This window comes from Rhamphochromis longiceps, linkage group LG4 (assembly GCF_057381845.1).
Source record: "Rhamphochromis longiceps isolate RC_006_pf linkage group LG4, R_longiceps_female_GT1.1, whole genome shotgun sequence".
NCBI classification, from domain to species: domain Eukaryota; kingdom Metazoa; phylum Chordata; class Actinopteri; order Cichliformes; family Cichlidae; genus Rhamphochromis; species Rhamphochromis longiceps.
The window spans coordinates 37,904,836-37,974,433 of NC_140560.1; the positions used below are offsets into that span (position 1 = coordinate 37,904,836).

General features: G+C 45.8%; 4 protein-coding genes across 6 annotated transcripts in view; 1 reads left to right on the top strand and 3 right to left on the bottom strand.

The window, feature by feature from the left end:
- Positions 1-4,536: 4,536 nt before the first annotated feature.
- LOC146672336 (uncharacterized) lies at positions 4,537-13,985 on the bottom strand. The gene is made up of 9 exons (XM_085405321.1): positions 13,833-13,985; positions 13,320-13,448; positions 12,077-12,159; positions 11,494-11,653; positions 11,280-11,351; positions 11,050-11,196; positions 10,494-10,717; positions 6,585-10,396; positions 4,537-5,976 (listed from the first exon to the last, which is right to left on the bottom strand). Exons 1-8 carry the CDS (start codon positions 13,983-13,985, stop codon positions 6,619-6,621), a joined length of 4,746 nt encoding a protein of 1,581 aa, XP_085261447.1. The 3' UTR covers positions 4,537-5,976; positions 6,585-6,618.
- Positions 13,986-24,886: 10,901 nt separating this feature from the next.
- Positions 24,887-39,107, top strand: LOC146672337 (MBT domain-containing protein 1-like). The gene is made up of 18 exons (XM_085404916.1): positions 24,887-25,037; positions 26,018-26,252; positions 26,336-26,469; positions 27,734-27,845; positions 28,338-28,417; positions 28,887-29,004; positions 29,783-29,917; positions 30,055-30,143; positions 30,224-30,322; positions 30,665-30,800; positions 30,911-30,966; positions 31,618-31,722; positions 31,802-31,949; positions 32,461-32,543; positions 33,308-33,545; positions 33,620-33,691; positions 34,119-34,307; positions 34,705-39,107. The coding sequence occupies exons 1-18, from the start codon at positions 25,017-25,019 to the stop codon at positions 34,809-34,811; spliced, it is 2,157 nt and encodes a 718-aa protein (XP_085261042.1). The 5' UTR covers positions 24,887-25,016; the 3' UTR covers positions 34,812-39,107.
- A 2,776-nt stretch (positions 39,108-41,883) lies between these two features.
- LOC146672338 (nucleoside diphosphate kinase B-like) lies at positions 41,884-47,182 on the bottom strand. The gene is made up of 5 exons (XM_085404917.1): positions 47,090-47,182; positions 45,070-45,200; positions 43,910-44,011; positions 42,636-42,748; positions 41,884-42,079 (listed from the first exon to the last, which is right to left on the bottom strand). Exons 2-5 carry the CDS (start codon positions 45,184-45,186, stop codon positions 41,962-41,964), a joined length of 450 nt encoding a protein of 149 aa, XP_085261043.1. The 5' UTR covers positions 45,187-45,200; positions 47,090-47,182; the 3' UTR covers positions 41,884-41,961.
- A 4,083-nt stretch (positions 47,183-51,265) lies between these two features.
- rapgefl1 (Rap guanine nucleotide exchange factor (GEF)-like 1) overlaps positions 51,266-69,598 on the bottom strand; it is a 38,624-nt gene continuing 20,291 nt past the window's right edge. For 2 of the 3 annotated variants that reach the window (XM_085404919.1, XM_085404918.1), the window contains exons 5-16: positions 68,653-68,750; positions 68,007-68,119; positions 66,242-66,409; positions 65,750-65,847; positions 65,387-65,509; positions 65,106-65,284; positions 64,865-64,955; positions 64,376-64,426; positions 64,208-64,295; positions 63,096-63,160; positions 58,909-58,963; positions 51,266-58,360 (exon numbers count right to left, since the gene is read on the bottom strand). In XM_085404919.1, coding sequence (XP_085261045.1) covers positions 58,236-58,360; positions 58,909-58,963; positions 63,096-63,160; positions 64,208-64,295; positions 64,376-64,426; positions 64,865-64,955; positions 65,106-65,284; positions 65,387-65,509; positions 65,750-65,847; positions 66,242-66,409; positions 68,007-68,119; positions 68,653-68,750 — 1,254 coding nt within the window. In that variant the 3' untranslated portion in view covers positions 51,266-58,235. The remainder of the gene's footprint in view (positions 58,361-58,908; positions 58,964-63,095; positions 63,161-64,207; positions 64,296-64,375; positions 64,427-64,864; positions 64,956-65,105; positions 65,285-65,386; positions 65,510-65,749; positions 65,848-66,241; positions 66,410-68,006; positions 68,120-68,652; positions 68,751-69,598) is intronic. The other variant, XR_014911550.1, reaches the window with a different exon arrangement.

The following is a 69,598-nucleotide window of genomic DNA, read 5'->3' on the forward strand; positions in this document are numbered from 1 at the left end:
TAAGAAGTGCAATACACTCAAGCAAAAGTTGAAGTGCGGCCTTATTCTATTCTATTTATAAAATTACTTGCGGGCCAATTAAAAATGGATTTGGATAAGCACAAAGAATACAAGGAATTCAATGACCTTGATAAGTGGTTCTGGGGCAGCTAGAGAGTTGAAGGGTTAGGAATAAAATGATTAAGTAAATCTGTTTTTGTGAGGGGTTTTTTTTGACCAAGTCTTCCAAGTCCTCCCATGCCACACCTCTGCTGATCCAGCTGCACTGGCTCCACATATAATTCAAAGTGCAGTTTAAGATTATGATTTTGACATTTAGGGCTCTGCATGGACAAGCGCCAACATACATCAGTGATCTTTTACATCCTTCCATCCCCAGCAGGTCCCTGAGGTCATGTGATCAGGGCTTGTTTGCTGTCCATAACACGAGGCTGAAAACAAAAGGTGGCAGAGCTTTTGTAACTGTGGCCCCCAGACTGGAAGTCTCTTCCATTGATCTTGAGATCTGTGGACTCAGTGGTCTCTTTTAAAAAACAGCTAAAAACTCATCTTTTGAACTTGCTTTTGGTTGATTTTTGTTTTTATGTTTTAACTCCTGTGAAGCACTTTGTGATTTTATCTTGAAATGTGCTATATAAATAAAACTTTACTTACTTTTTAATTTTATTTTATATACATTTTGCAATTGTGTTCGTTAAGAGTTGGCACTCCGTGTGATAAGGGTCAAAAGTATCAGTTCAGCGCTATGATTGAATTGAATATTAAGACTGACATGTTGACCTGCAGAGGGATTTGCAAACATGCTTACATATCATAACTAGTTAAAGTCAGGGTGATATTTTTGTGGGTCTGCAGAATTTCCTGGGCTTAGATAATAAGTAGGAAAAACCTAAAATATCTTTTACACATGTTGTGGAGTGGCCCAGGATAGAAGGATGGTGGAGATGTGCCATTTAAATAATCTAAAGGGTAATAGGAATCTAAATTGAACAGGACCCCAAACTGTGGACTCTGGGGGACACAGGCTGTCTTAACATGAACTACTAAAAGAAGTCTTTTATTATACTTGAGAGCACAGCAGTGAAAACATGTATTCTGATTTATTGGAAATCTGAAAATTCACCAACAGTGAGACACTGGATTAATGCGCTTGTGTCCTGATATGACATAATGTAAAAAGGAAATATGCAGCCTTTGAAAAAGGTCTCAGTCTCCCTCATAGGAATTCGCCCCTCTCTGGACTTGACAGACTATAGTCGTACCCCAAAGTTTTGAGAATGACACAAATATTTTTTTTTCTGCTTCAGTGTTTCTAGATCTTTTTGTCAGTTGTTTCTGTGATATATTGAAGTATACTGTATTTTCCACATTATAAGGCGCACTTATACACATGTGGGACTAATAAAGGTTATCTTATCTTAAAACCCTTCAATTTTCTCAAAAATCTACAGTGCAACTTATGTATAAATTCTGGTTGTGCTTACTGACCTCGAACCGAATCTGTCAAAAAATGTTTTAGTTCGACTTTGCTAAGTTACAAAGCCGCACCGCTTGATGGATTGTTGGAGCGTTATGACTACCGTAGTCTGGAGCCTCTGGGTCCTAATCTGGGTCCTAAACTCCGTCCGCTTCAGGTCCCAAAGTCAAACGAACACTGCAGCATCACTGAGAGTTAAAAACTGTCTAAATTCTTTCAGCTTTAATAAAATGATCAGCGTTGCTGCTTTACCAGGTGTTAGAAATTAAGTTTAACATCCAGGCATCCATGAAAACAGAATTTGTTACATTTAACGGAGTTAGAAGTTAGCAGGGAGTTAGCTCGCTAGCTTCCACCTAAACATGATATAGCATGTTCTGACTGAGAGGTTTCTGAAAAATTCAAACGTACAGCTCTGCTATCACTTCCAACATAAATGAAGACAGAAAACTAAACAGCAGTGACGTTTGTAGGGTTACTGAAGTTGGGCTAGCTGCTATATAATGATGTGCTGCATGATCGCTAGCGACACAGCTAAGTTAGCATAACATAAACTGAAGCTGGAGGATGAACGCTAACTTTTTTCCACTGGATAAAAGTTAACGTGAAGGTTCCTGATGGTTAGGGACAAATGCAATCGCATGGCAGGATGCTGTGGACTGGGATTGCTGCCCAATCCCAGTCCTCAAGAGCTACTATCCTGCAGCTTTTAGATGCATCCCTACTCCAACACAGATGAATCAAATGGTTTGATTACCTCTTCAGCATGCCATCATGTTTGGCAAAGGCCTGATAACAAGCCATTCATTTGATTTGGGTGTGTGGGAACAAGGATGCATCTAAAAGCTGCAGGACGGTAGCTCTCGAGGACCGGGATTGGGCGGACCAAACTTTAGTCAGGAGAACAACTGAGATAATCCATCCACAATACCAGGTTAGTCATTAATATACTGCAACAACATGGGAACAGAGCCGCTGTGATAGAATACAGCATTAATGAATCAATGTTACAGAAGTGGAGGAAGCAAGAAGAATGAGTAAAGTTTGACTTATCTGACTGTTTTGTTTCGCTTAATGCGCCTTATAATCCGGTGCGCCTTATCGTCCAAAAAATATGGTAATTACAAGCGCTTCATAAGTTTCAAAGGATTTTATTGACAATTACATCACAGTCAGTATTAGTAGTGTTGGCCCTTCATTTTCAAGGCCCCTGCAATTGGCCCTGGCATGCTGTCAATCAACTTCTGGGCCAAATTGACTGATGGTAACCCATTCTTTCATAATCGATGCTTGGAGTTTGTCAGAATTAGTGGGGGGGTTTGTCCACCTGCCTTTTGAGGGTTGACCACAAGTTCTTATTTGGATTAAGGCCTGGGGAGTTTCCTGGTCATAGACCCAAAATTTCAATATTTTCTTCCCTGAGTCACTTCATTATTATGTTGGCCTTATGGCACGGTGCTCCATCATCCTGGAAAAGGCGTTGTTCTTTACCAAACTGTTCTTGGATCATTGGAAGAAGTTGGATGAATTTTTGGTACCATTTTTCATTCACATCTGTGATTTTTGCCAAAATTGTGAGTGAGCCCATTCCCTTGGATGAGAAGCAGCCCCACAGATGAATGGTCTCAGGACTCTTTACTGTTGGCATGAGACAGGACTGATGGTAGCGCTCGCCTTTTTTTCTCCGGACAATGCTTTTTCCAGATGCTTCAAACAACTGGAAAGGGCTTCATCAGAGAAGATGACTTTACCTTTAAAATCAGTCTGTTTGGGGGGGGGGGGGGGTTTAGAGAGAAGTGGCCTCATTGCTGACTTTCTTGACACCAGGCCATCTTCCAAAAGTCTTTGCTGCCATTCCTGTGCAAACCGCAGGAGTGGCGATCCCACAGCTGAATCATCTTTCATCTTCTTCATCAACATTCTCACCTGAGTTAATGAGAAGATTATTGAAATGATGCCAGCAGCTCCTTTTGCAATTCATCTGATCACTCTTCATAACGTTCTCGAGTATATGCAATATGCTATTCTAAAAACTGAAGCAGCAAACTTTGTGAAAACCAATATTTGTGTCTTTCTCAAAACCTTTGGCCACAACTCTATCCTCAACTCTAATCCTTTTCAAGTTGCTGTAGTAAACTGATAACTTTCTTTCTGTTCTTGCTTGTGGGGTCTTGTCTTCAGGCTTCATAGGTATTGTTGTCTCTGAGGAGTGTAGTAAATTTGTGTGATAATCCGTTGTGTTTAGACGGCTGGTAATAGGGTGATGTTTTGATCTTTGCTCAGGGATGTGACAGCCTGTGGTTTTGGGGTGTATTGATACCTATCAGACAGCTAGCAGATCCACCTGTCAGTCTCAGTCATCCCCCAATGATGCAAACTGTGAGCTTGAATATAATTTAAGCAGGAGACCTATAATTCAGTCCCGTCTTGTTTGTAGAACTTCAGCTTTGGGAAAGTATAAAAATAATTATAGTCACAGGTGTGCAGTGAGCTCCATATTTACCTGTGTCAGCAGGTCATCTTCACCGCGTCCAGCTGAAATTTGCTTTAATGAGCAGCTGAACATGAATCTAACAATGTATGAATATACTGAATATGTTTTGTTGATGATCAAAACTGGAGCTGATAAAATGATGCCTGATTTTTACAAACATACTTATCATTTCAATATGATTCACGGAGAAAGACTCCTGATGCACCACTGAGTAAGAAGATGAGGAGAGAGTATGGAGGAAGGTCACATTGTCTCTGCTGCCCTCTGGTGGTTAGACTGAATGTGCAGCAGTCATAGGTGGAGGCCGTGTATTCATTGACCTCAGATTTCAGAGGTTTTCCCTGCGTTCAGGCTGCTGATGAAGGAAAGCCCACTGTGCTCTTCCTGCGTGTTTCACTAAGAACTACAGAACTAAACTACTTTACAAAGCCAGCAGTGAGTCTGTTTGAGTCTGTTTCACAACCTGAGTTAAAACGTTCTCATCAGACACTTTGGGTGCTTCATGACTTTATCGCTTTCATGTTCTTAAAGAGGAAACGGGGCACAGATTAATATTCAGCTTTATTTTCCAGGTCAAAGTGTACAAACTAGATTTCTCTGGTTAACACAGAAGGATGCTGATAAAGATGGAAAGAACCTGAACAAGCTGTTATTGGACTCGACATTTAAAAACAATCCCCAGCGAGGATAAGACTGTAACGTTAATCTGCTCCTGGTGCTTACTGTCGTATGTTGCTCAACATGAACTTTTAGGAGAAGCTGATGAAGCACCTTTGCCTCCTGATGTCACTGCAACACCTGAAGAATCTGCTTTGTTTCACCGCATAAAGAAGACAAACGTTAAAAGGTGGTTTTCTTGTACGATGTCATACAAATCTAAGTTATTATTAACTAAGGAAATGACACCAGCTGATGAGACTCTTAACCATTTAAAGCCCAAACCTGTGGTTTGTCCTCTAAATGTGAAACATATGTCTTCTTTTTAACATGTATTTGTTAACAGTGTTGGGAAGGTTACTGTTAAAATGTATCCCACTACAGATTACAGATTACATGCCCCAAAATGTATTTTGTAACGTATTCTGAATACTTTGGATTACTTAATATATTATCATGCTTTTTACAACTACATGAATGTCCTATTGCTGTGTGATTTATTACTATTACTGAAGGTTACTCTCCACACCAACACTAGGCTGCAAGTACAGGTGACCTGGGCCGTGAGACTGAGACATCAGAGCCTCTTAATGTGTGTTTGTTTGGGTTTCCACCGGCGTGGAATTACCAAAAATAGAGCATAGCCGAACATATGAAACAGGAAAAGACCGCCGTGTAATCCACTTATTTCAACAAAGTAACTGTATTCTGATTACCACCTTTTTCAACTGTAACTGTAACTGAATACAGTTACTCATGTTTTGTATTTTAAATACGTGACTGCGGTACATGTACTCCATGTACTGTTGCGTAACAGCGTCATGTTCTACACGTCGTTCTTCCAGCATCATCATATTTTAACTCTCTGAGATTTGGAAACAAAACACTGATTTCGTCTTTGGACTGTGACACTTTCAGTGTGAATGAAACAGCTTCAGAGCTTAAAAGTGTTTGTCAGCCAAAAGATTTGGCGAGGATGTCTGCTGCCTATGTACCTGTCAGGCTGAAAATATTCAACACATAGAGATAAAAACTGCTGTGTGGTCATGGCTCCATTAAATTCAGTATCTATGGGCACTGGTTCAGCTCAGTGGGATGATCAGACAGCCATATGCTGCACGGTTGAGTGCGGCCGGCCCGGGTTTGAATCCGACCTGCGGCCCTTTGCTGCATGTCCTTCCTGTCAGTCTTTAATGTCCTTATGAGAAAAAAATCACTATTTAATGTAGAAAAAGAATCAGAAAATATCACCCTACTCAGACTTGCATGATGTCATCAACGCCCTCAGGGTCAGAGGTCATGACCGTGACACCTGTGGTCAGCGAGCGCTGGATGAGAGGCAAGGGAGCTGCAAGGCAAGAGAGGCCATTCTTACTGTTGTTAAGCAGAGTGACGCTTCATCACAGCGCGGACGTTTGAAAACATCTGAACGTATAAATAAACAGTCTGTATGTAAACAAAACAAAGGAACAAACAGCTTTGTCTCTTCATACGACACAGGTTAGATGCTCCGTGTTTTCTCCCTGCTGTACCTATCAAATGTTCTTTAGTTTCACAGAAATTAATGCAGACGTCAGAAGCGTCGATCCAGGCATTTAGACTCAAAAGCACAGATTTCCATGAGCTCAGGCTTTGTGTGTTTTAAGCCTGTTGGGAATAACATTTACTCCGAGTTCGAGCACCTGGATTTCTTTTTTCAGCATGTTTGAAAACAGCCTCAGTAATCCGAGAAAGTTAACGTGTGCATGCGTCAGTTCAATTCAGCTTTATTTATAAGCCACCGAATCACAACAGCAGTCACCTGACGCTGCTTAATACTGAAAAGTAAAGACCCCACAACGATGTTCTTATTTCAGATCAGGTCATTGCTCGTGTCGCCTGCATTACTTTCTCTTCATGCTGGACATGAACTCCTCAGATGTGTTTGTATTGTTGTCTTTGCGACTTTGATCTCACCTGCAGCCTTTTGTTGTTGTTCTTGTTGTTGTTGTCATGGTTGCTGTTGTTGTTCTTGTTGTTGTCGTGGTTGTCGGGCTCTCTGAGCTTGTCGTTGTCTCTCCTGACTTCTCTCCCTCCCTGCAGCTGAGATCGTTAGTGCCGCCATCTTGCAGACGCTGATCTTCTCCTTGCTGCTTCCGGCTTGGCTTCCCGTGCTCCTGATTGGCCGATCGCTGCTGATGATGACCCTGCCCCCGGTGTTATTGGTCCTCCCTGAACTGCTGATCCTCCCTCCAGCATGACTGCTGAGTCTATTACTGCTACCAGCGACTTTGGATCCGCTTCCTGCGCCGGTTATCCGGTTCCCAGCAGCCTTTGAACTGCTTAGCCACCCCCCACTGCCCCTGATCCTCCTCCCGGGGCTCGGAGCTCTTTGCCTGTTGGTTGTCCTCTCTCCCCCGCCCCACCCTGCACTCCCCACGCTGTGCCCACTCGCTGAGCTGTAAACAGGTTTCCATCCGCCGCTGCCCGTGCCGGTGAATCTCCCCACGCTGCTGCTGCGCCTCACGACACTGGCCGAGCTCAGCCTGCCACCACTTCCAGCACTGTTGAGTCTACGCCCACTGCTGACGTAGCTGCTGGGAGGACTGACCATCTGGCTGCTGCTGACCCTGTCAGCACTATCAGCTCTGCTCACACGACCAGGACTCCCACAATACACTGTCCACGCCCCACTGCTGAACCTCCCTGCTCCTGGTGTTCCTGGTGGGCTTGTTGCTATGTGTGTGGCTGCTGAGGGACAGTCTTTGCTATCGCTGCTCGTGCATCCAGCATGCCAACCGTAAACCTTCAACTCCCCACAGCTAAATATCCCAGCTCCTGGTGGGGTTGTGGCTGAGTTTGTGGCAGGTGAAAGGCGTTCTTTGCTCTCAGCACTCAGCGAGCTATCGCTGCCAGCCCAGCTGTTCTTACGTCCAAGACTGCCTTCGTAAAATATCCACTCTGCACTCCCTCTCCTCCCAAATCTCCCTGCTTCTGGTGGACTTGTCACAAGATTTCCATTCATGGATGAGTTTTCTCCACCCCTTTCATTGGGTAAGCTAGTCCCAGCGTCTAAGCTGTTCTGGCGTATAAGACTGTCACCATAAACCATCCACCCCCTACTTCCAAATCTCCCGTCTTCTGGAAGATGTTCCTTGCTCCCTGAGTTAGGTAAGCTGACACTCATATGTCCCAAGCAGCCACCATAAGCCATCAAGTCTCCACTGAATCTTCCCTTTACCGCTGCTGTACCCACTTGTGCATCTCCACTGTTGCTAAAACCTCCTGGCTTGCTAAAGGCCATTCCTCTGTTGGAAGGGGTATTTCCAAAGCTTGCTTCTTCGGCATTACCTGTTTGGTTCTTCGCTTGCCAGTCACTGTTTCTCTGCCCCCTCATACCTCTATTCATAGTCACACCTCCTATCTTATCTTCATCTGCAGGACCACTTACATCTTTGCCTCTGGACCTTCTTGCATCTCTTCTGCGATAAAGGCCTCCAAAACCAAGCTGTTCCTCTCTGTCTGCTATGATACTTCGTCCATCTCCAAACACCGAGCCTCCATGACTGCTGCTCACCTGAAGGCTGCTTCTCTGACTGGTTGGTCTAGAACTTATCTTTGTGCCATTCAGCTTAATTCCCCTTCCTTCATAACCTTTAAATGGCCTAAAAAGCACACCCCGGTTTCCCTCTGACGTTATGACTTTCGTATCTCTGTCTTCTGGCAATGACCCATCTCCACTAAACGATACCGACTGTCCGTCCTCTTTTGTTGACAGAATGAATTTCTCTCCTGGGTGAACATGTGCATTTGCCTCAATTAGATTCAGACTTCCTGCCTCTTCTTTTACATCACTATCTGGACTGAGACATACGTCTGAGTCATTTGGGCTGAGGTAATTTTCTGGGTCATTTGGACTCGGAAGTAGATCAGGACTTGCAATGTGGTCTTCCACATCTACTGGGCAAAACACCTGTTCTGTAAGGTTTAGCATGACCTCGGTCTCATCTGGACTCACACATATTTTTGGGCTCAAGCAGCTAGGTGAATTTGTTTCACCAACTGCCAAATGGACTTCTTTTGGACTTTGTAGCTCTTCGTAAGAGGAACAGCTCAAACCGACACCAGAATCTGTTAAACTTGTAGATATATTTGACGCCTCTTCACCTGAAAGATCACCTGTCTCCTTCTTAGACTCGACTGGATCCAGCTTTAACTCGCTGGCATTGTTGACTGTTTTCATTTCATCCACTTCTGCCTTTAAACTATCTGTATGTTGGATATAACACTTTTGGTTTTCCTTGCTTTCTGGAGAAGAAATGCCGACACTGGTCCATGAATCTGCATCCTTCACAAGTTTGTTGTTGGACATATTTGTTAAACTTTTATCTAAACTCAGGACAATCAAAGTATCTTCTGCTTCTTCCTTTCTGTCTACAAGCCCATCATCCACCTCAGTCATATCCTCAGTTGGGTTTAAACATATGTGTGGATCGTTTGGTGTGAGATCCGGTTCTGGCTCAGTGGAACTCTTCACTGAACACTTTTCTGGATTCAAGCATGCATCTGGCTTTGTTGGACTCATTGATTCCTCTTCTCTTGGACTCTGATGCTCTTCAGGGCTGGAGGAACTTAAAGCCACACCAGAATCAGTTAGGCTTATAGACATTTCTGAGTTTGTAGCACTGAAATATATCTCCTGACTTTGCAGATTTATCAGCTCATTTTCTGATTTAAGACGGTTCATCTTCACTTCCTTGCAGTCGTGGAGTTCTTCTACTTTGTCTACTTCTTCCTTTACGTTCTCAGCACTTGTAGTTTTACTGTGAAGCTTGTTATTAATTTCTGAGATACTAGACAAAAAATGTTCATTGTCATGCACTGCAGGTTTGTCTTCTGTGAGTTTCTTCAGTTCAGTTTTGGACAATCCCAAACTCTGATCAAGGATTAGAACATCTTCTGTGTCTACTGTTTCAGACCTTCCATTTGTTCCTTTATCGGTTTCTTTCATAAGGGCTACCTGAACCTTACTTGATCTAAACACTGGAGGAGATCCTGGCTTGTGCACTGTACTGACATTTTCATCCATGTCCCTGACAGCTTCTGGTGGAGTCTCAGCCTCCCTGATGATGATCTTTGTTGGATCTTTTTCCTTTGCTTGGAAGGAGGCTTCAATTGGATCCATCTGAGTAAAGATGAAAGCTTCTCTCACTTTTACCTCAACAGCAACTGGTTTGCAGAGATGAAACGAGGTCTCATACATTACAAAATGTGTTTTTTGAATTACGTCTGGTCCTGCAGAAGGAGTGTTTTTGTTAGTTTCCATGTCTGTCCCTGTGTCAGTAGAGAGTGAACCAGCTTGTTTGGAAGTAAAGGTCTTGACCAAAGCTCGCACGTCTCGGCTAGTTTGAGCCCCAACATCACGATCTTTAGTAAGAACTTCCACAGGGCTCCTCTGTCTGCTGCCTGTCTCTGTAGATATGATGGACTTGCACACTTTTTTATAAAGCACTACTGTTCTCTGGTTTTCAGAGTTTTGGATGGTCTCCATCAGAGGCTTGGTCAGTGTTCTAGGTGAGTTATTTGGATGTTTGTTATGGACAAAATCTGACTGGGCTGCAGTCGCTGTTTTCGGTGAAACTATTGGTGTTTCTTCAAGAGTGTGAACGCGGCCGCCATGAACACTGACGGTTCTGTTCACCGTCTTGTTGCTCCTGAATGTGGGTTTTCTGGTCTCAAGACAGGAAGATCTGACATCTGGCTTGGAGTTAAAGTCGACATGTGAAACTCTAAAAAGATAAAACAAGACAAAGGCAAGAGCAAAAAACTAAATTTTAATAACTGAAAGGGGACGTATTTATCTATTCCTCTATCATCATCTCATACCCCTGACGGTCCGCGCTGTCCAGCAGCTGCTTGTAGTCCTGTATCTCGGCCCCCAGTTGGTTCTTGACGTCCAGCAGTGACTGCTGGTCTGCAGCCTGCTGTGCTGCAGCCTGGAGCACCGAGTCCAGGTCTCTGCACAAACCATCTGCTGACTCCTGTAGGACCACCAGCTGCTGGAGTAATGACTCCTTCTGCTCCCGACCAGAGGACTCCAACACCAAGACCTGGACAGACAGGAAGACTCATTCTAATCCTGTTTTTTATCTTGACTCTGATGGTTTTGGTTTTGTCTTTCAGTCCTGACTTTGAGAAAACTCTGGAGTTGTTTCTAGTCTGACCAGCTTTTGGCTTCAGCTGTTGATTGGCTCTTTGGGGGGAGGAGTTCATAAAACACGTGTTATTGTGAAGATTATCTTGCTAAACTAAAGCATCAACCCAATCTAGAAGACTGGAAAAAACTAAATGACATGTGGCTGAAGGAACCAGAGGAACTCATAGGTGGGCCTACAGGTTCCTGGTCGGAACATCGGAGTGCTGGTGTGTGGTTTGATCTTACCGCAGCCTGAAGTCGCGTCAGTTCTGCTGTCAGACAGCACACTTCTCTCCTCATTGCTTCTAGCTCGGCTCTGTCAGCGTCTGACCCCAATGAAGGGTCAAAGGTCACCTGTGAAATGCTCTGCATGGACAGCTGAACACAAAACACCTGTTAAAATGCTTTTGCATTATTATCCTTATTAATGTTTCCTTTATGTTAAAATACAGGTGTGCAGGTGTGCATGTGCCTACCTGAGTCTTGCACCTGGGTTTGCTCTTGTTCTTGTCCAGGTGTCCAACACTCGTCTGTCTCAGGTGGTCCACCTGTTGGATCAGGTCTGAAGACTCAGTGATGTGCATCTCAGCACATCACTGATATCTGGGCCAGGAGAACCTGCATATCCTACACAGGTAGGCAGGAAAAGGGGTGTAGGTTTTTTTAAGCATCCAGGTGAGATTGTTTTACCTGCTGGTGTTGAGTCTGCAGATCCGCTTTCTCTTGCTTTTGCTCATTCAGAGGATTCTGAAGCTCAGGCAGACTGTGAACTTTCAGGACCTCCCCCACCAGCCCGAGGTCACTAAGCTCCGCCTCCAGCTGAGTACGCTGCTCACGCACCTTTTGGCACCTGCACACACAGCAAAGGATCATGGGACACGTCTTCAATTACCTGTTTAGTTGTTCAGCTATATTTGGCCACAGCCATGTTGTTGCGTGTAGGTGTGATCATCCTTGGACGACAGGGTGGAGCGTTAAGTTATCAGAACTACAGATTAAGCTAGCAGACAGCTAGCAGCTACAGCACGGTGATGAAGCGAAGCTTTGACTGGTTTGAATGATGGAGGAGTCGCGTGATTTTCTAGTTGTCACGTTAAATTACAGAAGTGTGACAGTTACATAAACGTGTTGGGATGAAAACCTGCATTTTAAACTGAGCTCATTCTGCAGACTCTGTGATGGTTTTTATCCCGTACAGGCCTCTGCACTCATACACTGACGTGCATTAGAGACCCATGAGGCAGGTATGACTACATCGCTGGTGTGGCTCTACCTTTCTTTGAGGTTGAAGACGGTGAGTTCTGCTTCGAGTAACTGAAGCTTTGCCTGAGCCTGGGCCGAGAGACATTCACTGATCTGTGAGAGACAGAGAGAAGCTTTATTCTGTGGTGGGAGGTGGTGCAAACGTCTGGGCGGAGAATCACAAATAAATGGTTGATTTCCTTAATGACTTCTCTGGTTTTTACAGGACATGCCAAAGTTCAGGTTTTTAGTCTGTCACATTTTGGACTCGTCCAAACCCGTCTGACCATTAAACACAGGTACAGCATCCTGACACCACCTGAGAAACTCGTTTAACCTTTGATTGTAAGGTTAAAACTGATTAACTGGGGCACGATCTGATATCGTCGTGTTGGTGTTGTTCCCAGATCATCATACTAAATGTTGATGCAGGATCAACATTGCAAGTGACCAATCAGAATGTTGTGACATCATACTTATGCGACTTCGGGAAAAACCGCCGTAAAACCAAAAACTGTACTTAAGCTGCGAGAAACCGCCTCTGTCCACCGATCAACGGACCCTGACCCTTTAATAAACGCTGAGCAGAACTGATATTGTCCTTGCAACATTGGAATTTCATAAATGCATGACTGGCTTGGCGCGCAAAAGAATAACGTCACAACAATGTGATTGGTCACTTGCGATGTTGAACCTGGAACAACATTTTCATGATGATCTGGGAACAACACCAACACGACGATATCAGATCATCCTTTACTGGGAGCCCTCTGGCACTGACTCACTTCTGGAGCCTCTAGTGGACGTTAGAGGAACTGCAGGCTTTGCCAGTGTTTGGCTTCATTTTCCAGCCTGCAGGTTGATGCCTGGATCAGATTGTTTGGCTTTGACTTGGAACAGAACTGGTAAATGTTTTAATCTCTGGGCTCGACTGAGGACTTCATCATTAAATTATCTCAGAACTGCAGAGACTCTAAAGCTGCGACAAGCTGCAACAAGAATAAATTTGACATCAGGTTTGTTTCCAGCTTCGCTGTCTGCACATGTTCTTTCCTTTACTTTATGACTCCTCTGACATATCGCATCTGTTAACAGCAGAACACCTCAGAGTCCTTCAGATTTATCTCTGGTTTTAATCACAGGAAATCCAAGTTGATAAGAAAGGAAGGACAGAGCATGTAAGAAAGAAAAAGTGAAGGACTGAAAGGAATGGACAACAAAGATGCTGAACTGTGACAACGCAAGACCATGCCCATCCTTTATTTACAGTCTACCTGGCCCTGCAGCAGGGAGGCGGTCCTCAGGTGTCCGTCCAGCCACCTCAACTCTCGGGGACACTTTCTGTCCAGCTCCTCCTCAATCTGATGCTCCAGCCTCTGATTGGCTGCCTCGAGATGCTTGACCTGCACAAACAAACAAACAAACATTCTCTGTCATTCTGTTGTACGAGTGAATCACCGTGTTCTCTGCGTACATTCACACAGCTCTGGGAAACATTATCTTTCAGATCTTAGTTTTAAACGTGACATCATGAAACACAATCTTTGGTTCATGATTATTCCATTTAATTTCGATTTATTGTGGTCTTAAAATTTCAAATCAATAATTAATCAGCCGTGAGAGGACCATTTGTCCTCCTGCCACAGAACTTTATAGATCAATCTTTAAGCAGTGCAAACGTCTATAAAGAAATCGGATGTTTTTTTGTCCTCCAAGTCTTTCAGATCCTTTTAACTGTTGCTCATTAATCTCAGTTGGAACAATGAAGCATGCTGCCTCCATCCTACCTGCTGCAGGTATGAAGCCAGCCTCCTGTTCAGCTGCTGCAGGGCGGCTCTCTCTCTGGATAAACAGGAGCTCCCGCCGCTGCCCGGAGCTGCCGTGCTGGGACACACCGACCCGCCGGCTCTGCTGCCACGGAGAACCAGCCAAGAAATCATCTCAATTCAGTTTCATCAGCTTCTTCAAAGCTTCCTTTAACAAACTCTGTCGTGTTCTGGAGTTCTGGGTGTCTGAGGCAGGCGGTCTGTCTCAAGTGTGTCAGGAGCAGATGGAGCTCAGGTTTAATCTGCTCTGAATATTGATATTCAGAAACAGGTCTGAGCAGGATGGCAGCCCTGCCCAGCACGCTGCATCCAGCAGCCGTCGGGTTTACACTTGTTCTGCAGATGGTGTGGCTCACACACTCCTGTAACCTGAGAGCCAAACCTTCATTTACAACCTGGAAAATCAAATCCATCAAAACTCAACAAGATCCTGCAACAGAGAGACTGTTAGAGAGCGTTTACTCAGCCTGGACACATCGCAGCAGCCTGACTCTCCTTACAAACCTTTAAAGGTCAAAAGTCCGTTATCGATCTACAAGCCCGTAGCATGAGAGATAATCTTGTGTTTTCTGGTATTCCAGAAACTGCCGGAGAGGACGCAGAGGCAACGGTGAAAAACTTCATTAAAATCCACCTGAAGCTGCCGGAGGACACCGTAAAGAACATCGACTTCGATAGAGTACATCGCTTGGGGGGCGCGCGGTCGCGGACCGGGAGACCACGGCCTATTGTGGCCAAATTCAGTCAATTCAAACAGAAGGAACAGGTGAAGAGTCGCGGCAGAGAGCTGAAAGGAACGGACTTCAGCGTGAACGACCAGTTCCCCAAAGAGATCCTGGAACGACGCAAGGTCCTGTTCCCAGTTCGACGTAGCTTTATCCAGAAAGGCTCCCGTGCTGTCATCGCTGTGGACCGGCTCTACGTGGACGGACAGCTGTACCGCGACCCCGGCACCACACCGTGGTTATACTGACTGCACTCCAGATAAGAACCCGCTACACTCTTTTCTTATTCATTCACACTTTCTCCTTTAAAATGTGTTTAACCTAGTAATATCAATATGATGTCATAGCAGATATAACACCGTCACCCTCCGTCATTGCTTTAATTGGAATGTTTCCGTTTCGTTTCTTTTTTTTTTGTTGTCGCTCACAGTTCATGTGGTTTCTTTCTTTCTCTTGTCTTTCACTGCTGTGGTCACCTACTTCCCCACTCACCTACAAACAACACCCTCTATTTCTCCATATTTTCACAACACGATCACGCAAACACATCAGCTCAACGGCAGCACATTCACAACAGCCTCACAGCACGCACAGACTTGCAGGACACATAAGCAAGCCACGCTTGTTCATATTAGTGAATATTCACACACATAGTCAGACTTATGGAGCCTCTCACCACACTTCTTTTTCTCTTTCTATTTACAAACAAGGGATGTTTCCATATTCTCTCCACCTGTCTAAACGAAACACCCAGCATACATCATTAAACATACACGCACAATTAAGGGCATGCTGAGGTTTGTCACATGGAATGTAAATGGAGCTGGCACCAGAGGAAAGAGGTTAAAAATATTTAACCAGCTTAAAAAACTACAGGCAGATGTTGTTTTATTACAAGAAACTCACAAACCTGTCACAGGTTTAAATGAACTTAAAACACCTGAGTTTCCTAACGTGTTTGCAGCCGGTTATAATTCTAGACAACGGGGAGTAGCAATTTTAATACATAAAAATGTTAATTTTACAGTACTCGATACAGTTATAGATCCAGAGGGTAGATTTCTAATTATTAAACTATCAATATTGAACAAAAAACTATGTATTGTTAGTATATATGGTCCAAATGTTGATGAACCCTCATTCTTCCACGGTTTTTTTAGTGCACTCTCTGAACACCTTGATTGCACACTCATTCTTGGCGGTGACCTCAACCTTGGACTAAATGAAGAAATGGATAGGCTCAACACAACAGGAACTCAGCGTAATTGGCAGTCCACAAATATAATCAAACAGTATATGAACGACTTTGGTCTTTGCGATGCATGGCGCTCTCTTCACCCCACCAGTAAGGAATATACTTTTTTCTCGCATGTTCATCACTCTTACTCTCGTCTGGATTATTTTTTGGTCAGCAGCTCACTGCTGAACGACATTTCAGACACTGAGATTCATCCTATAGCTGTCAGCGATCATGCTCCTGTATCTTTAAAACTAATGCACAAGAATAATACTACGCCAAGAAAAAACTGGAGATTTAATACATCATTGCTTAAAGATGAAGACTTTATTAAATATTTTAAAAAAGAGTGGACTTCATATTTAGACTTTAATGACACTCCCGGAATATCTGCTTCTGTTCTATGGGAAGCAGGGAAAGCTGTGATGAGAGGTAAAATAATTTCTTTCTCATCACACAAAAAGAAAGAAGAAAACAAAAATATTCAAGAATTAGAAAAAAACATCAAATCACTAGAAGAAGCCTACGAGTCCCACCAAGATCAGGAAACATTGAACAAAATATGCAAAACAAAACTAGAATTAAATGAAACTATTAATAAAAAAACACAATTCCTTATACAAAGACTTCGCTTGCAGAATTTTGAACACAGTAACAAATCAGGTCGATTTCTAGCTAACCAGCTAAAAATAAATAAAGAAAAAACAACTATATGTGCTGCTAAAGATTTATCGGGGAACACAATATATGATCCTGGAAGAATAAACAACATTTTTAGGGATTTCTATGAAACTTTATACTCACCACAAATAAACCCATCTAAAAATGAAATTGATCTGTTTCTTGACAACGTAACTCTTCCAAAATTACTAGACAGTCAAGCAATGGAACTGGATTCACCACTGACGCCAAGTGAACTCCAGGAAGCCCTGATAAGTATGCCCAATAATAAGGCTCCAGGTCCAGACGGCTTCCCTGCAGAATTCTACAAAGAATTCTGGACAATTTTGGCACCAGTATTCCACAGCATGTTGCAGGAAATCGAGGAAAAGGGCAGACTACCACCAAATATGGATTCTGCCAACATTAGTCTCCTGCTAAAACCAGGCAAAGACCCTTTATTTCCCTCAAGCTATCGTCCAATTTCTCTTTTAAATGTAGACCTTAAAATAATCTGCAAAGCTCTCTCAAAGAGATTAGAGAAAATGACCCCCCTCTTAATTCATCCTGACCAAACTGGTTTCATAAAAGGTCGGCACTCCTCAACAAACACTCATAGATTACTTAATTTAATAGACTACTCATACGATAAAAACATCGAAGCCATAATATTATCTCTAGATGCAGAAAAAGCATTTGACAGAGTTAATTGGAAATTTTTATTTGCAACTTTACACAAATTTGGTTTTGGAAACTCTTTCATAAACTGGATAAGAATATTATACAATTCCCCAACGGCTCGTATCAGAACAAATGACCAGACATCCTCCAGCTTCTGTCTCCTGAGGGGCACCAGACAGGGATGCCCACTCTCCCCTTCACTTTTTGCAATTTTTATCGAACCTCTAGCAGCAGCAATTAGACAGGCTACAACAATTAAGGGCATAAAATGTAAGAACATAGAACATAAAATCAGTCTCTATGCGGATGATGTGTTGCTTTTTCTGCAAAACACACAAACCAACCTCTCTGAGGTAATTACTTTAATAAACTGGTTTTCAAGAGTTTCAGATTATTCAATTAACTGGCCAAAATCTACAGTTCTCCCCATTAACTGCTCCTTCCATAATTCTTCCTCTGCCCCACTGCAATCCGGAAATATTAAATATTTAGGTATTAATATCTCTCCTAAGCTTTCAGACTTAACTAAACTAAACCACATCCCACTTCTAAAGAAAGTAGAAGGCGATCTGACTAGATGGAAATCTTTACCCATATCACTCATGGGAAGGGTCGCCACTATAAAAATGATGATCTTGCCAAAAATAAATTACTTATTTTTGATGATCCCTAACAAACCATCACAAGATTGGTTCAGATCTCTGGATTCATATATTTCCAAATTCCTTTGGAAAGATAAACCCCCGCGTATTAGCTTAAAAACGCTACAAAGAACCAAGGATAGAGGAGGATTAGATCTGCCTAATTTTCACCAATACTTCTTAGCCAACAGGCTTCAGTTCATCTCAGAATGGTTAAAACATACCTTAGATGAGCCCTGGCTAGATGTTGAACAGGCACTATGCAAGGATCTAGAGATTTCAGACCTACCATTTATTAGCTCAAACATCAAAAGACATGAATGCTTTAAAAGTATCAACATCAGCTTCTCTCTAACAGCATGGTGGGAGTTTCTAAAAATAACGGAGTCTTCATTAATCCCATGCAAACGTACACCTATCTGGAATAACCCTGACATATTACAAAACAATAATATGATTAATTTCCCAGAATGGAGTTGTAAAGGAATTAAATACTTAGAACATATATTAGAGGGAACAGAATTTATTCCATTTGACAGACTAGTTGAACAATATGGGATCAACAAGACAAGGTTTTTAGAATATCAACAAATTAAATCCATAGTAAAAAAGAAATTTAACCTCAGTCAAGTTGAATTACAAACACCACTAAGTGCGGCACATTTTCTTACTCTTAAATCCCCCAAATTATTATCTAAAATATACAGAACACTTTCTAAATTAGATGAATCAATATCCCTTCCTACTGCAAAGTGGGAAGCAGATTTATCAGTCAGCTTAGACCAAAACTTCTGGTCTCAGATTTGCTTAAAAACTTTTAAATTAATTAAAAATCCCAGTCTGCAATTAATACAATACAAAATACTTCATAGAGTGCACTATACAGGTCATCGGATGTTCAAGATGGGCTTTACATCTTCCAACAACTGCTCACACTGTCAAGGCAATACACCAGACAATTACATCCACGCTCTTTGGTTCTGTCCACCAGTGCAAAAGTTTTGGCGCGAGATATGTGAAGACTTATCAAAGTGTCTGAAATGTAACATTCCAACCTCCCCCTTAGTGTGTTTGTTGGGCAGCTTAGATAATGTCACTTCAGAAAAGAATATAGCCCATATGATCTTCACTGCCCTATGCATAGCCAAGAAAACAGTCCTCATGAACTGGAAAAATAAAAATAATCTTAATTCTAACCAATATAGAAATTATCTATTAGATTACATTAGTCTTGACACAGCCTCTGCCACCACATTAGATCAATTGCTCTGGGCCCCTTTTATCAGCTCCATCACCTAGTGGGGGTGGGGGGTCATAGTTTGGTCCCGCCTTCACTGTTGTGATTGGTGAGGGGGTAGGGACAGGCTTAGGGCGTCGGGGGGTTCCCCGGAGGCATCTTCCTTGGGGGGCTCAACCCGGGGTAGCGGTCACGTCCGGTTGGGGGCTCTGTTGGCTCTCAGGTGACTGTTTCCTCGCGGCTGCGTGCAGCGGGGCTAGGGGAGGGTCTGTGCTGACGGACGTGGGTTACTGACCTGGCAACCTGGCTGCCCCTGGGTGGGTCCGGGATGGGCGTGAGGTTTTGGGGGCGCTCCGTCTCTGGGCTGGGGCCCGGGCCGGGCCTCGGGGGCTCGGGTCCTGGTTGGTGTGTTGCCGGGGTTGTGGGCGGGTGGGTGCATGGGGGCCCGGCCCTGGAGCAGGGTGCCGCCGGTGCATCGAGCCGCCTGGGGGGCTCTTCAACTGGTGGGGGGGATGGTCACATCTTGCAGGAGCTTTCTTCTCTCAGGAACTCTCTGCAAGAGGGGGAGACACAGGAGAGGTGGAGGAAGATCTCAGCCTGGGCGTTTACCGTCTTATGTAGTCTGGAAGATGTGTGGTTGGTGGGGTGGGTGCAGTTTTCTCTGTGGTGGGGTTGGGTGGACTGTCCAGGGCTCTGTGGAGCCGGGGGGCGCTGCTGCACCGGGCCCCGGTCTGATGGGCCTGGGCCCCCCTTCCCTGGCGGGTCGCGGAGGGTGGGAGTGCCTACTGGGGTCAGCGGGGGAGCTGGCCCCAGGGAGGGGTTACCTGCCCCTCCCTTCCTTCCCTCCCCATCTCCAGCTGCCTCCCTCTTCCCGCTCCTCCACAACCACCCACACATGCAGGGCCTTGGAGTGGGGGTATGTCACCAGGGTGCAGAGGAGGCTACCCCCCCCCCCCCCCCCCCCCCCCCGTCCCCTTCTGGCTGCCTCTGCCTCAATTTTATCCCACAACTTAGACATTCACATTATTCACACTCTCATTACACATACATATAGGATCTTGGGGGTGGGCACAATCACGGAGTCCAAATCACCATCAGGGTGTATACCTCACCCCTGACGTCGTTGCCCACCTCTCAATTTTAAATACACTTAGTCATTGAGGGTTAGCAGGAGGGACTATGCGCTTACCTGCTGCTCCTTGGCAGGTAGCTCCATGCCCTCCTGGGTTTTAATTGCACCTTAGAACACATATGCATCAACACTACAATGAGCGGGTGGAGGGAGGTTTGGAGTCTTCTCCCACCCCCATTCTCTGCGGCCTGCTGGAGCGGGAGGGCTAGTAGGAGGAGTTGGCCGTCCGACTGCGGTCTGGGGTGTGGGGCCTCCCTGCTGCTGCGGAGTCGGGGTGGTCTGCCTCTCCCCACCGCAGGGAAAAGGGTAACACCACCTGGGTCTGGGTGCAATTCCCCCCTCCAGGGGCAAGGGTACCTAGACCCGGTTTGTAGAGTACGCTTGGGGAGTGTGATCGTGTGTACAGCGTCTCTTTATGTCTGTCTCCACGTTGGTTGAGTGTGGAGTGAGTGCATATGAGAGCATGAGGGTGGGAATGGATGTTTGTGTCTGTGTGTGCCTGTATGTCTGTGTCTATATGTCAGGTTGGGTATCAGACGCCACCTCTCTGGGGACATCTCAGGCCCTCCAAGGTTTGGAGGCCTATCTCCACCCACCACCACTTCCCCTGCCGGTGGCGGACTCCCTCAGGTGTCGATGTGTTGGTGGTTCTTTGTGTCTGGGGGTGGGCGTCCGGGTGCACACCGGCTCACTCCTTGGCGGCCGCTTGTCGGGGCCTGGGGCCTGGGGCTCGCTCGGGCCCCTTTGGAGGTGGGGTGCCCCCGGCCTCTCGGCCTAGGGCTCGGTCACTCAGGCGCAGCTGGGGGCCGGCGGAGCTCACGGGCGCGTCACTGCAACTCCCCCTGACTTCTGCTCCGCGGCTGCTGGGCGAGCCCTCATCTGGGACTCTCCTCAGCTCTTACTGGGACAGTGGCGCGGCTGCCCCTCTGTTGGTCTTCCATGGTCTCTTGTGTTCTGGGGGCCTCTGGATGTCTGGAGTTTTGATCTCCTCCATACCCGCTTCACACCCTGGAGGACGGGGCTGTGGCCCCCCCCACACTCCCTAGCAGATCATTACATGGAGAAACCTTTGGAATGCAAGCATGCTGATCCACACAGGTATGCACACATGGGTATTCACAGACGCGGACTAAAGCTTTCTTGGCTGCTGCCTCAAAGCACACTGTGCGCTGTCTATCTTGCGTGCTGCACAATATCGTTTATTATTTAGTATCTACTGATATCTACTGCTAGCTAGTTTATTGTGATGGTGCTTTGTTTTCTCTATTATTATGTTGCTCTTTGTTGTTTGCTGTCTCCTCTGTTTGTTTTTTTTTTTGTTTTTTTTCTCCATACAGGTGACCCAGGAGTTTTTTTTTTTTTTTTTTTTCTCTCTCTTCCCCCCCCTTCTCACCGTCTCTTCTCCCCTTTGGTTTTCTTTCTTTCTCTCCCCCTCTCTCTCTCATTCATTCCCCCTGTCCTATTTATTAAAAAAAAAAAAAAAAAAATGACAAAGGATGAACTGAAGCTCTGCCATCACGTAATGTCGCATACTGCTGTTTCTGATGTCATTTAAAAAAAAAAAAAAAAAAAAAAAAAAAAAAAGGTCAAAAGAAAAGCAGCCTGAAAATGCTAACTGCTAACTGGTTCTCATACTGTGATTTTCTGCTCTGAGCAGTTAAAGCACTTTATACAACATGCCTCTTTCCTGCGTTCAGATTCAGAATCAGAAAGACTTTATTTATCCCCAAGCGGCAATTAAGATACAACAGAGCAGCATGATGTTAAAGATAAGGACAGGGCACAAACAGGCAATAAGAGTGAGATAATAAATACACAGAATATACACAGTTTTAAAATTAAAGTGACTGAAAGGTGAATAAATAACTGTAAGTGAGTAAAGAGTTGGTAGTATAAGAAGAGTGTAGTTTCTGTTTCTGGTGGGGGAAATGTTCTTATCGGCTGGAGTTAAAAAGCAGAGCTGCTTTAGGGACAAAGGTGGCGCTCCTCCTCCTCTCAGTCCTGCAGGAAATGCAGTGGAGGCGTCGCCCAGAGGGGAGCCACTGAAATGTGAGGTGAAGTATGTGAGAGGGGTCGTTGATGATTTTGGCTGCCTGTCTGAGGACCTGTTGGCTGAAAACCTGCCAGAGTTCTGACAGGCCGATGACTGTAGAGCACACTGATGCAGTGTGCTGCAGTCTGTTCCTGTATGAAGGCTGAGGGAGTGGAACCAGCAGGTGATGGACAAGGTCATGGTGCTTTCCAGGAAGGCATCGTAAAAAGTCATCATGATGGGTGTGCTAACTCCTAAGGAGGTGTAGCCGTTGGTGGCACCTCCTGAGAATCTCCTCTGTGTTGGCAGAGAATTTCAGGAGGTTGTCAAAGATGGTTCCCAGGTATTTGTGCTCCTCAACTACCTCCACTGGCTTCCCGTGGATGGTGGTGGTGACTGAAGCAGCCAGATCTCTCTGCCTACTGGAGAAGGTCACCACCATCTCTTTGGTTTTGCTCACGTTCAGTTCAAGTTTGGAGCTGTCACACCACTCTACAAACTCGTGGTCCGTGGTGTTGTGAGGGCCTGACAGCAGTGACAGGAGAACTGTGTCGTCAGCATATTTAACCAGGCTGACAAAAAGTCAGAGCTCTGTTGAGCCAACCATCCCTTTAACGTTAACTAGTAATGACTTCATGAACTTCTTCACAAATAAAATTTTTATCATTAGAGAAAAAATTACCAGTAATCATCCCACAGATGTAATATTATCTACAGCTACTCTTAGTACCATTGATGTTAAGTTAGACTCTTTTTCTCCAATTGATCTTTCTGAGTTAACTTCAATAATTACTTCCTCCAAACCATCAACCTGTCTTTTAGACCCCATTCCTACAAAACTGCTCAAAGAAGTCCTGCCATTAATTAATTCTTCGATCTTAAATATGATCAACCTATCTCTAATAATCAGCTATGTACCACAGGCCTTCAAGCTGGCTGTAGTTAAACCTTTACTCAAAAAGCATCTCTAGACCCAGCAGTCTTAGCTAATTATAGGCCAATCTCCAACCTTCCTTTCATATCAGACATCCTTGAAAGAGTAGTTGTCAAACAGCTAACAGATCATCTGCAGAGGTTTATTTGAAGAGTTTCAGTCAGGTTTCAGAGCTCATCACAGCACAGAAACAGCTTTAGTGAAGGTTACAAATGATCTTCTTATGGCCTCTGACAGTGGACTCATCTCTGTGCTTGTCCTGCTAGACCTCAGTGCAGCGTTCGATACTGTCGACCATAATATCCTATTAGAGCAATTAGAACATGCTGTAGGTATTACAGGTACTGTGCTGCAGTGGTTTGTATCATATCTATCTAACAGACTCCAGTTTGTGCATGTAAATGGAGAGTCCTCTTCACACACTGAGGTTAATTATGGAGTTCCACAGGGTTCAGTGCTAGGACCAATTCTGTTTACATTATACATGCTTCCCTTAGGCAGCATCATTAGAAGACATAGCATACATTTTCACTGCTATGCAGATGACACCCAGCTCTATCTGTCCATGAAGCCAGATAACACACACCAATGAGTTAAACTGCAGGAATGTCTTAAAGACATAAAGACCTGGATGGCCGCTAACTTTCTGCTTCTTAATTCAGATCAAACTGAGGTTATTGTACTCGGCCCTGAAAAGCTTAGAAATATGGTATCTAAGCAGATTCTTACTCTGGATGGCATTACCTTGGCCTCCAGTAACGCTGTGAGGAACCTTGGAGTCATTTTTGACCAGGACATGTCCTTCAATGCACATATTAAACAAATATGTAAGACTGCGTTCTTCCATTTGTGCAACATCTCTAAAATTAGAAATATCCTGTCTCAGAGTGACGCTGAAAAACTAGTTCATGCATTTATTACTTCCAGGCTGGACGACTGTAATTCATTATTATCAGGATGTCCAAAAAACTCGCTGAAAAGCCTTCAACTGATCCAAAATGCTGCAGCAAGAGTCCTGACAGGGACTAGAAAGAGAGCAGATTTCTCCTGTTTTGGCTTCCTGTTAAATCCAGAATTCAAAATCCTGCTCCTCACATACAAGGTCTTAAATAATCAGGCCCCATCTTATCTTAATGACCTTGTAGTACCATATCACCCTATTAGAGCACTTCGCTCTCGCTCTGCAGGCCTACTTGTTGTTCCTAGAGTATTTAAAAGTAGAATGGGAGGCAAAGCCTTCAGTTTTCAGGCCCCTCTTCTGTGGAACCAGCTTCCAGTTTGGATTCAGGAGACAGACACTATCTCTACTTTCAAGATTAGGCTTCAAACTTTCCTTTTTGCTAAAGCATATAGTTAGGGCTGGACCAGGTGACCCTGAATCCTCCCTTAGTGATGCTGCAATAGACGTAGGCTACCGGGGTTTCCCATGATGCACTGGGTGTTTCTTCTTCACTCACTATGTGTTAACAGACCTCTCTGCACTGAATCATATCTGTTATTAACCTCTGTCTCTCTTCCACAGCATGTCTTTATCCTGTCTTCCTTCTCTCACCCCAACCAATCACAGCAGATGGCCCCGCCCCTCCCTGAGCCTGGTTCCGTTTATTTCTACACTTTGTTTGTTTTACCTGTTCGTATTTATCTCATTATTGGCGCTTCACCGTCAAACCAGCAGGGGTCCCTGGAGGACTCATCATTTCTTATTAAATAACACGAAGCAGGAGCCTCAGCCAATCAGCGTCAGCCTGTCGAGCGCCTGCGCAGCGAAGCAGTTGGTGTTTTGTTGACATGTCTGCCGCTGGTCTTTAATGATTGCTCCTGCGGGTTCTGCTGTCAGAGAGCGTACTCCTTTCACGACCCCACCTGATGGAAAACCCCAGAGACCTGGTGAGTCCCGGGGCTCCCCCGAGCCGCCCGGAAGCGGGTCTTCCTTCATTTTTAATGCTTGCTTTAGGGACTGCTTAAAAGCGACCGCGGACTGAGTGTTAAAGCAAAACTCCATTGAGAAATCGTTAAATTTAAGATACTTTCGTTCATTGACAGAAACACATGTTCAAACGCAAGATAATTTCATCAGTTGGTAACAAGGTCAACTCAGAGTTTAATTCTGTATCTATATAAAGACTGGAGTAGTTATGTAACCGGCCAAAACGTAGATTTATATTCACTTTACCTGTTATGGCCAAAATCTCGTGTCAGATCTCCTTTGAAAGTCCTTCGGTATTAGTTTTGCTGCTTGTTTCCAAAGACAAACATTGGACTGGATGTTGTCTATAAAAGTTTCATAAACCTGACAACATGTTTTTTAATTCGGCATGCATGTATTCCGGTAAACACGTTTTAATTAAATAAAAAGTAAACGTGTTTATCGTTTTGCTTTTTCCCGCTACATACTCGTACATTCAGAGCGCGGAGCGTCACCGTGGATCAGCACCGAAAAACGGCTTTTCCAGGAGCAGACTGCAGTGCTGCACAAATTTAATGCCGCCGAATTTAATGCTGGCAGAGGGGGCGGGGGGTGCACAGGTTTAACCCCGCAGTCGGGGCTCAGAGTGAGCGGAAGTGAGGGGAATCCTGGAGGTGACCCGGTGTTGTGGCTTCTGTCTTTGTGCTGTCAGTCAGCCTCTCTGTGCTGCAGCGCTGCAGGAGCTCCAAACCCACTGCTGCGACGTGATGATGGGTAGAGGTCAGAGGATGGACCAGAGAAGGAATATTCATGACCTTCACAGATCTTTGTTGTTACAACCTGAGAACATTTAATAAAATATTTGTGGTTACGATTGTGTTTCTGTGGATTAAATACAGTTTTAATGGGGTCAATGGCTTTTTGGGGGTCTTTGTGACTTTAGACTGTCTTCCGTCCTCAGGTGGAGCGTCAGTCCCGGAAGCGGCGGGACTCGTTCGGAATGCTGGACGGTCTGGATGAGGACCGGAGCAGCTGCAGCACCGAGTCCAGCGGGGGGAGCGGCGCCTCTAGTCCCGAGGACAGCGAGGACGAAGAGTTAGGAGGAGGGGTCACTCAGCTAAACCCCTCCTCTTCACTGACGCTCATCAAGACCAACGGTCAGGTGTACACGTACCCCGACGGGAAGGCCGGCATGGGTCAGTTCACGTCTAGAATCAGGACCTGGTTTTCTGAGTCGGTCGATCTGCGTCCTCAGTTGCTCTCTCTCTGCTCTCCTCAGCGACCTGTGAGATGTGCGGCATGGTCGGCGTCAGAGACGCCTTCTACAGCAAAACCAAACGTTTCTGCAGCGTCTCGTGCTCCAGGAGCTACTCATCCAACTCCAAGAAGGCCAGCATCCTCGCCAGGCTGCAGGTAACGGGGGTGTAGGAACACATAGCATACATTTACACTGCTATGCAGATGACACCCAGCTCTATCTGTCCATGAAGCCAGATAACACACACCAATGAGTTAAACTGCAGGAATGTCTTAAAGACATAAAGACCTGGATGGCCGCTAACTTTCTGCTTCTTAATTCAGATCAAACTGAGGTTATTGTACTCGGCCCTGAAAATCTTAGAAATATGGTATCTAAGCAGATTCTTACTCTGGATGGCATTACCTTGGCCTCCAGTAACACTGTGAGGAACCTTGGAGTCATGTTTGACCAGGACATGTCCTTCAACGCACATATTAAACAAATATGTAAGACTGCGTTCTTCCATTTGTGCAACATCTCTAAAGTTAGAAATATCCTGTCTCAGAGTGACGCTGAAAAACTAGTTGATGCATTTATTACTTCCAGGCTGGACGACTGTAATTCATTATTATCAGGAAGTCCTAAAAACTCCCTGAAAAGCCTTCAGCTGATCCAAAATGCTGCAGCAAGAGTCCTGACAGGGACTAGAAAGAGAGAGCAGATTTCTCCTGTTTTGGCTTCCTGTTAAATCCAGAATTCAAAATCCTGCTCCTCACATACAAGGTCTTAAATAATCAGGCCCCATCTTATCTTAATGACCTTGTAGTACCATATCACCCTATTAGAGCACTTCGCTCTCGCTCTGCAGGCCTACTTGTTGTTCCTAGAGTATTTAAAAGTAGAATGGGAGGCAGAGCCTTCAGTTTTCAGGCCCCTCTTCTGTGGAACCAGCTTCCAGTTTGGATTCAGGAGACAGACACTATCTCTACTTTCAAGATTAGGCTTCAAACTTTCCTTTTTGCTAAAGCATATAGTTAGGGCTGGACCAGGTGACCCTGAATCCTCCCTTAGTGATGCTGCAATAGACGTAGGCTACCGGGGTTTCCCATGATGCACTGGGTGTTTCTTCTTCACTCACTATGTGTTAACAGACCTCTCTGCACTGAATCATATCTGTTATTAACCTCTGTCTCTCTTCCACAGCATGTCTTTATCCTGTCTTCCTTCTCTCACCCCAACCGGTCGCAGCAGATGGCCCCGCCCCTCCCTGAGCCTGGTTCCGTTTATTTCTACACTTTGTTTGTTTTACCTGTTCGTATTTATCTCATTATTGGCGCTTCACCGTCAAACCAGCAGGGGTCCCTGGGTGTAGGAACACTTTGCCTTGAACTTTTCTGATGTTAGGTGTGACGGGCTCCGTGTGTCTGTGTTTGTCAGGGAAAGCCTCCTACCAAGAAAGCCAAGGTTCTGCAGAAGCAGCCTCTGATGACCAAACTCGCCGCCTACGCTCAGCAGCAGGCCAACCAGCAGGGCGGGGTCAAGAAGAGCGGTGAGTTCAGCAGCGCTGACACGTCCACGCTGGGACTGAAATCGACTTTCTCATTGGTTACATGTTAAACACAAACACGGTCAGATTGTAGGTGTGGCTCATCTTCTAGTCCCTCCCCCTTTAAAATAACTTTCTTTTGATTGGCTGCAAAGTATTTGAAGAGCAGGTGGGTGGGGCTTCTGTCTGCTCCATGTGACATCATACTGATCCATGATGAGAAAAAACAGTTTCAACATGAGGGTTCGGCGTGTCTGACGAGTGCGCACGCACCGAGCTCGTGTTTAACACGTACGGCAGGAAATGAGAACGAAGCGGTCGCTCTTCTCAAAGAGTAATAAATACGAGCTGATTTTTAAATCGTACATCGGATGAATTCTGCTCTGCATCAGTTCTCAGAGGAGTTGAATCTTTCCTGCCGTTGTGCCACTGAGCACTTCTTGATGAACGTGTCAGGTTTCTCTTTGCACATCACGCCTTCTGTTTTCTTCGCAGTGTCCATGGAGTTGTTCGATTGGGGTCGTTACCTTGGAGACGGAGATGTAATGGGAGCGCCGGTTAGCTGTTTCCAACATGTGGGTACAAGCAGAGTCCTTCTCACCGTTATGATGAAGCTCCCTGTGAACAGTGTTCAGTCGATACTAGCACGACGAAACGAGTTCACTGCGTTAATCATCAGAAAGAAGCTCCTCCCCCTGACTACAGAGTCACCAGCGTTTGTGAGATTCAAACACGAGGTCAAAGGTCAAACATTGCAGCTTTAACCCTGCGCAGTTTTCACTGATTCACGCTTGGATCACCAGGGCTCTCGTGAAGCGTGTCACGTACGCAGATGATGTTGTGCGTCTTACCTTTAAATTGACAGACAGGAAACCAGCTCAGACGACCTCGCCGCTGCTTACTTCAGAGTTTGTGTGAATTTGTTTGAGCTGTAAAACAGGACGTGTGTCTCGCTCGGGGTCGATCTCAGACCTCGGGAATAAGAAACTGGCGCCGTGCGTGCGGTCGGATGTTTCGTTAATTTTATTTTTGTGTGTTTGTCAGGTCCCGATGGGAAATTCGTGGGGAGGCATCAGCGAAGGCATCCGGGTCGAGGTGCCGAACACTGACAGCGGGCTGCCCATGAAGGTTTACTGGATCGCTGGCATCATCAAACTGGCTGGTACACATGTACACACACACACACTCTATCACAGGGGTGTCAAACTCAGATACACAGTGGGCCAAAATTCAAAACTGGAACCAAGTCGCGGGCTAACGTTAATATTTATTGAAATATATTTATTCCTCCAGATATAAGAATGAATCTTTTCTTATGGACTAAAACAAGTTTTGCTGAAAAACTGAATATGGAACAAGCAAAGGTTTCATACTAAACAATATATATATATTAGCTATATAATACCAGTAGGCCAGCTCTAATAGTAATTTGGTATGGCTTCGCGGGCCAAATGTAATTAGCCCGCGGGCCAAATTTGGCCCGCGGGCCAGAGTTTGACACCTGTGCTCTAACATGACATTAAATTGACCTTAATTTAACGTAAATCTTGAGTTTGCATTTTGTTCAGATGAGATTGAAATATTTGTTGGGCTCCTGCAGAGTTTGAACCATCTGGGTGATGAAACTAATTTGTGTGTGCGTGTGTGTGCGCGTGCGTGTGTGTGTGTGTGTGCGTGCGTGTGTGTGCGCGTGCGTGTGCGCGTGTGTGCGTGTGTGTGTGCGCGTGTGTGCGTGTGCGTGCGTGTGTGTGCGCGTGTGTGCGCGTGTGTGTGTGCGCGCGTGCGTGTCTGTGCGCGTGTGTGTGCGTGCGTGCGTGCGTGCGTGTGTGTGCGCGTGCGTGTGCGTGTGTGTGCGCGTGCGTGTGCGTGTGTGTGCGCGTGTGTGCGTGTGCGTGTGTGTGTGTGTGTGTGCGTGCGTGTGTGTGTGCGTGCACGTGCAGGTTTTAAGGCTTTGCTGAGATACGAGGGCTTCGACTGCGACTCTACACGAGACTTCTGGTTGAATCTGTGCGTGCCAGACATCCACCCGGTGGGCTGGTGTGCTGCTGGAGGGAAACCTCTGGTCCCCCCTCAGTGTAAGGGTCACTTCCTGTCTGCAGATTTGTCCTCAGACCTCAGATCAGTTTCACAGTCCTGAGTAATCAGGTTCACAGGAACAAATAGACTTCTTTTTAGGCTGTAAACTTATATCTCTGTGTGTGTGTGTTCTCAGCCATCCTGCACCGCTTCTCCAACTGGAAAACGTTCCTGATCAAGAGACTCACGGGCTCCAAAACTCTGCCGCCAGACTTCGCGTCCAAGGTGACGTAGAAAACGCACGTAATCCATTTTTTAAATAACCTTCGTCCTGAAACTGAGTTTGAACTCAGGTGTCTGTTCAGGTGCAGGAGAGCATGCAGTTCCCCTTCAAGAAACAGATGAGGGTGGAGGTGGTGGATAAGACTCACCTGTGCCGGACTCGAGTGGCTCTGGTGGAACAGGTGAGTCACAGTAAACTAAGCATCTCTGGGCGGCAGATCAAATGTCTCTTTGCCAGAGTCGTTGTTTATGAGTATTTGTGTATTTTAAATAACTTTTTATGTCAAATTACCTGGAAACACTCAAAGCTGCAGGACCAGAGGCTCAGCAGCGCATTTTAATCGTACATTTGTGTAGTTTCTCAAAACAAATAACATCTAAAGGAATAAATCAGTAGACCAGTGACGGAGCCCTGAGGTGCTCCACCCACCGCCTCTGATACAGCTGTTGATCTATCTCTTCTGCTTATCCAGTTTATTAGTATTATTTGCGTGAATGTTATCCTGACGTTTGCGTCGTCGCAGGTGATCGGCGGTCGTCTCCGGCTCGTGTACGAGGAGTGCGACGATGGGACCGACGACTTCTGGTGTCACATGTACAGCCCTCTGATCCACAGCATCGGATGGTCGCGATCCATTGGACACCGCTTCAAACGATCCGGTGGGTCAGGTGATTCGATCCCAGGCCACCAGACTCCATGTAGAAAACAGTGAATTTAAGCCAGCGTGTAACATGAGGATGAAGAACATGTACTGTGTGATTGTTCCCAGATGTGTCGAAGAAATTGGACGGTCAGATGGACGCACCTGGACAGCTGTTTGCCAAAGTGAGCTTCACCCGACGTCGCCTCTGGCTTTGCTACATCCGCTGACACCTGAGTTACCTGATTGTAATCTGGTCCCACCTGTGGAGTTTGGCTCCTCATGGACATAAAATCAATTTATATCAATTTTGCATTTATGTAGGCTTTAATTTTAACATGTTTCTAATTATAAGTCAGAAGGTCTTTTATTTCATTCAAAATATTTCCTGATGGGTTTTCGTCCACTGTTGGCGATTCTATGAGTCACGCCCACTCAGCATATTTCCTACAGTGCTAACTGTGTGACACAGTGATGTTTCACTAACAGTCATGGTTATCTAAGTAATAATGATGTTACTGATGTATTCAATTCAGTTTTATTTATTTAGCACCAAATAAGAACAACAGTCGCCTGCAGCTGCTCAATAACACAGAGAGAAGAGGAAAAGCCACAATAAGATAACGTCACATGAGCGAGCGCTTTGGCGACAGTGGGAAGGAAAAACTGCCTTTTAAAAGGAAGGAGGAACCAGGCTTGGGGGGTCGTCCGTCTGCGGTGACCTTGGGTTGAGGGGAGGGCGACGGGACAAAGACGCTGTGGAGGAGAACCAGAGATGAACGATTGTCCTGCAGCTTGGAGGAACAGGAATGAGATTTATCCTGTTTTTCCTGAAGGTGAAGGAAGTGGATCAGAGCGGCCGCTGGTTCGAAGATGGGATGAAGCTGGAGGCCATTGACCCTCTGAATCTGTCTGCAATCTGCGTGGCCACAGTGAGGAAGGTAATAGCGAGCTGAGCGCTCACTCTGAAACCGGCTGCTCCGCCCTCCGGCTCCATCTAACCTGTCGCCTCCTCCTCAGGTCCTGGCAGACGGGTACCTGATGATCGGCATAGACGGCTCGGAGGCGGCCGATGGCTCGGACTGGTTCTGCTATCACTCCACGTCTCCCTCCATCTTCCCCGCTGGCTTCTGTGAGATTAACAACATCGAGCTGACGCCGCCCAGAGGTAGGAGTGCCTTTGAAAGGCAGCGGCACGCAGCTGTGGGAGCAGCTTTAACCTGCAGCTGTCGTTAACGCTGCCCCAGCCTCATTTCCAGCCTCGTCCCTGCACACAGATCCCTCCAGATTCTCCCTTTTAATGATACGATGTTGTGAAGGGTGGAGTGCCCACTCCGGGTCAGGGACGAGACCCTGAAACTCCTCCCAAGTGGAGGAGTTTAAGTGTCTCGGGGTCTTGTTCACAAGTGATGGGAGCCGGAGATCGACGGGCAGACTGGTGCCGCAGCATAGTAAAGAATAAAGTTCCTCACTATGAGCATTATTCTGAAGATATTTGCAGAACCGTGTTTTTTTTGGTCATATTTATGTCTCAGGAAACATTTGAAAACGTGTTTTGTTCTTTGGGGAGTTCACTCCATTCTCAAAGCGTCGCAGCTTTCACGGAGCTGTGGTCGTGTTGTTGAAACTGCCCTGTAGTGTGCACTGTGATCAAACTGATCCTGTCTTTGTGTGTCCAGGTTACTCCAGTCTGCCCTTCAGATGGTTTGAATATCTGAAGGAGAGCAAGTCTGTGGCTGCACCGGTGAACCTGTTCAACAGGGTGAGGCTCAAACGGGCTGAAGTCAGCAGTGATTCATCAGCATGATGACTTAATGCAGTCTGAGCAGCTCTGGGAGTAGATGTAGAAACATAGAGCAGACATGTTGAACTAAAATTATTAGAAAGACTCCCAGGACGATGTCACGGCTCAGTCCAGAGCGCATGAAGTGTTTTTTGGCTCAGTGGTTAGAGGCGGAGCTTCATCGTCTACACTCACTTACAGCAGACCATCGTCATCGTAGAGGTGACTCTAGTTAAATATATGGAAGGTAAATTAACCAAAGATATCATTAAAGAAAGAATTGGAGGTCCAGCAACAGAACACGCACCAGGTTGGTGTCTGATGCGTTTATTGTTGTTTGAATGAAAACAAATCTGTCCCAAAAACGCCGTCTGCAGCAGGTCTGACACTGATGTGAGCTGATTAGAGGTTTGTGTCCGCTCAGCTTCTCACTGCACACAGGCTGTCATCTGTAACTTTAACTCACAGCAAACAGACGTTTCCATGTTGCTGATGCACAGAATTATAAACAGTTTGAATAAAAAGCAGTTTGGTAATTTTTCTGCATGAAGACTTTGCATATCTAACGTTTATATTTCTGAGTATTTTAGGACTGCAGGGTTTGTTTGTGTGGAGGGAACCGAGTGAAAGTTTCAATTTTGCCTTTTTAGTTTGTTTTTCTTGGCAAATGAACCGAAACGGCGACTAGAAACAAAGAAACGCCCACGTGTTAACGGCCGCGTCATGTCCGTGTCCTCCATCAGGACGTCCCCAACCACGGGTTCCGCCCCGGTATGAAGCTGGAGGCCGTCGACCTCATGGAGCCGCGGCTCGTCTGCGTCGCCACCGTCACGCGCATCGTCCACCGGTTGCTACGGATACACTTTGACGGCTGGGAGGACGAGTACGACCAGTGGGTGGACTGCGAGTCGCCCGACCTGTACCCGGTGGGCTGGTGTCAGCTGACCGGCTACCAGCTGCAGCCTCCGGCTGTTAACGCAGGTAAGTCCCACCTGATCTGTAGTTTCCATGGTGACAAGGACGGGTAAACTGGTGTGTTTTTTTGTTTGTTTCAGGCTCCAGAGACCTGCAGTCAGCAGCATCCAGACAGAGGAAGAAGTCTCAGCAGTACAAAGGACAAAAGAAAAGTGAGGCGGCGTCTCTTTAAATCGCTGAGTAACAAACGTGCCGCGGTGCAGCCTTCAGGACGCTGCGTGTTAAACTGCTGCTTAGTAATAAACAATGCTCCGCCTCCCTGTAGCGTTCTTACATTAGAGGCGTTCTTCAGTCACACCCACAGAGACCAACATTTACATCGTTACATTCTCCTAACGATGTCAGTAACAGGAAACACTGAGCAGCTGCAGCCACAGACCCAAACTATCATAGACCAACAAAAACAAAACGTGTGCTGATGTGACTTAAAAAAAAGAAAAAGACGAAACAGACCAAAAAACAGTTTTCATTTCAGTCGCGACAGAAAGAGGAGAAACGGTGAAAGGGCGGAGCAGGAGGAGCTGCATGAGCACGTGATTGTTGTACTGTCTCTTTAACAAAACCTGTTTGGTCTCCCAGAGAGGAAGCTGCCCATCGCTAAGCGACCCGTCAGCCTCTCCGGCACCATGGTAACAGGTGTCCCCAGGAGCCTATCGGGAGACGAGAACGAGACTCCGCCTGATTACCCGTCACCCCCTCCTCCGGCCTCCGCGGCCCAGCCGCCCTCTGCCAACCTGGAGAGCAGCCCCCGCACTGAGGGGGGGGCAGGTATGCACTCGTGCAGCCTTCTTTCATTTCTGTGGTTTTTACAAATCTGGGCGTCATGAAAACTCATTAAAACACAGATGAACAGCGCGGTGTGTGTGACGCATTCGCCGCGTCGTCAAACATCCCAAACTAAACATGAAGCCTCAGCCAGCGGCAGCAACGAGCCGTGTGTCACTGCAGTCGGCCACGTGGGTGCGGAGCACGCTCGTCTTTACAGCGTGGCTTCGGTTCATTGAGGTTTGCATGCACGTGTTGAGGAAGATGTTGTTTTGGTGCATCCTCGCAGTCTGACGTCCACTTTAGGCAAAAAGCTGTTTTCTCTCGTTCGCCGCGTCGCCTCCGTGATGCTCTTTAATGTGGTGATGGCCTGAGTGCTGCATCGTCTGTGTTTCTGCAGGAGTCAGAGAGGAGAATGCCAGAGCGCCCGAGTTATCTTCTCACAGGACTGAAGCAGAAACACACAGATCCTCCGCAGACTTCCTCAGCAGCCGGGACCAGCAGTAGGCCTCCTCCATCCTGCTTCCCCTCCCACAAATATGTGAAATCGTCTACTGGTGACCTCCAACATTGGACCACTCCTCCTAACCTTTCATTTAAAGAACTCTGTGTTCTTTAGCTGTGTTTGGTGTACTGCCATCTGAAAATTGAACCCTGCTAGAGAAGAAGACGCCGCAGGACAGTTAAAACAACAAACAGCTTTTATATGACAATTTTTCCAACGCCCAGATCTCCACTGTTTGTAGTTGTTCGTGTTCTAACGTTAAAACTACTGATGTAGTCATAAAAACACTGTTTCAGTGTGAGCGGCTGGAGTAACGAGGATGCCAAGGAAGAAAGATCACTTCTTGAAGCTCCGCCCACAGGTTTGCAGCATTTATTTTTACGGTAAAACGGAGCATCGGTCACGATAGACGCTGAAGCAGACAATCCACCGAGCTGCTGGAAGGATCAGCCAAACGTGACGTTTTCTCAAAGCTTTCTTTGTTTTGATGATTTTAAAATGTGTTTGAGTTTCATCGAGACGGCTAAACGTCCAATCACAGCCACAGCTTCACAGGATCGTTGGGTTTATTTCAGCCTGTGCTGAATCCACACGGCCCAGGTAAAGACTGCAGAGTTAGCACAAGCCAGCGTGGCGTTAATGGAAGATGTAGCGGTCTGCAGTAACGCTCGGTCCTGGATTCATTACTGCTCTGTTTATTTCCATCACCATGTTTTTATGGTGTTACATTAGCTTTGCATGATTCAGAGTTCATAATAACTCTTCTTTATCTTATGCACCATCTCAGTTCCTCCTCTCTCTGATACAAGCTGTTTTAGCCCCACCCCCTTTTGACACGACGTTCTTTGATTGGCTGGCCCTCTCTGTGACATCACACAGATCCAAACGTAGAAAAAACTGAGTTTACAGCCTTGGCCAAAGGCACTGTTGACCACACTGATGTCTTCATCAGAAGTACTTCAGCAGCTAAAAACCTACAAAAGTACGTCGTCGTTACGCAGTATGGATACCTCAGAAAAGTATAAACAAAATTACGATTTTTGGGTTAAAAAAAAATATTTAAATTGTAAAATGAGTATATTTGATTTATTTTAAAATCTATATGTAATAGAAGACGATCATGGTACTTGAATTGATCAAATCGAGCGTGGAGGGACGCTCTGAGTGAGGGGGACGGCCTGAAGTAGCTTTTAAGCTAACAGATGTCTAAAAATGTCCAAATGTTCCTTTATCTGTGTTTTTTACTCTGCAGGCAGTGAAGTGTACGTTGACAAGGATATAAGTCCAAAATAAGCTGAAAGCATATTTGTGGAGCTGCACAAACACACAGATGTTAAAGAGCTGAAGCTACAAACGTAACATCTGCTCAAACACAACAACTTTACGTATTTTCTAAACTTTGGAAACAATAATGGGAAAAACTCATATTAATGTAATCCTGACTTGTATGCGAGTATGCTACATTACTAGTTACTTTATTTTACCTTTCAGTGTTAAACTTTTGCTCTTTAATGTTACACTCTTATGATTTCCCACAGAAAGTTTTTTATGTTTTTATATTTTTTAATTTATTTTTTTTAATGCGTCACAAATTTGCCGTCTCATAGTTTTGACTTTATCTGTCGACGTGTTCGATTTCTCTGTTCCTGCTTTTGTCTGTTTTAACCCTGATCACACAAACTTGATTCTCGTCAGTTTTAATTTCTCTTGTAAGTAAATTGAGCTTCAGTACCAGCGAAGAACCGACTGATGATCTTTAATCAGCTTCTTTAAGAGAGGCATGAATGTTTTTGCATTTTGAAGTTTCTCACTTTCAAAGATTTTGATTTAAAAATAATTTGTAAAATATTTTCTTAGTTTAGTTTTTTGTCATGACATGCTTCAGCTCCTCAGTGTATTGGATTTCATAATATTATGATATATTAAAAGTGTAACTCTCCCGGCGTTACCCCAGTAAGACAAAACCAGTTACTCATTATTAGCTCATAACATAAACTCAGACTTTAGTTTCTTAATTTTGCCTTAATATGTAATAATTTCACGTCATAGACACAGTTTTAACGTACTGCATTTAAAAAACTAAAAATGAAACCGTTTACTTTGATACATTTTTTTAAAAAGTGTCTACATTTATATTTGTGTTGTTTTGTGTGAGCTGTTTGATGTGTTGCAGTCGTCTCACAGATCCGTCGTTGAGACTCGAGTCTTACGCTGAGCTGTGAGCGTCTGCGCACTGAACCTGTTTCTAAACTCGCACTGCTGTCCGTGTGCTCGTGTTCGTTTATATGTGTGAATCTAGTATCGCAGTTCTACGTGTATGATGGTGCTGTCTGTAGGTGACGCCTTTGATAATGTTTTTATGGATTGATTTTGACAAACTGAGTCTGGTGAACAAGTTGTGTTTGTACTAGGTTTTGTATTCAGAGGTGAAAGTGAAGTGGGTCGCCGGTCTTCCACGCCAGTTTGTGATATTGTCATGTGTGATTATCCCAGTGGGAGGAGAAGTTGTGGTTTATTATTGTGGAAACTGTGGGATTTGAAGCCGTTTCTTAGACTGAGAATTGGGACCTAAAGATGATTTGAGCGTTTGGAGGCTGATGCTGACAGTGGTTGCTTTTTAAAGATGTTTGTTATCTCAGGAAGATCAGCTGGAATCTGAACTGGGTGTGTGGCTATTATAGGAATTAATTTGGTCTTTCTATGGGTATAAATTAGTGCTGAACTCAAACCTGATTGGCTGCAAAAATTCAGAAATGAATCAATAGAGTCTGCGTGAAATAAGCACCAAACTGAAGGTCAGGTGCAGGGCTACACAATTTGGTTTCAGGGTCAGAGCCGACGGGTCAAACGTCTCAACCAGTGTCAAAGTGGCTTCAGCACTGCAATAGACTGACTTGAGTATTTTACAGTCTGTCTTAAGACAATGGGTGAAAAATAAAAGCGTGTCTGCTCTGGAGTCGGGTGTAAAATCTTTCACCCAGTCTAAGATCGGTTCAGATAATAATCTGGTGTCAGGTGATTGACGGGGTCTCAGTCATACCGGCCTAGAGACCATTCAGTAACCCCTTTGACCTTCAGTCGCTAGAGGAAAATGTGTCCCGCCTGGATGGTTGGATGAGTGCTTAAGGGTGACACTGCGTGGCTGCTTTGGTCACTAACCACAGTCGCCCGTGGATGGATACGAGTGGAAGTCCTCCAAACCAAGAGGGAAACGGAGCAGCTGCACGATTGGATTGGCTGTAAAGTCTGAGACTCGAACCCACACCTGAACACGTGGATGTCTGTGGCTGCACAATTTTGACTTGAATTTTAAGTCACACAAATTGGGAGACCAATATTTGTTTTTCAAATGTAAGACAGGCAGCAGGACTGGATGTGCGCACAACCCTGGAAAATAATCGTCCTTGTGCTGTGAGATTCACTTTATGAATTTGTGTTACAAGTATATATAAATTTGATTTCTAAAAGGGAGGATTAGATTACAACTCGGGGGGGCATCATTTATTTATAATTTAAAGTTCTGCGGTTAAAACTGTGCAATCTGAACCAAAATATCAGTTCATCGTCCAAAACTGAATTTAATCAAAGTTGTTTGTAGTTAACGAGTTTATGCTTTGAGATGACGTGTTTACGAAGGTGGGACCAGGGCGTCTTTGGCCTTCTGACTCCGTGTGCTAACAGGCCGGCCTAATTAGACAGCATCTGATCTGATCCAGGGTCGGGATTATTAGCATTTCTGAAAAAAGAAAAAACTGAAAATGTAATTCCCAAGAATATTCTTAGTCCCATTTTCCTGAGATTACAGGCTCGTAATCAGCAACCACAGCAGTGCTCAGGTTTAGTGCCTGCACTTATCTACGTTTGTTTCCCTGAAGTACAAACTAATGTGAAATTATAGAGATCAGCCTCGTGTTTTTCTTGTTGCAGATTTATTTAAATGTGAACTAAAAAAGAAGAAATCATGAATATTTTTTTGTGTGTTCAAACTGATGAAAACAGGTTTGTCCCAAACTTCTGTCCATGTTGTCCACATGTTCGTGCCGTGAACATGACTTTTACTGAGCTCTTATTAAAACATACAAATGTTTAAAAGTATATCTAGATGGATATAAATATCTAAATATATATATATATATATATGTACTTTAACTGTCTTTGAGAACAGAAGTGTAGTTACAACCTGATGTTATATTTCATGAAGCTTTTTTCTAATACATTGTGCAATTTTTGACAGCATGATTGTGAAGAAATGATGACATGTAGGTGTAAAAGAAATGACTGACTTTACATTTTTATGCAATAAAATGTTATGAAAAAACTAAAATATTCAGTGTTTATAACATTATCGTGTTTGTGTGTTTGTGCGTATTTGTGTGTTTGCGTGTGCGTGTTTGTGTGTGTGTTTGTGTGTTTGTGTGTGTGTGTGTTTGTGTGTGTGTGCGCGTGTGTGTGTTTGTGCGTGTGTGTGTGTGTGTGTGTGTGCGCGTGTGTGTGTGTTTGTGTGTGTGTGTGTGTGTGTGTGTGTTTGTGTGTTTGTGTGTGTGTGTGTTTGTGTGTGTGTGCGCGTGTGTGTGTTTGTGCGTGTGTGTGTGTGTGTGTGTGTGCGCGTGTGTGTGTGTTTGTGTGTGTGTGTGTGTTTGTGTGTTTGTGTGTGTGTGTGTTTGTGTGTGTGTGCGCGTGTGTGTGTTTGTGCGTGTGTGTGTGTGTGTGTGTGTGCGCGTGTGTGTGTGTTTGTGTGTTTGTGTGTGTGTGTGTGTGTAAAATACTTTTTGTGAAAAATAAAATCTCAAATTATTAAATATCAGGTCACTAAATGAACTTGAAGTGCTGGGACTGCGATCATATAACGTAGGAGTTTAATTGGATTCTAAGATCAGATTCACTGAAATCATGAGTTTGATGGGTTTTTTTTTTTGTTTTTTGTTTTTTTTTTTAAGTGAGTTTGATGTTTGAAAGGTTTCGGTAAACACGGATCCAAAAATATCGAAGTGCTAACGTCCAGTTCGAGACCGATTATGGGTCAAAACTAGACTGGGACATTCGTTAACATGCACTGTTCAGAAAAATGTCCAAATTTGGATCAGACACAAAATTCCAAGACTGAATTGTGAAAGGTACAAAACTTGAGATCTACTAGCGTCAGAGGTTTGTATGACATTAGAACAAACATCCCTCCACTATCCTCCACGTACCTGGTTAGGGTGAGGTGGCATCAGGTTACGATGGTAATCCAGATCTTTTACCCAGCAGCATTTTCCAGTTTCTCCTGGAGGATCTTGAGGCTTTCCCCAAACCACATGAGATGTATTCTCTCCAATAGGTACTGGGTCTTCTCCTGCTTGTCCTTCTCGATGGGTTGAGAAACCTCAAGAGGCAGACAGGAGCCATCTTCACCTGATGCCAGAACCAACTCGGCTGTCTTCCTTCTTCTCCGACTTCGGCCAACCTTCAAAGGAGGCTAATTTCATCCACTTGTATTTGCAACTTCAGTCGTGCCAATACCCAGATCTCCGGACTACAGGTGAGAATGGACATGGACTGGCAGGTGGAAACTTTTCACTACGAAAGTTCAGCATGCAGCTGCAGACTACCATTGTTTCAGGCCAGTTCATGGCACAAAGTCAAGCATGTCTTCATGGTTGTTGGACATCACCGAGTTTGCCTTTTCTCTTCAGTCCGGTTTGTGACATCCATGGACGTGAAGCAGGAACCTCAGAACGGCAGTGATCTCCAGAATTCCCCACTTGGTTATTACAGCCACCGTAATAATGCAGATGCTGAAAAGCATGAAGGGGTGGTCGGGTCGTGGGTCCTTCACACGTGTGTTGAAGGTTTTTTGGCCCAAATCGGGACTTTGATATTGGATCTTGGTGAACTGTTGACCCTTTGATTGGCAGTTTACACCTTAAATCTGTAAAAGCTCTGGACTGGAGTGCATACTTGGAGAGGAAGATGTCAACATCAGCAAATCCACATAATTAACTGAGCTGGAAGCGTCACAGGTCTGTTTCTGTCTTTGCGTCTCAGTTCTGTAAAAAGGAACAAGTGTCAGCTCATCAGCCGGCACTCTGGATCTGAGTTTCAGCCTGATGGGTTTCCCTCCTGGGTCTGGCCCGTTGGACTGTACTCAGCAGTTTGGAGGTCCGACAGTTTATCTGATGTCGGGTCAGCTGCTGAGGAGGGTAGGATTCAGCTGATGGGTCTGTTTGAGTTCTCTCATTCATCATCAGCATCGCATTACTCATGCTCAGCCATGAACGTGTGGGTTTATGCCTCCGCCCTCTGAAGTCGAGTAGAGGTCATACTTGGTGTTTTGGCTACCAGCTGTTTGGTGTTGATGACTCAAGCTAATCAGATTCCACTTTACTTATACAGTATGTCAGCACAGACCACAGTTTTTGTTTTTTAATTTTCCCTTGTAATAACTCAAACCAGTATCAAACTGCTGCTGAAAATAGTCCCCAACAGAAATACTATGTCCTTTTGCTTTCACAGTCACAGAGGTTTTTGGTGCACCCCTGCATACCTCTTTGCAACCCAACAAAACCAAGCAACCTGCAGTAACCACTCTCCAGGCGGTTGGGGAATCCCCAGCTGGTTTTAGGCCTGTGTTAATGGATCTAAGTCAGATCCATCATTTGAAAAATGATGAAGAACTTTAAATAAAAGCTAGAGAAACACCAGAATGAGTTTGAGGTTCACAGCTACAGACAGGGTATCTGATAGATGCACAGCTAACTCAATGCCAGCTGGCCACTTATGAACAGACGAGTGCAGGGCTGGACTGCCAATCCGGTGTGCCGTTGGCGTCTTACACTCATGAGGATCTGGCAGCAGTGACGATGCCCATCAGCCGCCATCGCTGCTCGAAACCACAAAAACATCTGTTTAGTCTTAATAACAATAATCAGCACCTGAGCTGACCTGATGCAGCATCTTGCCTTTTATCACATGAACACGATGAGACAGTGGATTCGATGGGCACTATTTTCAGAGGCGGAGGGATTTGGTTGCTGCTGCTGGTGATAACAGTAGAAACCGCGTTCACCCAGAGAAACACAGAAACATCCAGACTGTTGTTAACATGACACTTTATTGATAAGTGCTACATGTTGTGGATTGATCGACGATCGACTGCAGGGAGGGGCCGGTTTACTCGTACAGCCAGGACTGGGCGCATGGGGTGTAGGTGACAAACTCCTCGGCCTTGAACCACAGGTCGACCTCCATCTTGGCGTTCTCCAGGGTGTCGCTGCCGTGGATGATGTTCCTGTGGAGACGGAGGTGATCGGTGCGGATCAATAACTGATCAATGATTTCAGGGTTTGTGGGGGGAGGGGAGGGGTTCTTTCAGACAGCTAATAGAAAATGTCTCATTTCAAAAATGCGTTAAAATTTTTCACATTTTGTTAAGACTTTAAAATATTATGAATTTAAGAGATCTCATTAACATTTTGTGAGTGTTTTAGTTTTCTAATGTCTTAACACACGCACACACACACACACACACACAGCAGCTGGACAATGCAGTGGTAACACTACTTGCTTTTGGACCTTCAGGTCGGGGGTTTGACTCCCGACCATGGTGTGTGTGTCCAGTAAGGCTAAGTGAAATATGTTACAGTGATACTGATGATGCTACGGCCGGGGGGAGCCGGGATGGAGGACTGGGAGGAGACACTTTTATCCCACTGAGATCCTAATCTTTACTACACTGAGTTATTACTGGCTGAAAAACAACAGTGTTGTGAGTTGTGTGGGTCCGTCTGCTCTGCGTGATGTTGTGTTATAAAACAGAGGCAGTCATGTTGTGGTCGCTTGCTCACCTGCCGATGTTGATGCACAGATCACCACGGATGCTGCCGGGCTTGGAGTCAGCGGGGTTGGTCTCACCCAGCATCATCCTGGCCAGCTTCACAATGTTCTGACCCTCCCACACCTGGAATGCACAAACACACACTTACAAACAGCTGAACTGAATTTTGATGTTTACGTTGAAAGGTGAACAGTTTTAGTTCTTTTCTACTTTAGTGATACAGGAAGAACAAACCAGTGTAATCCATAGACTGTATCTAAAAGATGGACGAGACCACTGTGATGTCACCAGTTTCAGTTTTCTGTCACCATCACGTCAAATTAAATATTCTAAATTGTCAGGAACTGCCTCCTCGGTGGACTTGCTGCTCTATAGGGGGCGCTCTTGAACTCACCCAGAATAGAAGTAAAATGTAAACACTGTCTTCTAGTTTTGGACAAAAAGTCTCAAGACCACTGAAAAAGTTGTATTTTAAACATAGGTTAATGAAAAATATGTCAATAAAGAGAGAATGATTATTAAAGTAGATTTTATTGAAAATAAATACATATGAAAACCAAATAAGATTTTGAAATCTATAATGATCTGTTTGAGGGGGGGTGGTGCCCCCTAGTGGCGCCCCTGCTGATAGCGCCTTCTTGGCGATTGCACCCAAAGTGTAGATCCATTAGATCCATTAACCTCACAGCAGCCATATTAATGGTCAGATCACATCATTAAAAGGCTCCAGCTGCACAAACAAGGTCCAGAGGTTCAGTTGAGGTGAAGCTAGCAGACAGCTAGCAGCTACAGCCTAAAACCTAAGTCGCCATCATCCACCTGTCACTCAAAAAGGCCACGCCCCTAATAATGCAAAATTTAAGCCTTAATACAATTTAAACAGGTGAGTTATAAAAAACAACAGCTGTTTGTGTATCAGGATGTAAACGTGTTTATTTCTGCTGTAAACGTTTAAAATGGGACTGACTCCCTGCTGCAGCCTCTAGTGGATGTCAGAGGAACTGCAGTTTTAGGTGCCTCATATTTCCTCTCAAACTCAAACTGTTTGCAGTTTTGTTTTTATCCCCTTTTGGTTGCAAACGTGTGCGAGGTCAGGCTAAATAAAGCTTGGATGATTAAAGTCTCCTATGTTTGTCCGGTGGAGGTCGGAGCACGATGCCTTGAACACGAGAGGGTGTGAATAGATGGAGAGACGAGTGAGGCAATGGAAAGAGATAAAGCGAGAAAGATATGTGTGTGATGGCGGCGCTAGAGGCGAGCTGAGTGTGTTTGTATGTGTGTTACCATGGCGAGGACGGGTCCAGAGGACATGTATTTGCAGAGTCCAGTGTAGAAAGGCATGTCCTTCAGGTCCAGGTAGTGTTTCTTCATGTGGTCCTCAGAGGCCTGAAGACACCAAATACAGGAAGTTACACATTCATCGGCGAGTCAGTCACTGGGTGGCCACGGCCCAACGACGGGACCAGTATTAAAAATGAACTTTGTGTTTTATTCAGTCAGGCCTGAAAGCAGCAACACTGAGACCATAAACTCATCAGCTGAGCATGAGGCTTCTATCCAATCTGAGCTCTTTATGAGCACAAGTGGTGAAACAAGCCCCAGTTTTTTTAAACCTGAGGTTACATCCATGTTTTATCCACACTTGGACTGCCAAGAGGAGGGGGCTGGAGGGGGAGGGGGGTATCAGGTGTTTTATTGCATGTTCATCATGAATCCACCGAGACGACTGGCTTCACTTCAACAACGCCAAGCACTCAGCCCCTGTCATCGCCTCTAATCGAACACCTCCTGTCACACCATGTTGCTTGGCTCGCTCCAGCCTTTTACATCGTCTCTAATATTTACACCGTACCGGCTCAAACACTTGGACTCTGCAGATCATCAGAGATCCGTGAGCGTGGCTTCATATGAGCAAAATTCTGAAATTACAGAATTTTCATGTAGGATACAGGAAAACAACTCAAGGTAGTGACCCTCGTCTTATTTCCTGTCATGTATTTCCTGTTCCTGTGTGGACTTTCATACTAAACAAACTGAAGTCTCGAATAATGAGCTCGCTTTGCACAAACAGGCTGCTCTAAACACTCACTTTATGCTGTTTTTTCTAATCTGGGATCTGTATGATGTCATAGAGGGAGCATAGAAGCCCCACCCACCTGCTGCTCAAATCCAGTTTTGCTAATCAAGAAAGCTGCCTTAAAGGGGGAGGAGCTTTCAGACATAGATGATGAGCGGCTGCAACGAGGCTTGGTGTGAGGTAAAGAAGGATTATTATGAATGGAACTCTGTTCTGATGAAGCTGGTTCAAAGCCTCAGTTTAAAGCTGACAGCTGCACTTTTATGAACAAATGAACTGCAGCAGAGAAGAAACGCCCCCTGCTGGTGGTCAGTATGTGCTGATCAGTTGTTTGTATGTGAGTTGTGGCGCCTGGCGTCGTTTTTACCTGCACGAATTTGGCGGCGACCAGCCTGAAGCCTCTATGCTCAAAGCGCTTGATGATCTCGCCACACAGTCCTCTCTGGACGCCATCGGGCTTCACGGCAATGAAGGTACGCTCCATGTCTGCTTAGGAGGCTGCACAGGAAACAGGAAGTGATCAGTCAGCCCACAGGAAACGAGATGAGTTCTTTGATGAGCGTTTGTTTGACAGCACACAGTGTGTCCTCAAACTAAACCATACAGAAATATTTTATATATTTTATAAATAAGAAATGTTTTATAATATATTTTTTTAAATTTTCGATCAAATGTAAAATTTGATCGATAGTTTCCTAAACATGTTTAGATTCCTGCAGAGGAGGAGGAGCCTGCAGGGCCGAAGGCTTAAGTGTTTTTGGATGAAAAAGAAGCTGGAGATGTGTGAAGGAGACACCGCTGAGCTGAACACGAAGCACGGCCAGAAGGAGGGAAACGACCCATCTACCCCGAAAACCACATTTGTCTCATCTTTGTCTCTGTGAGTGTCTCCTCCTCCTCTTCCTCCCTCTCAGGTGTGTCTGCTTTATCCTGACACATCTCATCACATCGTCTCCTTCAGTCACAGCTCAGTGAGAGCTGCCGATATTAAATTTCCCCCTGATGTGAAACCAGAGCTGCCTCTGAGCTTCCTGGACCACATTTTCTTCTTCTCCCGGCGTAGCAACCGCCGCTCGAATCTGAGCCTGCTCATAACTCTGGACAAAGCCTCGGCGTGCCGGAGGCCCCGCTGCTAATTTTACTGCCCGCCGGAATCTGCTGGCGTGACGCCGACAGCAACTGAGAGCAGGTGGGACGGCCTGCTGTTAGAGAACAGCTGCTCTCAGCATTTTTATACCTCCAGAAAATGTTCTCGTTGTGCATATATGCATATTTAAAAATAGTCCTTGTCTGCACAAACTTGGCCATGATAATCTGAGATTTCAGTGAACTAAGTGAGACCCTGATATCTGACAGCTCTGAGGCTAAAATTTCAGCTTTAAAGATGTCATGATTGTAATGTGCTCTGAGGTTTTAAAAGTTCAGCCTCCATATGCAGAAATTATTTTATTTGCTGAAAATTTACAAAAACCTCCAACAGGCCCGTCAAACTAAAAACAAGAATTCTGATGAAAAAACGTGTTTTTGGTTTGTGAAACACTGATTTCGCAGCTCGTTCGTGCACAAGGAAACAGCTGTAGAGACGGTCAGAGAAAAAACATTTGCTGCTCCTACATCACCAATTTAACGCTTCATTTTTTACCAGATTTAAACTGCAGATTTCTGCTGCAGACTTGCGACATAATAAACATTTTTAAAACATTCATTATTCCTTTGACATGTTTTCCCTAAACTGAGTTCATTAAACTGAACATTTTTAAGACAAGTTCAAACTTTACTGTTAGAAATTCACTAGTTTCTAACAGCTGACCATAAATCTGTCTGATGTGGTCTCTCTGCCTGTGGGAATAATATGAGGCTGAGGAGAGCATTATGTTTAAAGTCAAAGACACTCTGTAAGTTCTGTCCCCGGTGGGCATGTCTGGAAAGTTCCAGTTAAAAAAAAATCAAGTTATAGTAGCATTGATTTGATTCCATTACTTTTTGGTTTTTAATTGCACCTTCATATCACATTAGCAGAGCTGTGACACCAAGAGTGCAGCGGGCTGCAAAGTTACAAAGTTTTGCAAGACTGAAGTCATTTCAAAAAGAAGCCAACAAAACGAGAATCCCACACACGATGTCACTAAATAATTTTATCATATTTAGTCTGTGAAGGCGCAGATATCATATAAAAGTGGATTATTTTTTATCAGCTGTAAAGTTTCTGTGCGGATCAGATTTTAACTGGAAGCTTAAATTTTATATTTTGACTGATTTTATACCAAAACTCAAATGTATGAGTTTGAAAATGTTTTGTAAAACATCTTTTTAATATTAGGAGAAAGTTGCTCATGAAGTAAAAATGTGATCTGCTGCATACGTGTGCGTCTGTGTTTGATAGCTACCTTGGTTCTGGGATGGGAGAAGAACTTGTGGAGACGATCTGCTGGCGGCGGGGATGTGATCACCAAGGCCACAACACCACAGAGCGGCTCTATTTAAAGGCTTCTCCGCGGGGGAGGGGCTCCAGAAATATATATATGTGTGTGTGTGTGCGTGTCTGTGCGTGTGTGTGTGTGTGTGTGTGTGTGTGTGTGTGTGTGTGTGCATGTCTGTGCGTGTGTGTGTGTGTGTGTGTGTGTGTGTATGTGTGTGTGCGTGTGTGTGCGTGTGTGTGTGTGTGTGTGCACAGTGGGTCTAAATCTGTGTCAGTTGTTGACAGATATTTATGTGTGTATGTGTGTGTGTGTGTGTGTGTCTGTGCGTGTCTGTGTGTGTGTGCGTGTGTGTGTGTGTGTGTGTCTGTGTGTGTGTGTGTGTGTGTGTGTGTGTGTGTGTGCGTGTCTGTGTGTGTGTGTCTGTGCGTGTCTGTGTGTGTGTGCGTGTGTGTGTGTGTGTGTGCGTGTGTGTGCGTGTGTGTGTGTGTGCACAGTGGGTCTAAATCTGTGTCAGTTGTTGACAGATATTTATGTGTGTATGTGTTTTTGTTTACCTGTCTTTGTGGGGACCTGTGTCTTTTCCACAACCATCCAAAATGTCCTCAAACAGCAAACATTCTTCTAAAACTGCAAACTTTAATAAAAACTCTCCACTTTAAAAGACCTCCTTTATTCACTTTTTGGGGGGTTAAAAATATCTTATTGTGTGCAACTACAAAATGTCTTCATGCACATTTAACAGTTTTATCTCTAAAATCATCAAACAGTGATTGTAGATCATCAAGCAGAGGCTCAGTTACAAAAGCAGAGAGAAAGATGTTGACATAAATACATAAACATAAATATGTTATGTTCAGGTTAGCAGTGCTGACTGTGGAGCTGATTCAAGCCATTTCACCATGTTTGGCTTGAACTCTGCGCACCACAAGCTGACCCGACCCTGCGGATCTGAGACACCTACCCAGCTCAGCAGTCATACCCCTGATATATTTTGGGCCCATACCATCGAGAGACTTAGAGACAAAAAGTGGGGCATTGCATTTTTCTCTATATTTAGCAGGACGTGAGTGGAAGGAGCTGAGAATCAGAGTAATGTGCTCTCTCTTCTTGGTGTGTGTCAGGGTTAAAGCAGCTGCAGCATTTTAAATTCATTTATACTTGTTTTATATAACGAGCACATCACAGACTGGAACCAGCTCCCAGTCTGGATTCAGCAGACAGACATCTGCTTCTAAGATCAGCCTTTCCTTTTTGCTGAAGCCCACAGTTAGGGCTGAATCCTCCCTGAGTTACACCGCAGTAGGCTGCTGGGGCATTCCCATGATGCACTGAGCTCTTTTTTTCCCACTTCCCAGGTGCTTGAACGCCAGCGCTGCACGTCATTAACCGCCATCTTTGCTGAAATCCCCGCTGTGATATCTGTTATCTAGGGTTTGTTGTTTCTGCCTGTGTTGAACCTTCTGATCTCTGAGCTCCTTGAACACTTTTCTGTCTCTGTCTTGTCTGATTTCAATTTTTCAGTTTTATTTATACAGCTCCAAATCAGAACAACAGTTGGCTCAAGGCGCTTGATATTGCAGTAGATCGTACAAGTCAAGTCTTATTGAATAAACCGTGCTGTTCATTCACTGCTGGAGCCTCTGCTGGTCATTAAAGGAACTGCAGCCCTGGATGCTGACTGTTAGAAATCTGTGAACTCGTAATAATACCGTTTCCTTTTATCCTTTCCTCGACGCTGTTTTCCGTTGCTGCTCTGTAAGTTGAAGAGGTGCAATTCTTACATAAGGGAGGGCGATTGTTATATAACAACTGAAATCGCACTCGCTTCTGTACGAGTCTTTAATCCAAAGCTCCAACCTTCACCCTTCCCCCAATTTGACCCTAAATATAAACCTTATCCTAATCAGGGATGGAAATCACCCTCCTCCCAAGGGGCACGCGGTCGGGTCAACAGTCCTGAGGAGGGGACAAAGGGATCCTATCAGCTGAAATGAAAACACACACCCCCTGATCACGCACACACTCCACCTGCTAATGCTCTTATACTGTGATGCACTTGGAGCTGCAGAGCCACAGCTGTGAGACCTCTTCTTTGCTTTCACTGACCCACAGAGTCCCTCTATCCCCACAGGACTGCTGTCTGTCTTAACTTCAGGTTCAAATCTTCCCCAGAGGGCAGGCTGACCTGAGAGTTAAAAACGCTCCAGATTCCTTCAGCTGCAGTAAAATGATCAGTGTGGCTGTTCAACCAGCTGTTACCTGCTCAATGTCAGGTGATCGTTGCTAATCAGAAAACCAGGACACAGTATTCATATGCATGCGGTGCAACTTAAAAAACAAAGAAGCAGCAAAAAAACACTGAATATACTTCAGTAAGTAAGAAATAAGTAGAAATATGTATTTCAATAATAATTAATGTGGTATTACTACTGCAGACATTTGAGGTTATTCTACACTAATAAGTCATATTCTCTGAAATCCTGTGCTGGTGCTGGCTGCTCTGTGAGGCCAGAAACAGAAACTTACACCTCAATTTAATATTTATAAAAGAATAAAAAATCATCTGAATTAAAAGCCTTGTGCAGCATGGGTCTCGATCAATACCATGAAGGGATTCGACATATAAAAACAAAGGTGCTGTGTCGGCTGTGGTCATGCTAGTCTAAGCAGCTCGGAAAGAAAGTGACCGAGCTTTTTGAAGTTTTGAGCAGACCTCTCATCAGAGGTGAAACCATAGTGAAGACGTCCAATCACTTCTTTCCAAGCTCCTCCGACCGTGTGTGGGTGACAGGATGGAGCTGGCCTATCATGCTGGTTTCCATCCAGACCAGGATCATCTACAAGGCTCAGGTTTCCCAGCAGCTCAGAGACAGTAACAAACTGCAGCCACAAGATGGCAGCAATGTACAGGATGCTGCAGGAAGAAGCTGATGACTTTGTACCATTTATTCCGAGAATTTTTTATTTTTTCACTGAAAGGCAGACAGTAAACATTAACGAGTGATCTGCGCTGTTTCAGTGAAGGTTAACTGTGAGGGCACTGGTTATGGCAGAATTTGTAATAATTATTTTGCACAGCTTTTACTCTGAACATCTGGACAGACACCATATTGTCTAAAAATTCACTCTCCCATCCAAATCATTGCATTCAGGTGTATCATTTACCTGCATGGTCACAGGTGTATAAACTCGAGCATCTAGCATGCAGACTGCTTCTCAGGAGCTCAGCTTGGTCCAGCGTGCTGCTGTCGTAGGCTCTGCAGAGCCAACAGATACAGACCTCTGAACGTCACATGGCCTTCAGATGAGCTCAACAAGTTTTGAGTTTCCATGGTGACCAGCTGTATCCAAGCCTTACATCATCAAGTGTTGATGCAGTGGTGTAGAACACGCCGCTGGACTCTAGAGCAGTGTCAGCGTGTTCCCCGGACTGACCAATCACGCTTCTCCATCTGGCGATGGACGAGCGAGTCTGGGTTTGGCGGTTGCCGGGACAACGGTACTTGTCTGACTGCGCTGTGTAAAGTTTGGTAGAGGGGGGGTTATGGTGTGGGGTGTTCTTCAGGAGTCTTCGTGCTTCAGCAGACCGAGACACTGCGGACACCTTCGTGTTCCCAGTATGTGGGACCAGTGTGGGGATGGCTCCTTCCTGTTCCCACATGACTGCACACCAGTGCACAAAGAAAAGTCCACAAGGACACGGACGAGCCGGTTTGGTGCGGGAGGACCGGCCTGCACAGAGTCCTGACCTCAGCCTGATCCAACACCTTTGGGACCAATCAGAGCGGAGACTGTGAGCCAGGCCTTCTCCTCCAACATCAGTGTGACCTCACACATGTGCTTCTGGAAGGATGATCAACACTCCCCATGAACACTCCTGAACCTGAGGAAATCCTTCCAGGAGACGTCCAGCTGCACACGGTGGGCCGACATCATATTCCACCCTGTGGATGTTCAGTGTCCTGATACAAAAACAAACAGAATACTGTCCCTCACACGATAACACGTCTGTCTCTATAATTTTATATTAGCTGCAATCATTAATCAGCTGAGCTGAGGCTCACAGAGACCCCACCGAGGACTAATGACTAATACAAGAACACCAACAGGAAGTGACGAGGCTTTGTGTTGTTGTCCAGAGGTTTTATTTCAGTGTCTGTAGTGTGACAGCAGGTCTGCGGGAGGCGGGGCCTCTCGCTGGTTGGCTTTACTTTCAACCCTCCCCTCAGAGCTGCCTAATCAATAGCTCTCCAATCAGCAGAATTATCCACAGCCTCTCTACGCTCGTCTTCTCTCTGCTTTAACATTTGATGTGTAACAATTAAACATCTCGAGATAAAGTGCAGTAATACAAATAATCTGAGTGTTTTCATTTTATGGAACAAATATGACAAAAGGTTCAACCAAGAAGAGAGAGAGTGAGTTCGTATGTGTAATGTTGTAATTATAGGAAACAGTAACGAGAACAACCTGAACCGTAACATTAATAATTATGAGCTTAATTCAATGATATACAATTAAAAACATATTTTCACAACAGTGTGGAAGCTGTGGGTTGTAATTTTTTTAATGGTTCAGCTTTTTACTTGATATATTTTAAAAATTTGAAACTTGCTCTTGAACGACTCCTGTTCCATGATAATGTAATACAATGAATTTAAAAATTACAAATAAAACTGGAATTTCGCTGTGAAACGTGCGTCCAGTCTGACGCTTCTCTTTGTACAATTATACACAAATTATTTCAAGAACAGTCACAGTTTTGTAATACAGTCGTCCCTCGTTTATCGCAGGAGTTACGTTCTAAGTAGCCAACTTTTCACACTTTTCTCTTGTTTAAACACTCTGAAAGTTCAAACCTTTGTAGAAAAATAAGTCCAGCATTACAGAATGTTTTCAAAGCCTCTTTTCAGGTCCAGAAAACAGGAACAGAGCAGCTGCCACAGAATCAGCATTAATGAATCAATAGTACGGAAGTGGAGGAAGCAAGAACGAGTTGAGTAAAGTTTGACTTTTCTGACTGTTTTGTTTCGCTTAATGCGCCTTATAATCAGAAAAATACGGTAACTTCCACCGTCCTTTAGCCTGTCCAGAAGTCCAACTTTTTGTGCGATGGTTAGCGTCTTCGCTGCCTTCTGGGTGCTCGCGCAGGAGCCTTTGTGTTTGTTGGGGAGAAAACAAACATACAGTACAGCACCGCAGAGTCACACTGCTGGGACTGAAGATCTATGTAAATGTGACAAGCTGAACCCTGTACAGGAGACACGGCACGGAGGAGAGTGATTGGCAGTGGTCTACAGCCAATCAGGACACAGAAGGTGCTGTAAAAGAAGAAGAGAAACAAAGCAGCGACGGGTGAACTGCGTTACAGCGAGGGACCACTGTATTAGAACGTGACGTTTTAAATCATTACATTGCATAATTATTAGTTATAATAATTATAAAACTCACAAAAAATGAAAGCTAATTTTCAGCTTAAAATTACTTTGTGTAATAAAACTTTTTTAAAATGACTTTTTTCATGTAATGTGATAAAGTTTATTTATTTATCTCATGATATTGAACCCTGAGAAAATCTTAAACACTTTCAACCTATTCTCAGAAGTTCCACAAATTAATATTTATAATATTAATAATGTTTCTTATTATACAAACTTCATGTGACATTGACTTTTTAAAACGATCAGAGACAGTTATAACAGAAAAACTTCATTCTTGAAATCAAATTCTTTTTATTGTTGTTCTCTTATTTCTGGAAATCTAAAATAAAATCTAACGATTACATTTTTTCCTGTAAAACTGCAAATGTCATATTTTATTATTTTTATATTATTATTAAAGTGCTGTTTAACCATACATGAAAATCTTTGAGTGTTTTGTGTTACGATGCCATCCCTCCGAGCCCCGCCCCCATCAGACCTCTGCTCCACTGACATCGTCTGTCTGACGTCACAGAAATAAGGACTCGTTATCGATGTAAACAACCACTTATGTACAAAAAAAGAAGAAACAAAAAGAACCCAAAGCTTTAGATAGAAAACAACAGAACGGTCAAACTGAGGCGTTAACTGTACAATTCATAAAGTCAGAATCATTTCTTTCTGTCATCACTTTACACTTTATCTCACTTTTACAAATAGAAAACACCAAATTAAAGTTTCTCCTTGAGTTAGTGCTGCTCTCTCTCCGCTCATACATAAAATATAGTCTCCGTTAGTATTTTCCTATTTACACGGATGCAATATGTACACTTTAATTTTTTCAGTGTTTTTGTTCAGGCGACAGCGCAGACGGCCTCGACCCAAGAGGCCGCCCGCCTTCCAGAATCATGGATCCCAGCGAAGTGCAGGCAGAAACCGTGATTGGTCAGTGAAACAGGAAGGTTTGCCGCAGGAGGTTGTGAGATCGGAAATGTGCGAGATGAGGTTTGCTTAAATCAGGGTAGAGTCGAGACTCAGGACATCCGTTTCTGCCGGGGACGACGGTGGGATCCACGATAGAGCGCCTGACACCCAGGAAGTGGTCCTGAGAGAGCCACCGGCAGACTAGTGATGATCTAATAGTAATCTTCGCTGGGTTTCACACTTTGTACCCGCCAAAACCGCCGCTAACGTTGCCGCCTCGACAAGACCTTTAATATCAAATAAAGAGTTCTTCAACTCTGGAGGGAACAATGCAAATCACAGGGAGCTGCTCTGGACCTCCGATTTTTGGGAACATTTTATAGTTCAAACGTTGAACGTGTTGTTGTTGGGATTCGAGACAGAGAGAGCACACTTGCGAATTCTGAGTCATCATCCATTGAACTTCAAATTTCTTCAGTTTAAAACTCATTTTCTTGGAAGTTGAGACTCAAACGGCAGCGTTTAGGTTCTACTTGAATTTCTAATTTGAGTATTTGAATTTAAAACTTGTTTTCTGGGGAACTGAAACAAACCTGCGAACTTTGTGTGGCTCTGATTTCTGACGAGTGAGAACGACTGAATATAACGTTCAGGCTCAGATAGCTATCCCAGCACCCCCCCTTTTCTCCTACAGTGACCAGTAGTTTCTGCAAATCTGCAAGCCACTTTGCAGGCCACCTCAACTCCTGTCGTTTATGCCTTTACTGAAGCCATGAAAAAGCACTGAAGCTTTAGTCAGACTTGCTTTCTTGGGTTTGCTGTTGGACATTTGGACTCCTTGTAAAATTTTTATCTCTCAAATAGTGAAATTCAGAGTTTGACTTAAACCTCAAATTAACTTTTTGCAGTCTTCAATCTGGATTTCTGTCTCATTTTTTGGGAAACACAAACGTGTTCCTGAAAATTCAAACTTGCATTCCTCGGAGCTCCATATCGGATAAAAGGTCTTGTTGAGCTGAAGACGTTTTGAAGCTCTCGTCCGGTCCAGAATCAAGTAACCTGCACGGTCAAGCTGGGACTAAAAGCCTCAATTTGACGAGTGAAAATGAGGCATTACTCAGTGCTTAAACCACCAGGTTCTTCCCAAAAGCCCGGTTTAAGTGAAGGGGACTCACAGAGGTACGAGCAGCTCTGGGCTGTGCTGAGGACTCGTTTCTGGACGGGACCGGCCTCGCTTTCATAAACAGGATGTTATGGTACAGATGGAGAATGAAGAAGTCTCACTGACCACCAGAGCTGAGCACAAAGAACGTTTTCAAACCATTTACACGTTTTCAGCTGAGCCGCCCTGACGCAGCGAAGCTTCAGTCCAACAAAGAGATCGGGCTCATCAGACCGAGTCAAAGAAAAACGTGATGACGCAGCAGGAAAAGACTTCCAGCTCCCGAACGTCTTCCATCTCCAAAAACCTTCTGTTCAGACTGAAGGATGCTGTGAACTTGATGATTTTGTTACGTTCCCCTGAAAGGGTCCAGGCGATAAGGGAAAGTACCAAAAAGTGTCCGGATCAGAAAAAGGAGACAGAGGCAAAATGAGACACGCCTCAGATCACTGAGACTGTCCTCACAATCGAGGATTCGGCCGAGAGAAGCGAGCACGGACGTCTGGAAGTCTTTTCCTGGGAATCAGATTTTTTAAAAACTCGACGTGAACTGAAGAAAGAAGAAGGCGTCAGCCTTTTGTCCTTTTGTCTCGACGGTCGGCAAGGTGTGCTTCGGGCAGCGCGCCTACGGAGGCCCACAGAGGACACGTAGGACATTCACTCTGTGGGCAAAGAGCGGCAGGCGGTATACGATGGAGTAGCCGAACCAGCTGAGCGACGTCAGCTCTCCGGCACACCTGTCCAGGGTCTAACCTTCTGTACCACCTGACCCGCAGGCCATTAAAAATCGAGCAGAAGGACTTCAGACTGACTTTCTTCTTCTTTGCTGTCAGGTGAGCGGCTCTTTGACGTCTGCGCTCAGGCCTGGCGGTGCTCACAGCATAAAAACAACAGCTCTGTAGATTCTATTATTATCATTATTATTATTATTATTATTATTGTTGGAGTAAATATGACTGAAGTGTGATCAGCTGTACAAACACAGAACCAACCAATTGCAACACAGCTGAACTGAACTCTACTGAAAGCAAGAAAAGGAGTAAACAAAACCTCTGTGTGTCTCTGAGCCCTGAGGTTCGCCAAAGTGCTTCGTTGACGCCATGCGCTGACCGACCGGCTTCGCTTCCCGCCACTACTCTTATTGCCGTGGACCCCGACCACCCCGATGCGCCGAGTCAACCGAAGGGAGGGCAGCTCTGTGAGGGCGGTCAGGGGTCCTTCCTTAAAGCCGATTGGTTGGTCGGTGTGACAGCAGTTAGATCCAAGCGTTGAGCGAAGAAGTGTTTCCGCCCACTTCTCTGTGTCCGTGACTTCGGCATGAGCGCAGCCGATCGGCTGTCACGTGATCATCAGTCCAATCAGCCAACGACCAGCAGCGTTCTTAAAGGACCAGACCCGTGTTTTCCTTCAGCTCGACGGATTCCCGACCCTCAGAGGAGAGGTGCATTCTGGGTAGAGAGAAAGAACCTGATAAACTCCGAGCATCGTACCAACTTCAGGTTTTACAGCGCGGTGTCAAACATACGGCCCGAGGGCCAGAAGCAGCTCGCCCAAAGATAAGTAAAACCTGCGGCTAGTGAGTGAACCTGGTGTGGACGCAGGTTTGTGACGCACACTGTTAATCGTCGTAAGAGCGCTCCGGTCACCGGTGGGACCTATCCTCAGTTTAACCGGACAAAACGCCGCCACACACTGAGAAACCACCACGAAGCGCGACGTTGCGCCAGAGCCGCCAAGACCGCTCGATTAATGCGAGATGACTTATTCAATATGTTATCATGCTTGAAGTATTCTAACCCTAAAACCTTCCATCGATCGGTGTGAATCACTTTTGTTCAGAGAATCAGAGGATTGTTAGTTTGATCAGATCAGAGAAGCTTATCTGGAAATGTGTGTAACTTCACACTTCACTGAAGTTTCGCAGTTAAGCGTCACGAACAGGCTCAAACCTCCTTTTTACATCAGAACGACTGAAAATCTGAATTAATGACACGAAAAGACGTCGGTCATAAAGCAGCATGAGGACAAACACTGGTTGCTCCTCGAGCGTCACTGGAACACGACCTTTGTAAGAGCCGCTCATCTTTAAGTGTCGCAGTCACTTCTGTTTTATTTCCTGCTTCTTTTATTCCTCAGGTTTTCCTCATGTCTCTACTTTGTCTGCACCTCAGCCTGATTACAGATTTGGTCTTTGACCTGTCTGCACTGCTCAAAACACACTGGTTTTACTGGTTCATTTCATCTGCTCTCAGATCAGACTGTAGCCGCTAGAAACCCTTTCAGTATAAGAGCCTCAGAGTGAACAGAACTGAACCTGACACAGACCCCATTCCCACGTTCAGCTGAGCGACAGCCGAGAGGTTTAAAAACACGGGCGTGGTCCTTTAAAAGCTGACGGGCGCTGACCTTCATCAAAGTCCTGAAACAGAAACACCGAGGTGCTCTCCGGAGTCGTACGGTAGAAAACCAGCATCTACACGTCCTCGAACGCACCGCGATGACCTCACACAGTGTCCGTGGTGTGTCTGACATGGTCAGTGAATGCATCATCAGAGTCCGGTGTGTTCAGGAATGTTCTGGAAAGCTCTGATGTGAGAGAAAGTGGCTGACTTTGACAGAAAACTCGATGAAATGCACGAGATCCAAACTCGTATCCGGGAGTTTGAAAACTGGACCAGTTCCACCTGCAGGAGAGCTGCTCCGGTTTCACCGGGTCCACACCTGCAGCTGCTCCTCAGCCTGTGGACGCTCGTGGATCTCAGAGCTGAAGAATCCAAGATGGCTGTTAAAGAAACGCCGCCATTGTCAGCTCCACACTTCTGCTCATTTCACGTGGTCGAGGCGCTCTGAGACCTGGAACGTCTTTACTCTCGCCGTCTTAGGCGCTCACAGCGGCTGAAGGTCAGCCGTCAGATTGTCTGCAATCTGAGTGGTCGAGTGCCACAGGAGGAAAAGCAGGAGGCGGAGCCTGGAGTCGGAGAGCATTCAGTCCCGACTCGTGTTTGGAGTTTCTCTCTCCACGTATGGTTTCAGCACTTTCTGATTTACAGGTTAATCTGATTTGATTTCACATTTAAATGTTTGGCTCGATGAGCACTCGGGGGTTTCGTGCCGCGGTGCTCGGACGTCCACTAAACAGATAAACGGAGGTTTGAATTTCGGTGTTTGGGCTTTGAAATGACTCTGACTGCAGCTCCAGCTTCAAAGTGTCGTGCTGATGCAGGACAGTTGTTGGGTTTAGGCTTCAGGTTCTGGATGGTCTGGGCTCACGGATACTCGTCTCGCGAGATCTGCTTTTTCTTTATTTTTACTTTTAATCCTTTTCCAAATCCTTTCAGTCCTGAAAGCTTCCTGAACGTTCCTGTGAATGAGAATTCCCACTTTTTAGGGGTAAATGGCCTCTGAGTGCAGAGCAAGGACTGCCGGTCCCTGGAAGGGTCCCAGCAGAACTCCTCTGAGGGTGTAAACGTGAAGTCTGGACCGCAGCTCGAGTCCTCTGTAGTGTTGTTTGAGGAGGAGGAGGAGGACTGAAGCGTCCAGGCTTGGCGTCCTGTCTTCCTCTCCCTCTGACGTCCTCAGCTCCTCCTCCTCCTCCACCTTCCTCCCTCTATGTGTCTTTGGGCTCCAGCTTGCAAGACATGTCGAACAGCAGGTTCTGGTTGTCGATCACCTGCAGCTGCCGCACGTAGGCCTTGGTCTGCAGGTGGGAGGGAGACATCTCCGTATCTATGGCTACCAGAAAAAAAAAGAAAGAAACAGCTGTTAGTGATGCAGGGCTGCAGTGTGATAAAGCTGCCACCAGGGGGAGACAAACCCCACAGAGCTGCAGACGTCCTGCTTTTACTTTATTCTATTTGTAACTTTACTGAGTGTGCGCGTGTGTGTGTGTGTGAGTGTGTGTGTGTGTGTGCGTGCGTGCGGGTGTGTGTGCGTGCGTGGGTGTGTGTGTGTGTGGGTGCGTGTGTGTGTGTGTGTGTGTGTGTGTGTGTGTGTGTGTGTGCGGGTGTGTGTGTGTGTGTGTGTGTGTGTGCGTGCGTGGGTGGGTGTGTGTGTGCGTGTGTGTGTGTGAGTGTGTGTGCGTGTGCGTGCGTGCGGGTGTGTGTGCGTGCGTGGGTGTGTGTGTGTGTGGGTGCGTGTGTGTGTGTGTGCGTGTGTGCGTGTGTGTGTGTGTGTGTGTGTGGGTGCGTGTGTGTGTGTGTGTGTGCGTGTGTGTGTGTGTGTGTGTGTGTGTGGGTGCGTGTGTGTGTGTGTGTGTGTGCGTGTGCGTGTGTGTGTGTTACCTAGCTGGCTGCTCCTGTATCGTCTGATGTTCCTCACCATCTCGGCCACTTTGTGCTGCAGACAGAGGGGGAGGAGTCAGTTCCTGTCTGTGATTAATGGATGCCTGCAGTGTGATGCAGTGTGGACACTGTGGGGTCTGCTGAGAGTATCAGCATGTTAACGTATTTATTTTAACACAGAGTCTACGGGACTGGCTCTCTGCTGCCTCTGCTGGACGTCAGAGGAACTGCAGTTTTAGCGCTTCCTGTTTCAGGCTGACAAACAGGAAGTGAAAGTGTTTGAGTGAAGAAGAATTGCAGCGGCTGTAACTGTTATTTCCTCTTCATCACAGCAAACAACTTCAAGCATATGTATCAAACTCGAGGCGAGCGGGCCACATCCAGCCCGGCGTACATTTATGTCCGGCCCGCGAGATCATTGCTTATAGATTTATTATTATTGTTATTCACGTCCCGGCGATATGAAACGCTGAAACACACAAACTACAGAACTGATAATGCAGCACTTCACTATGCTCGCTGAGCACTAGGCTACCTGGGAACATCAAGTCAAGCTTCTGTTGATGTACAACCCTACTGTAAAGTTACTGTGAAGCTAGCCCCTCCCACTGGAGAAATGTTGATTCTGACATCAGAGCCTTTCATGGTACAAGTACATGGTTACAGATAAGCCCAACAAAACACAGATGAGGGCAAAGCCTGAGTAGTCTAAGGAGCTCTGAAAGGGATGTGTCCTCTCGCCACTGCTCTACTCCCTCTACACTTCAGACTGTGTGGCCACCCATGGCTCCAACACCATTGTGAAGTTTGCTGACGACACAGTGGTGTTGGGTGCCATCTCCAACAACGATGAGGCGGCCTACATGGATGAAGTGAAGAATCTGGCATCGTGGTGCCAGGACAACCACCTCCAGCTGAACGTCAGCAAGACCAAGGAGCTGGTGGTGGACTTCAGAAGGGGTCAGCACAGAGACTACAAGCCCATTATCATCAATGGAGCTCCAGTGGAGAGGGTGCAGTCCTTCAAGTATCTTGGTGTCCACATCTCCTCAGACCTGACATGGGCTGCCCACATTCAGGTCCAGACCAAAAAGGCTAGGCAGCGCCTGTATCACCTACGACAACTGAGGAAGTTCAGGGTCTCTCCAAAGATCCACAGGATTTTCTATACAGGCGCTGTGGAGAGCATCCTCACACAGAACATGACATCGTGGTTTGGGAACAGCTATGCAACAAACTGTTCCAACTTCTGCAATCTGGTAGAAGGTTCCACATCTTCCGGGCAAGGACAGAGAGACTCAAGAGGAGCTTCTATCCCCAAGCCATCCGTGCCCTAAACACACACACCCGCCCTCTCACATCATCTATAATTGACTGAGTCAGGACTCTTCCAGACACTAAACCAAGGCACAATGTACATTTCAATTCCTTTAATTTTAAATATGCTTATATTGTCTATCCTGTAAAATAGTCAGATGTCTATTCATATTAATGTACAGAATTCACCTGCTTGCTGCTACTACTGCACATTCACCCAGTGTATATACTATATATAAAAAAAAAAAAACACCCAGCACGCCCCTGCGGGCGGTTTATCCTTCAAGCTCGGGTCCTCTACCAGAGGCCTGGGAGCTTGAGGGTCCTGCGCAGTATCTTAGCTGTTCCCAGGACTGCGCTCTTCTGGACAGAGATCTCCGATGTTGTTCCCGGGATCTGCTGGAGCCACTCGCCTAGCTTGGGAGTCACCGCACCTAGTGCTCCGATTACCACGGGGACCACCGTTACCTTCACCCTCCACATCCTCTCGAGCTCTTCTCTGAGCCCTTGGTATTTCTCCAGCTTCTCGTGTTCCTTCTTCCTGATATTGCTGTCATTCGGAACCGCTACATCGATCACTACGGCCGTCTGCTTCTGTTTGTCTACCACCACTATGTCCGGTTGGTTAGCCACCACCATTTTGTCCGTCTGTATCTGGAAGTCCCACAGGATCTTAGCTCGGTCATTCTCCACCACCCTTGGGGGCATCTCCCATTTTGACCTCAGGACTTCCAGGTTATACTCGGCACAGATGTTCCTGTACACTATGCCGGCCACTTGGTTATGGCGTTCCATGTATGCCTTGCCTGCTAGCATCTTGCACCCTGCTGTTATGTGCTGGATTGTCTCTGGGGCATCTTTACACAGCCTGGGGTCTTGCCTGGTGTGATAGACCCCAGCCTCTATGGATCTTGTGCTCAGAGCTTGTTCTTGTGCTGCCATGATTAGTGCCTCTGTGCTGTCTTTCAGTCCAGCTTTGTCCAGCCACTGGTAGGATTTCTGGATATCAGCCACCTCCTCTATCTGCCGGTGGTACATACCGTGCAGGGGCCTGTCCTTCCATGATGGTTCCTCGTCTCCCTCCTCTTTCTTGGGTTTCTGCTGCCTGAGGTATTCACTGAGCACTCGGTCAGTTGGGGCCATCTTCCTAATGTATTCTTGGATGTTCGTTGTCTCATCCTGTGGTGCTGACACTCACCAGTCCCCGGCCCCCTTCCTTCCGCTTAGCGTACAGCCTCAGGGTGCTGGACTTGGGGTGAAACCCTCCATGCATGGTCAGGAGCTTTCTTGTCTTTATGTCAGTGGCTTCTATCTCCTCCTTTGGCCAGCCTATTACCCCAGCAGGGTACCTGATCACGGGCAGGGCGTACGTGTTGATGGCCCGGATCTTGTTCTTACCATTCAGCTGACTCCTCAGGACTTGCCTGACCCTCTGCAGGTACTTGGTGGTTGCAGCCTTTCTAGCAGCCTCTTCATGGTTCCCATTCGCCTGCGGGATCCCCAGGTACTTGTAACTGTCCTCTATGTCTGCAATGTTGCCTTCTGGTAGTTCAATCCCCTCAGTTCTGACTACCTTCCCTCTCTTTGATACCATCCGACTACACTTCTCCAGTCCGAACGACATTCCAATGTCATTGCTGTATAGCCTGGTAGTGTGGATCAGTGAATCGATGTCTCGTTCACTCTTGGCATACAGCTTGATGTCATCCATGTACAGGAGGTGGCTGACAACTGTATGTATGTATATATATATATATATATATATATATATATAATGTTCTTCCTCTACAGCCCCCCCCCCCCCCCCCCCCCAATTTTTTTGCACATGTCGAGGAGCGTGTCAGGCTACATTTCACTGTGTGTTATACTTGTATAACTATGCATGTGACAAATAAAGAACCTTGAACCTTGAAAAAAAAAAAAGAAAAGTGTCAGGACTTCTTTATGTTTCCTTGAAAAAGTTTCATCCGAGAAGCTTCTTCAGTTCTAAGAGCAACAGGTGGAGAGTCCCCAAGAGGGTCATGGGCCCACTGTTGAACCTAATCACATGAGCCAAGGTGTGGAAAGAGGTGTGGGTCACAATCAGCCAAAGTTTCAGGTGAACCTGTTGCTGCCCCACCCTATCATGTGACTTACTGAGGTGAAATCAGGCTGATTGTCAGGATGCAGGAGGACAACTACATCATGACCATAACCGCCATCATATCCTGTAGCCAAGTAATGTTGAACCAAGTCGGCTCAACCTTGTTCCCAGATGCGCACTGTGGTGAGTTCGCACGGCGCTTTGGTCACCTTGAAGCACAAAAAGAGAATTTGGAGCTGCTTCGCGCCTCGTTGACATGGAAACTGCACCCGTGCAGCTGCAGTGTGACGGGGCGCTCGGTTTGTTCGCCCCATTCCTGAAGCCGCAGCGCCGTCTACATGCGGCTCGAACCTGGTGCCTGTTTGGTAGCACATATCTGTGAGAAGCTGAACACAGGAGTCGTCTCACAGATGAACACCTGTGGTCCATCCTGACCATCTGCACGACGCACGAGCTCACACCAAACCAACGAACTTGTTGCCAAAGCAGAAGAAAACTCAGTGTTTTCATTTGTTGTTATTTTAACTTCTGCTGAAAAGGACACAAATTGTATTTAGTTGTTCTTTGCAGCACATTCATGTTTCTAACTTCTCTAATTTTGACTGGACCAAAATCTTAAAAAGTTTCAGTTTATTTATTCTGGAAAAATATTCGTCTGTTTTTACTCGTATTTATCTTCAAAAACATTTCATTTTAGTACGTTTAGTACGTCCCGCGACCCAAAGTGTCTGAATCACATCATTTAAACTCTGAGCTGGTTTTCAGGTGCGAGCGTGACGCCACTCACCATCTTCTCAAAGTTGACGAGTTCACCGTGAAACGTTTTGCAGCTCTCGTGAAGAAACGTCAAGTCTGGCAGGAAAAAACGAGACGTCAGCCGGCGATGAGTCGAGGACACAAACACACAGAATCAGTGATGCGCACAACGATCAAACGAACTGCAGTCAGTGAGACGTGTTTTTAAAGCAACATATTAACAAAGGAGAGAAAAACAAAACAAATAACATAAAACGGAAGATACAAAAATGAAAGAACAAACGACCAAAACAAAGAAACCGGGACAGCGATCGATCACGTGTTAATGTGCAGCGCTGTCATCACCACAGGGGGGCGCCGAGGGAAAAGTATCAGCTGTAATCCCAGATTCCTGATTTTAACTCTTCACTTCCATCTCTATGGTTCTGTTACCATGGAGACAGAGAGCTAAAGGCAGCACACACACAGGTTCAGAGACTTCAAAGAGTCCTCTTCTTCGTTGGTTCTGTCTTTCATCTCGTTTAACTTTTTTACTTCTTAAAACACACACACACACACACACACACACACACACACACACACACACACACAGTGAGAGGCATGCTGTGTGTGTGTGTGTGTGTGTGTGTGTGTGTGGCAGGTTAACAGCAGCACAGGGCTGATTAGCCAAAGGTGCTAATTAGCGAGGTGCAGCTAGCCGCTGTGGTCCACAGCTGGAGGCGTGCGAGTCTCAGAAGACCAATCAGAGCGATTTATGGACGATCGATGAGTGAACTGGTGGACCTGGGTGTGTTTACCTCGTGCTGCTGATTCCAGGAGAAAGCTGCAGCGGGTTTCATCAGCAGAGGGAAACAAACCAAACGTCCTGAACACTAAAGAAGAAAATCGTCTCCGGGGTTTCTGCACTTCCATTAAAAATGCTTTTTATCTCTCGGAGTCCGCGCTGAGTCTGAGAACTGGAATACTGGAAGACTTCCAGAAGGTTTGACTTCCTGATTTTCAGCTTTCCTCAGTTTCATAGATTCAGCTAAATCCTGCAGTCAAACCTGTAGTGATTCATCAGTAGTTACCTCAGCGTTACTGAAGCACCGCAGACGCCGCTGTCACGCCTGGTAATGTGCTGATGTCAGCGTGCAGGCTCACCTTTGAGCAGCAGAGGAGTGAAGGGGATCAGCGGAGGCCTCAGGCTGGTGATCAGGTCTCTGTAGGACTTGTGGTTCCTGGACGGGTCCTGTGGGACAGCGTGACGGTCAGAGCGTCATCGTTCTAACTCGGGTCAGAAAGCATTAGAGATAAAAACGTGTGACTCACCGCGATGCTTTCAAACTGCTGAAACTGCTTCCTGAACTTCCCCGGCAGACCCTGCACACGGAGAGGACAGCAGTGAGACACTGACGGACACATGGACACACATTTATCAGTGCTTCACACGGTCAGCGCGACGGGTGAAATACGGACAAACGGCAGGGAGTCGGTCAGGCAGAAGGCACTGCGCTGCAAAGTTTCCTAATGAGTGCTGACCGGAAGTGAAAGTTGCTGGTTGTAGTGGGAAGGTACAACTTTTCCACCGCTTCGAAAACAGTTGCAGAAAAGTTGGAGTCCGTCGTGCAAAGCACAGGCAACAGCAGCAACCTGCACGGGGGCTTTTGTTGCAGCAAAGAACCCCCAGCAACCACTCGCCAGCCGCTCTGGAAACATGTTACCAAAGCAACCGGAGGTTACCACAGGGTCACCGTGGTAACCTCCGGTTCAGGTCTGCACAGCTCTAACGCCTCTGCTGGAGAACACACGGCGTCCTACCTCCCAGGTGAGCCTCAGCCTGCTGACGGCCGGGTTGTCCAGACCCAGAACCACGGCGAGGAAGGACAGCAGGTCCTGCTGCTGCTTACAGCTGAAACACAGAAGAAGACGCTCATCTTTAAACCTACCACAGAAGAAGAAGCGGACTGCCTCATGATCTCAGAGGGGCGCAGCTCCTCTCCTAAGTCCCCTCATTAACTCAGTTTTGTGCGTGTGCACGGCGTGTTCGTGGTGGACTCACAGCGCTGCGATCTTGATGAACTTGCGGAGCAGCTGGATCCTCTTCGGCAGCGACTGACACTGCAGGATCTCCGTGGCGACCCAGTGCTGCACCTCGCTGCACCGCTGCAGTACCAGCTCCAGGTTCAGGGGGCGCCAGCACGACTGCTCTCCGTGAAACACGTAACACACAAACTCCACCTGCAGGAGACACCAACGAAGAAGACGTGCGTTTGTTCGTTTGTGAGCTGAAGCTGCGTCACTGAGACAGAACAGCCTTCAAATCCTGCGGCGCACTCAGACCTCGTGCACGCAGCTGAAGAGCTCCCAGTCGAACACCACCAGCTGATTGGCCACCTCCTCTGCCGACATGTCGTGGAGTTTACTGTCGCCCGGCGTCCAGTGGATCTCCTCAGGAAGAGGAAGCTGAGGAAACAGGAAATTATCTCATCAGAATCCCAGAAGATGTGAGAGAGGGAGTGAGACTTGCCCCAGCAAGCTGCTACTGCGTCCTGATTGGTCGGTTAGACATCAGGTGATAGCAGCAAAGTTAAAGCTCTGCAGAAAGGTCCTCGTGTGCAGCTGGATGCACAGGAATCAGGTGCATGTGTGCATGTTTGGGTAACCTTTGTTTCAATGACAGCCATGAACCAATCAGATCCTCACCAGCGAGTCGAGTTCGGAGGGTTCGCAGGCGAACAGGTGAGTGTTGACTCCCAGCGTGGTGAAGACGGCCTCGTCGCTGGGACGAAACACGGCTTTCTCTGAACACACAACACAGCCGTTAATAACACACAGACAGAGCTGTGCGTGTGTGTGTGCGCGTGTGTGCGTGCGTGTGTGCGTGTGCGTGTGTGCGTGCGTGTGTGCGTGCGTGTGTGTGTGCGTGTGTGTGTGCGTGTGTGTGTGTGTGCACGTGTGTGTGTGCGTGTGTGTGTGTGCGCGTGTGTGTGCGTGTGTGTGTGTGCACGTGTGTGTGTGCGTGTGCGCGTGTGTGTGTGCGTGTGTGTGTGTGCGTGTGTGTGTGTGTGTGTGTGCATGTGTGTGTGCGTGTGCGTGTGCGCGTGTGCGTGTGCGTGTGCGCGTGTGCGTGTGTGTGTGTGTGTGTGCGCGTGTGTGTGTGTGTGCGTGCGTGTGTGTGCGTGTGTGTGTGCAGACCTCCGGCTGACGTCACGGCCACCAGTATGAGGTTTCCCGGCAGGACTGGCTGGTCTTCGCTGTACTGGAGCTTCTCTTTGACCAGAGCCAGAATCTCTCCAACCCGGCAGGACAGACGGCTCCTGATGGTGACGTAGGAATGATCCGGAGTGTACACCCTGCAGAAGACTGAACACACACACACTCAGTGAGTCCTCTGAGAGCGCAGCATCAAAGATGGCTGCAGTCACCTGACATCATGGCTTGTCGTTACTATAGTAACTGCCACTCAAAATGTGGTTACTCATACATGTGTTTCCAAGCACGTCTGTCGACGCTCTGAACACAGTTAGAACTATAAGAACAAACTAAGCAGAGAAACTGAACAGAGGTCACCCTGACTCCCGGCTGTACATTGCTCCGTCATTCTGTGGCGTCCAGCTGCATGTAGGAGCTCCATGGCTGCATCCAGCAGCTTTCTCTCTTCTCTGAACATTTTAAGCATCTCTCTCAGTCCTGATCAGCTGATCAGCTTAGTCTGTTTTCCATGACACAGGTCTCACACAAAAAACTGGTGTAAAGTAAAAAGTAAACACGTTACGGGACCAAAGCGCTCAATGGCAGCACGCGGTCGAGGCATTTCTTAGTCTTAAATAAGCTGTAATAGAGAGATTAAACACGTCTTCCTCGGTTATAATAAACTGAGATTAGGAAACAGGACCTACAGAAAAGCACGGTGCTCCTCCTGATGAGGCACACAAAAGCTCGCTCGGCCTTCAAATGCTTCTGGTCGTCTGTGTTTTGATGAAACAAAAATTGAATTGTTTGGTCACAATGATGTTTCCTTCATTCGGCGTGAAAAAGTAGAAGCCTTCAACCCGAAGAGCGCCGCCCCCGCTGTCTAACACGGTGGTGGGAACCTAATGCTGGGGCTGTTTTTCAGCCAATGGACCAGGGAACCAATCACAGTGAACCATGAAAAACAGATCCATGAAGATTCAATGACACCAGGCAGTCTGCAGAGGAACGCGGCCTTGGACACAACAATGACCCAAAACACAGCAAACGTGCTGAATAAACGTTAGCAGACAACACTAACGTGTTGCAGCGGCTCAGCCAGAGTCCTGAATCCAACTGAGAATCTGTGGAGGGAGCGAAAGACCAGGGTGATGGCAAGAGGACCCTCCAAACTGAAGGATTTGGAGCTCATTGCAAAAGATGAGTGGGCAAAAATACCTGTGGAGACGTGCAAAAAGCTGCTCTGCAAGAACAGGAAGCGTTTGATTGCTGTAAAAGCCAATAAAGCTTTTTCTATTGATCATTGAGAAGGGTGCGAACAATTCTGACACTTTTTGCTCAAATGTATAAAAACGCTGATCATTTTTCCCACAATAATGCTTCTTGTACATCATCTTCTTATCTTTCGGGAGACACTTGTGTCATTTTGTATCAGTTGGGACAAATTACATGAAAAACTATAAATAAAGAGGGAAAAAAACAACTTGCTGGTTGAATAAAAATAACTTTAAGTCAAAATTTGCCGGGAGTATGACTGCAAATAAACCTGACTGACTGCAGGACACGCACAGACACACACACAGACACACACACGCAGCACCCTGCTGTTCTTGCTCTCCTGATGCTGTGTGTGTGTGTGTGTTCTGGGTGTGTCGCTGTGTGATTTGTTTATCCCTGCCACAGACTGCAGGTGTATTTGCATTCAAACTCTGTGTGTGTTTACAGATTACACCGCTTTTGTGTTTGTGTGCGTGCGAGGGTGTCGTACTCTCGTCGGAGCCTCTGAAGGCCTCTCTGGGCTGCAGGCAGGCGTCGATGCGTCTGAAGTGTCTGAACAGAGGGCGCACCTGCTTCTTCCTGCTCTCCTTCTCCTCGTCAGAGCTGCTCGCAGAGCAAACACACGTCCAATAAATCCAAACAACAATTACACAGAAACTGAGAGTAATTCACAGAAAATATAACAAATCGATAAAATAACTTATTACAGTAAATATTTAGCAGAGTATAAAAATGATTAATAAAAAGTGTTTCATTGTTTAAGCTGTGAGAGTGCGATCAATAGAAACGTTAATGATGAATAATAATATGATAACTGTGTGAGTCACGATGGAGCGCCGCAGCAATAAAGAAACCTCGTGAACATCAACATCCAGAAATCAACACATGATAAGCGTGCTGTGTGCAGACTGTACACAGATTACTGCGCTCTGATTGGTCAGGTTTAGGTCACATGGGGCTAGAGACCAGCCTGTAACCCTGCATGAAACTGGCTGCAAACATGGTCACCTAAAAACCCCTGACGGACTCAGACGCCAAAGTTTGTATGGAAGCTTGCACCCGCTGACTACACTGTGTGTGTGTTACCGTGTGTGTGTGTTACTGTGTGTGTGTTACTGTGTGTGTGTGTGTCTTACGGGCAGTGTAAGATCTCGGTCCATCGCTGCAGTTTCAGGACGTCCTCCACCAGCTCAGGATACTGGGCCAACTCCTGTACGGCACACATGTACAGCTCCTACACACACACACACACACACACACACACACACACACACACACACACTTACTTCAGATCCAGACAGTCCCAGCAGTGATTATGAAGAATAAGTATTCAAATAAAAAACGGATGTTTGTGCATCGACCGCCGTGATGCAGTCTTCACGCTGACAGTGGGAGGAGTCACAGGTGTGGAAACATGCAGGTGGAGATTTGGAGCTTTTTAACATTATTTATTGTTATTATTGTTTTTCCAGAAATTTGGATCCGACCTGCAGGAACCACTCAGGGCTGAGACGGATACTGCATGTGTGTGTCTGCGTGTGTGTGTGTCTGTGTGTGTGTGTGTGTGTGTGTCTGCGTGCGTGTGTGTCTGCGTGTGTGTGTGTCTGTGTGTGTGTGTGTGTGTGTGTGTCTGCGTGCGTGTGTGTCTGCGTGTCTGCGTGTGTGTGTGTGTCTGCGTGTGTGTGTGTCTGCGTGCGTGTGTGTCTGCGTGCGTGTCTGTGTGTCTGCATGTGTGTGTCTGCGTGTGTGTGTGTGTGTCTGTGTGTGTGTGTGTGTGTGTGTGTCTGCGTGCGTGTGTGTCTGCGTGTCTGCGTGTGTGTGTGTGTCTGCGTGCGTGTGTGTCTGCGTGTGTGTGTGTGTGTCTGCGTGTGTGTGTGTGTCTGCGTGTGTGTGTGTCTGCGTGTGTGTGTGTCTGCGTGCGTGTCTGTGTGTCTGCATGTGTGTGTCTGCGTGTGTGTGTGTGTGTCTGTGTGTGTGTCTGCGTGTCTGCGTGTGTGTGTGTGTGTCTGCGTGTCTGCGTGTGTGTGTGTCTGCGTGCGTGTGTGTCTGCGTGTGTGTGTGTCTGCGTGTCTGCGTGTGTGT

What these genes read in the sequence shown, in the direction of transcription:
- LOC146672336 (XM_085405321.1), bottom strand. Translation starts at nt 13,985, where the DNA reads ATGATTTCTTGGCTGGTTCTCCGTGGCAGCAGAGCCGGCGGGTCGGTG. An exon ending in CCTCCCTGCTGCAGGGCCAG is followed by an intron (nt 12,160 to 13,319) that starts GTAGACTGTAAA and finishes TGTCTCTCACAG; the next exon opens with ATCAGTGAATGTCTCTCGGC. An exon ending in TGACGCGACTTCAGGCTGCG is followed by an intron (nt 10,718 to 11,049) that starts GTAAGATCAAAC and finishes CTGTCTGTCCAG; the next exon opens with GTCTTGGTGTTGGAGTCCTC.
- LOC146672337 (XM_085404916.1), top strand. Translation starts at nt 25,017, where the DNA reads ATGGAAAACCCCAGAGACCTG. An exon ending in CGCCAGACTTCGCGTCCAAG is followed by an intron (nt 30,144 to 30,223) that starts GTGACGTAGAAA and finishes GTGTCTGTTCAG; the next exon opens with GTGCAGGAGAGCATGCAGTT. An exon ending in GAGTGGCTCTGGTGGAACAG is followed by an intron (nt 30,323 to 30,664) that starts GTGAGTCACAGT and finishes GCGTCGTCGCAG; the next exon opens with GTGATCGGCGGTCGTCTCCG.
- LOC146672338 (XM_085404917.1), bottom strand. Translation starts at nt 45,186, where the DNA reads ATGGAGCGTACCTTCATTGCCGTGAAGCCCGATGGCGTCCAGAGAGGA. An exon ending in TCGCCGCCAAATTCGTGCAG is followed by an intron (nt 44,012 to 45,069) that starts GTAAAAACGACG and finishes TGGTGTCTTCAG; the next exon opens with GCCTCTGAGGACCACATGAA. An exon ending in CTGGACCCGTCCTCGCCATG is followed by an intron (nt 42,749 to 43,909) that starts GTAACACACATA and finishes TGTGCATTCCAG; the next exon opens with GTGTGGGAGGGTCAGAACAT.